Source organism: Nuphar pumila, chromosome 2 (assembly GCF_984573655.1).
Source record: "Nuphar pumila chromosome 2, dmNupPumi1.hap1.1, whole genome shotgun sequence".
Lineage (NCBI taxonomy): Eukaryota > Viridiplantae > Streptophyta > Magnoliopsida > Nymphaeales > Nymphaeaceae > Nuphar > Nuphar pumila.
In genome coordinates this window covers 7,719,987-7,792,075 of record NC_143250.1, presented here as the reverse complement: position 1 = coordinate 7,792,075, position 72,089 = coordinate 7,719,987, and the positions used below count along the sequence as shown (strand labels likewise).

Genomic DNA, 72,089 nt, shown 5'->3' with positions numbered 1-72,089 from the left:
AATGCATTTAAATAGAGGTTTCTAGTATAAGATTTTGCTCACTAGCTTGAGAATTCTTCCTCGTCACTAGTTTGACTTTCTTCTTCTTCTTCTTCTTCTTCTTCTGCGTGATCTTGTTTTCATCGTGTCGAACTTTATTTGCATGCCATCTCATGTGTTTAGCTGTCTTTGAAGACATATACAATCGCTGCAATCTAGGAGTGATAGGAAAGTAGCGGAGCGACTTGTATGAAACTTCCTTTGATCTCGTGCTACCATTGCCTCTTGTCTTTGGCTTGAACCGAGGATGCCCACATGACGGGCATGATATGTCGTTTTCCTGCTCCTTGAAATACAACATGCAGTGATTTGGACAAGCATCAATCTTTTTGTAACCCATACCTAGAGCGTTGACCATAACTTTCGCACGATAGAAATTTTGTGGCAATTTCTCATCTTTAGGCAACATACTCTTCACAATCATGCACAAATGGTCAAAACATGATTGACTCAAATTATACTCGGACTTCAAATTCATTAGTTGAAGAACTGCAGACAAGATAGTGTGACTCTCACAACCGTTCCAAAGTGGCTCATCAGCATCTTTAAGTAAATCATAAAATCTACTAGCTGCATCGTTTGGTGATTCTTCATCTACGACAGTTCTTACATCACTAGAACTCATAGAAGAACCCAGTTCTGTTCCTGCAGCATCAAATATCAAATTCGTATATGGATTATCGTGCACCACATTCACCCGTGCATCAAAATCGTTTCTAAATTCTTCTCCATGAAACGCCCAGTTCTGATAATCACTCACAAAACCCTTCCCGTATAGGTGATGTCTAACGCCATGAGGTTCTACAAATCGATTATTCTTACAAATCTTGCAGGGACACCTAATCCGACCTGTGGGATCTACCGTACTGACACTCGCCGTTGCAAATTCAATAAAACTATCGACACCATCCATATATTCATGCGATAACTCATTGTCCACTATCCTACGGTACATCCATTCACGGTTTGCAGTCATTCTGTCGTATGATGTTACGAATAGTATCCTAACGAATTAAGAAAAAAACAATCAGAATGCGACGATGAAGAAAATATCAAATTTATCATGCAATATACTATGTCAAACAATAACAAGAATTTTGATGCATGCATTGATAACTTAATATTTTCATGTGCAAACTATTAATGACATGATACAATCATTTGAAGCATGCTTTTATTATAAAATTTCACATGGAAGTCAAAATCAAATTGAAAGTAACTACATGCAAGCATGGATACAATTACATCAAACATTGCAATACATCATAATCATTCATATCAAATAAATGGCAAACATGTACCTGCAGCAAACACACTTCAATATCTCACTAACTACTACCATGCTTAGCATGGACTCCGTACTCCAAAAATAAGAACACTTCCATATTTCTACATTAAAATCATGCTCAGCATGATCTCCGAACTCCAACAAAGCAGTCCTAGATATCAACAACTAAGTGAGTGTGTGAACAATAAAGTGTTGCATTCAATAAATTAAATAACATGTGATACGTTTGCATCACTTACTCACCACGGGTATTTACCCGATTTGCATTGTTTTTGTCATTTACTTACCACAGGTGGCCGAGCACGAGTTGGTTCCGCTGAAAAATCTGCACAAAAACAAAACAAATTAAGTAACAAACTAACTAATCATGAAACAAGATGAAACACTAACTAAAAAAATTAAAACAAATTAAAACAACTCTAACTAATTGAAAGAAGAGAAAAGAAAAATAGTATATATGTTAAGCCAAATCTAACTAGAAGATGCTAATGTTTCAAATAGTCTATTATATTTTAGCAGTGTGGTTCTTCATAACTACAGTGTGGTTCTTCATGTAACATAATTTTGCAGGCAACAGGACTTAATGCAAATGAAGAGATCAATGGAATTAGTCATTTAAGCAGTTACATAACTTACATTCTTTTTTCCCATAAATAGAAGTTAAAAACCAACTGGGCCGTTGTAGCTGAACAGAAAGCACTTCTAAATATATGCCCAATCTGTGGAGTTGATTTTTTGGTAATAGAAGAAAAAAAAAGACTTCCTTACATCAAAAAAGAAGAACACCAATTAGCGAAAGAGAAAACCAATAGAGCTCGGTGAGCCCAGGTGAACCTTCATGTTCCTAAATGCAACTGCTTGTTTGTTACACATCGGTTTCTCCTCATCTGGACAATGTGCTGAAGTGTGATACAATTTACACTTCCAGCATAAACTAAAGAGCAGGCCTCTAAGAAACACAATGGATCATCAAGTTGCTTGGCATACTAGATACTCCATTTATTGAAGAAAGAGGCCAAATACAAGGTGAGAGAAGCTCAACAAACGCTAGGAGTTAGTCAAATTATATGTGCAAAATCTTGTCAACTTTTGTGACTCCGGATGAGTCAAGGAGTCTGATATGGGAAGTAACATAATTCAAGGACAAATTACTCTAAGAGCATTCTGCTAGATCAAGCGAAAAAACCTCACAATTTCAAAACCAAAGGGAAATTTGTGTCTATGTTCAATGGATCGCACCTGTCAAGACAAAATGTTTTGAACAACAAAGACGCAATTTAAAAGCTCACTGCAAATCTAATGTACAACTTTTCCAAGCTAACTAAGATTATCGATTGAAATTAAGTAAAGCATGAACTGTGTTAGAATTCAAAAACCCGCTGACTCTTTACAATGGCTACCATGGGATCAGATTAAGCAATTACTATGCCACAACGTCCTCATTAATAAATAATAAGAAGAAGATACAACCAAAAGATGTTAAATTTTAAGTATTGAAAAAAAAAACTTTTGAATAAAAAGACAATGGGCAACAGAAAAAAAAAACACATTTTCAACCATCTACGTGAATTTCAATACTAACGAATGACGCTTTTGATGTTAAATTTCAACAAAAAAATGAAGGAAAATAAAATGGGAAAACATTGATCCAGAGTATTCTATAGATGAATAAGATACAAAAGAGAACAAAATCCAAATTTGAAAATCAAATCAGTCCCGAAATCGTACACAAAAAACGATCATCGGTAAAGCGCTAACAAAAGAGCACCTAGAGCACGAATCGTAGAATTATACACAACAATGAGCGAGAAAAATCAAGAATCTGAGCTCGAAACACAAATCTCATGGACAAGTGAAAACGAAAACAGAGTCCTGAAAACGCATTGCCGAATTATACACGATAACGATCTACAACAAACATAAATCCGAGCACTAAACGCAGATTCCACCAAATCTTCCACAAAAAGCCTGAAATCTAAGCCGAAACAACGAGATCTGAGCAATCTAGATAAAAAAACATGGGAAAGCCCCGACAGCAGAGAGGGGGAGACCTGGAGCGAAGCTCGGGGGCCACTAGGTCGCCGGAACTCAGAGCGGAGGCGAAGAGGTGGCTGCAGGGAGGATCGACGGTCGTTGGCGGCTGAGGACGCCGATTGCGAGTCGCCGGCGAAGGGGAGACAACACCTCCCGGCAGCAGCCACAGGGAGGAACAGTAGGGAGGAGGAAGAGGTCGGCGGCGGGTCGCCGGTGCTCGAGGTCCCTGGCGCAGCCGCTAGCCAAGCAGGGAGGTCGGCAGCGAGGATCGTCGGCGAGGCGGCGGCGGCCGGACGGTGGCGAGAGCCGACGGGCGGCGGGAGGGAGAGGGCGGCGGGCGGGAGCAATACAGCGAAACAGGAAAAAGAGAAAGAGGGATGGGATTAGGGATTTACGCGACATTTAGCGACGGCTTAGCGACGGAAAAATTCCGTCGCTAAGCCGTCGCTAAATCAAAATACCAAAATACAAAAAACGCGACGGAATATATTCTGTCGCTACGCCGTCGCTAATTAGCGACGGATTAGCGACGACGGAGTTCCCTCTCTAAATCCATCGCTAAAATGGTGTTCTTGTAATAAAAAAGTAGCGACAAACAATTTCGTCGCTAATCCATCGCTAAGTAGCGACAGATTAGCGATAAAATTTGTTTCCTCGCTAATCCGTCGCAAATTAGCGACAGATTCTATCTCTAGCTAATCTGTCGCTAATTAGCGACGGATTTTTTCCATCGCTAATTTCCGTCGCTAATTAACAATTTTCTTGTAGTGATGAATTTTCTTTATTATCTTGTGCGCATATGGTGAGCTCTTATAGCCTCCCTTAGAGTAGCCATTATCTTTTCAGCATAATAAACACCGAGTCATAGGTCCTTTGTTCTGTAATTGACTAATGAATGTGAAGTTATAACTATCCATAACCCACTAATTAAGCCTACAAAAGTGGCCCACTTAATTCATGCGTGAGACCCTATGACCACTGGAGAACTTGATCCTACACTAGATCCAGTTATTATACTGGATCTGAAATCTCCCACTTGATCATCTGGGGCGAACACTCACATTGTATCATGACCGTTGCATTATTTATTGCACTCATAACTATATAACATCATGAGATTTTACAAAAGCTAGTTGGATTTTTCATTCATGATATATCCCAATTATGAAGCTATTAACAAACTGAGTTATTTTTTCATCATGTGTAATAATTTATTTCAAGTATTCATCATTTACTCATACTAAGTTATGCAGTCTATAGATCTAAAAAAGAAAAAAATGTGAATACACTATAATGTGGGTCTCACATAGTAATAGGGTTATTGTGGCACTTTCATGACCATACCATAATCATGCACGTAAGTGGAGTACTATGAAATTTATTAATTCATAAATCCATGAATTTTCAAAACATAGCAAATACTCATATTTTTCAAATCTTTCACCATAGTTTATATTCTCACCTTTTTAAGTGCATTATCACATGTTGATCACCACCTAATCATTTTAAATCAGTATATCCAGATCCAAATAGTCATAAATATGACTGACCAACACTATTTAGCATTTCATGCTTCATGCTACATCACCATCATGAGGATATTCACAGACTAAGTTTATTTTTCATTATAAAATAAAGCATAAATCCTCTTATCCAAATCTAATTTGAATAGACACCAGATCCATATCCAATGAAAATTATCCTATTACCATTTAGATATATCAAACATGATGAGCCAATTCCAAGGCATCAATCAAACTACAAGCTTGAACATTTAAGTTCAAATTCATTATCGAATCTACTATATATATATATCCAAATTCATTGGATTTATAGGAGTTTATATTCAAATCCGACTTGAGATGTTATCCATCAAGTCCAATACGATCTATTTGTACATTTCACCTTGTTCTATAGCAAAATCATGAAAACATCTTTTTTTTGTGTGTAAAAGCCTAACACCCCACCCAACCCAAACAACTAGATCCACGCCTCATTGCATCTTCTCCCACACGTGCTATCACATTGTATGGTTTTGGCATCATCACTTAGGGCTCGTAAATTAGCAGAAAGAACCAAACGTAAGCTAGTGTTGTGGCTACTCGAGCCAAGTTCGAGCTCATGATGCCAAGTTAGAGCTAGCACATTTACAAAATCCAGACGTAAGCTAGTTTTGGTGTTATATATAGTGAAAGGGGTCCATGCTAAACCTATTGGTGCTAAACCCGAGCTAAAGTGTGCTAACCATCCATCACGCGCGTTGATGGATGGTCAGCGCGCAACAAACAAAAATCAAGTTGAAAACCCTTTATTGGCGCACTAAAAGTGACAGTAAGAGTCCCGCTAAAGGCCCATGACTTTTATTGTAAGACGTGCAAATTTTTTGAATTTATAAAAAAATTATATTGTTGAATAAAAAGCCTTATTTCAGTAGAAATTGGCATGCATGTTAATTTTGGTTGTAATTATCAGTTTATGTTTGTTATGATATAGCTAACCTTAGAAATTATCTGGTAAGTGTTTTTGCATGATGATTAAATAGTCAGTAAATTTTTTAGTTTTAACTAGTTGATTAATTGATTAAAAACAATTAATCTTTGCATAAAATCTTAGATTTTTTACAAGATATGATTTGTTGTGTGAATTAAAGATTTTTATAAAATTTACTTGAAAGTAGAAATAAAATTTTTATTAAAAATAATTTAGCTAAGCTAAGTTACCAAATTGTAAGTTTGGAGTAGATCCTGTCAGTGCAATCCAAATAGGGATCCAATGAGGAACCTAATAAGAAATTGCTATTATTATTAAAGTACAAATATAACCAAGTTATGTTTATTAAAAAATAATAATAATTGAATATATTTGGGCACTTTTATTTTAGATTTTGGCGATGTTTTTTGACTTAGTGGCTTGGGACGACTCAACCATATATTCGGGCACCTTTATTTTAGATTTTGGCGATTCTTTCGTTCCAATGTATATTCAAGGCCTGGTCATTGTTTCCATTTTGTTTAAAAATAAATAAAAAGTTAACAGTGATTCAACGTTTGGTCATTGTTTCCTTTAGTTAAAAAATAATAATAATAACGTTGAGTCTAGTGATTCAACATGTATTAGAAGGGTTGGCTATTGTAGTTTCAAAAAAATAACGTCGAGTCTAGTGATTCAACGTGTGTTCAAGGGCTGGCTATTGTAGTTAAAAAAAAAACGTTGAGGTCTAGTGGTTAAAAAAATATACCCAAGGCCTGACCATGGTTTTCTTTCATTTCAAAGGAAAAAAAATGTTTAATCATGTTGAGACTCATGCTAAATATAGATATGTCAAAAAAAAAATTATTATTTTTTTATTTTCACTAGTGTCCTGTGATCAGACCATGGTCGGAACCCGCGTGAGTTCAGACCATGGCCTGGACAGTGTTTGGCATCTAGGCAACAATACCCTACGCAGATCGAAATATAGTGTGCTTTATAAAAAAAAAAGAGGCTTTAAAGTAGATTTATATACATAAATAAATTGCGTATCATATATTATAGCCAAGCATGCTGCGTTCATACACAGACTGCATAGGTGCAATTCTGCCCTGTTAAAAAAAAAGGGTTTTATACAGTGCAGCAACCTGTTTCAATTTCTTTTTTTGGTCTCAGACCAAGGTCTGGACCTGCGGCAGGTCAGACCTACGGTCTGATCTAGGCATTCAGAGCCTGGTCAATGGGGCGAGGACTGTGACCTGATTAAAAAAAAGGACTTTCTTTTTGTACCCCTGATCAATCTTGGTAAATCTGATCAAGGGCAGCTTCAAAAAAGTACGGACATACACTGACCATGTGATATATGGCAAAAAAAAAAATGGCCTTGTTTAAAATTATTTAAGACAAAAGGGTTTGGCCTTTAAAACCATGTTGAATATATATGTATATATTAAAAACCAAATCAGGTTTATGACCCTAGAAAAAAATAAAATGTATATATATATATATATATATATATATATATATATATATATATATATATATATTACAAATCGAGACACCGATCGGGTGAAGCATTGAAATCTGATCAAGTTCATGTTAAAAAAAAAAAATTGGTTGTTGAAACCAAACCAGATGACTATATCAGTCCAAGTATGGGGTTGAAAGGAAAAGGCTTTATACATTGAGAAAAAGACATTGCCTATGAATTTATAAACTCAGATTTACAAGTGTATATGAGCAAATATGCATATACGGTGCATACTTAAAGAAACTCCAAATATATATATATATATATATATATATATATATATATATATATATATATATATATATATATATATATATATATATATATCGAGAAGGTATACCTATGCAATTAATGTTTATGAATGTTTGAAATAGCATATGTGAGCATGTATTTAGTTTTTCTTATATTTTTGAGCTTGATAACGATGTTATGAATGAAAAGAGCATTCATTGAAAGTCATATGAATGATATGCATGTTTTCATTATCTTGCTTAAATTGCATGAATGGCGCATGAGACCTTCACTATGCAATAAGCACAATTGTGTGGACGTTCTTAATGTCGAACTTGATATATGTTTCATGTGAACATTGTTTTACATATCTTTAGCTTATAAGGGAGCTGGGGTCTATTAAGAACCCGTGAGACACGTGAGGAAGTGCCATGAGACATGACTAAATCCACACTACGAGATGAGTCGCCTATGTTGGCGAAGTGCTCTTATAAGCTAAAACAGCCTGAGCATCTGTGAGAATTGGTTGGGTGCACATGGTATTGTGACTCTACCCTAAGGGAGTTACCTTAGCTTATGAGTCCTGATTGGCCTTATGGAATGAGGTGCAGATTATAATAATTGTTAATTACACACCTAACTTTAAATGTGAATTTTTGGGTATTCTCAAAAAATGATCTATAGTACTGAATTCTAGGATTCTGGGTATTCCTTGAGAGGGGTCTATGTTACCAGTTTTTTCACAGATTTTACTTGGAGAGGTAAATTGTACAACCTCAAGTGACATTGAGCATGTGAGTTTACCTACGATGCCACTTTGTTTTGGAAGTGAGGTATTTCATTGGTCTCCAGTCACTCGGAGTTAGGGAGGCCGAGGTTTTCAAATGTGTCATAGGTGATTATCTCAATTACTGCAATAGTGTTAGATGCATTCACTTTTACATGATTGTCATTACGGGAATTCTCTCGGTCGTAGGCTGCCTGTTTGAAAGTCTTGGTCAGGTTGACTATTCGAAAAAATAATACACACCCGAAGTAGCATTGTTAATTCAATGAGGACTCGAGTACCACGAGTCAGGTAATCAAGATAAAATAAAGAATTATTTGTACAATATGAAAATTGTTATCATTTGTTTATATTAATCTTGTGTAATCTATCACAAATCCATGGTTGATGAATTATGAGATTCATGCAATTATGCATTATTAATATATAATGGATATATTGTTAAACTATGAATGTTTTTTGTTAAATTACAATATCATGAATGAGGTGATTGTTCTAGCTTGTGAATCTTTATGATTGTGTTATTTTAACTTACTTGCTCGAAAGAGTCTGGCCCTATTTTATGAGGATGCAGGTGATGATTAATGGTACGATGACGCGATGTGGTGGCGGAGTTGATGAATCGAGGCTCTACTTTTTTTTATCCTACAGATGACGAGATTTCAGTTAGAATAAAATATTTTGCTCTACATACTTTTTAAAACTTATTTAAATTTATACATTGATCATGTAATTGCTTTATTTTATCACCATTGTTAGATAGGTGTAAATTTTTAATCTTTGAATATATGAGCACCCTGTTTTCTCTATGAAAATCTCATGTGATATGGATCTTGATCCAAGTCCTAAAAAGAAAATGGATCCAGTCTTTCTTTATGTTTTCTTCTTGTAATTGGCCTAGAATTGTCAAACCTATTTGAAAACAACTTTTCACTATTTATTGATTCCCTCTTTTTAGGTGCATCATACTTCTTTAAAAACAAAAAGAGATCACAAATCTTTAGGTTATAAATTTTGGGTGTTACATTTACTAGTGCTTTTAGTGCGCCACTAAAGACCTTTTTAAAAATGTGCTCAGCTTTTTGTGGCGCATTAAAAGCTCCAATAAAGGTCTACTAAAGGTCTTTTTACTCAAACATTGTGTTTTTAACAAGGTTTTTACATTTTTTTGCTCATTGACCATCCATGACCATTGATGCATTTTAGCTTCAATTTAGCACCAATGTTGTTTAGCACAGATCCATTACTATATATATATATATATATATATATATATATATATATATATATTTATATAAAGAGAGAGAGAGGTGCAAAATTGATGTGCTAAATGGGATTTTTCTATTCTATTGGGCATGGTATTTGGAGCTTCAAAATTTTATAAAGATTTTGGACCGTTGTTTTTTTTTAACCTTATAAAAGCCCACCCATGTGTTAGAATCGAACACTTCAATAGTTGATCCCTATAAAATCAAGTACATAGATCACATAAGTACAATCACAATTTAAAAAAAAATAAAAACCCCTCAAAAACTCATTTAACATATATCATTTCGCACCTACTCATTACTCTCTCTCTCTCTCTCTCTCTCTCTCTCTCTCTATATATATATATATATATATATATATATATATATATATATATATATATATATATATATCTGCCCACTAAAAAATATGCGGAATCTACTCACTAAAACCCGAACTCACCTATGATCAAATACACAACTACACGTGGGTCTGCTAGAGGTTTTGGGCTCATAGTGTGGTAGGGATGCCAACGATAGTTGGCATGTCACGAGAGGTTGCCAAATGACACCGAAAAAGATGACAAAATCAGCTGAAAAACCAGATCTCTGTAACTAACTAGGGTACTCACTAAAACCTGTAATCAAATGCACCACTTCACGTGGGCATACCAGATAGTCTAGCAGTTTACTAGAACACTCAAAGGTTTTGGGCTCACGGTGCATTAAGGATACTAATAATAGTTGGCGCGTCATCATAGGTTGTCGCATGATGCTGAAAAATGATAACAAACTTGGCCAAAAACCCAGATCTTTGTAAATGTATGGCTCGAGCACGATAAAATAAGTCTCATCACAATGAAAAGATCTTCGCATGTCGTATGCCAAAAAGTACTTGACTTGACCAGATTCTTTTGAATTGGCTGAAGGTTGCAAAAACGTTGTGGTGGGTAGGTTTGACATGGTTTTTGTCAGGTAGGTTTTCATTCCTCATATATATATATATATATATATATATATATATATATATATATATATATATATATAGAGAGAGAGAGAGAGAGAGAGATTCAACATCACCACTCATGAAGATCAACAAAATGTTGAACCCATGAACTGAACAAGAGCAAAGTCAAAACAAATAAAAAAAGCAGAAGAGAAAAAGAACATCAGACAGATAAAATGAGCTTACGCTGGAGCCATTTGCCCAAATTGCAGCAAAAGAGAGGTAGCGTCCAGCAGGAGGGAGCGAAAGATCACTAAGATGCATACGCAAGATTGCATAAACATCTACCAAGATTTTATGCACCAGGTTTTGAATGTTAACCAGAATTTGACGAAAATGAGCATCGTTTCATGCCATCTAAACAAATCACCAAGAAGTAAGCAACCACGTTCGCCAGATGAACCTCCACCTCGTGCTGCGCTTAATACAAATCAGGCCCAAGATCAGATCTAGCGCAAAAGACTCCTTAACAAACACTTCCGGATGCCTCCAGGTCCTGCTAAAGAGTTCCACAAATATTGGGCAATACCAGAACAAGTTAAACATAGATTCTTCTGCAGCTTGACAAAGCATGCACCAACTTGAGAGCTGAATGCCTCACTTCTTTAAATTACTGTGGGTTTGGATCCTATCGTGCAAAATTAACCAAGCCAGGACTCGAGAACGGGGAGAAGGACCTTTCGCCCAAAGCAAATCCTCGGACAACCAATCAGCCCCCTAAGGGAGCAACGATCTATAGACTTTTTTGGTGAGGAACTCTCCGCTTGGCACCAACGTCCACTGCAATCACTGACCAAAATTTATGGAGTCGTCAAAATGGTCTCTAAAGCAGGCTAAAGCCCTCAACCACGATTTACGCAAATGCGAGAGCACCAAATCCCGGTTTTCCAGACGAATCGGGATAAGAGCAGGAGCCCCTTATTTAGCAAGAAGCAAACAAGCACAAGGGTTATCCGGTTGCTTGAGAGAGAGAGAGAGAGAGAGAGAGAGAGAGAGCTGCCAGCTGCTTGATCCATAGCAGGATAAAGTAAATGCATATGCGTTGACTATCCATCGCAGGTCAGTACACAAAAACGCTAAAAAAACATGTAAAACGCTAAAAACAGGGTTTTAGCGGAGACTTTGAACTTTCGCTAAAGGTCTCATTACCACTAGGACCTTTGGCGATGCTTTAAAGCATTGCTAATACATCGGTAGGGATGCACTAGATATTAACTAAAACTTTTTAACGGTACTTTGAAGCACTGCTAAAGGTCCCAGTTCGACTGGAACTTAGTGTCTTTTGGTGCTTTACAATTTTTGTCCATTTTTTTTTTGTGCACTGACCTCCCATCACACATGCGGTGGATGGTCAATGCACATGCGTTTTTGTTTATGCTCTACCAATTACTATATATATTAACCTGTATCTTCACTTTGGACGTAGTGTCGCCGTTGATCGTGCTCGATCAAACAATGACCCATTGATAAGTGTTGAACAAAAAGGTTGTTCCTGCATGTTTTTTTTATGTGCTATGGACTTCAGCGACGGTTTTGACCGCCGTTAAAAGTCTGAAAAACTGACATTTAGCGGCAGTTCAAAACCACAACTAAATATCTTAAAAAATAAACCGCACGGCGTTACACCGTGCTTTCGAACTGTTCGAAGGAAAACCCGTTCAAAGATATGGTTTTCCTGTATATATATATGTGTGTGTGTGTGGGCCCTGCCCCTTCTACATAAATTTTTTGGTTTCGCTCCTGTTAATCAGGTGTCCAACCCTTGTAAATCGACCATGCCCAATATAATAAAAGGGTTATAGAATTGTGAAAAAATGTAGGAAAAACCATTTCAACTCATTTTTGCATGTTCTCGTATCTCTCTTCTTCTTTCTCTTATATATATATATATATATAGTAGTGAGTAGGTGCTTGTGATACTTGCTTGATCGATTTTTCAGGTTTTTTCATTTTATTTTTAAATTCTGACCATACAAATGTGATCTATTGACTTGATTTTATGGGATCAGCTCTAGAAGTGTCCGACAAATGGGTGGGTTTTTATAAGGTTTAAAAAATCAATGGTCCAAAATCTTTGTAAAAATTTTTAGGCTCCACATATCATTTTTTCATCGAAAACACATGATCAAGGTATGGATTCCTCATAAATCGACCATGCCCAACACATTTATGGGGTTGGACCTGTAAAAAAAATACGGAAAGAGCGGGAAAACCCATGAAGCATGTATCGTAAGCACCTAATACATGATATATATATATATATATATATATATATATATATATATATATATATATATATATATATATATATATATATATATATGCATCCTTGTTCCTCCTACGATACAATAATTGCATTTAACGGACTATATAATCATTGTGCAGTTAGCAAACAACCAAATCCACAAACCCTATATATGAAGTGAGTCGATATGGATCGAAGTGCAATTTATGCTTAAATTTCAATCTTCTTTGGACTTTATACATTTGAAAACTACTTGACGAATTTTACACATTTTTACAATACTCTACCTCACTTGTAACCGTCTAAATGGCAGATAGAACATTTTAAAAGCTTGAATGGTGGCTGTGTATGAGCAGCCCAAGTTTGGTAACCCAAGATTGTCCAGCTGACACCTCTTGTCCAAGTTGTGCATTTTAAATTAAAATAGAAACCAACGATTTACTTAACAACATGTAAACTTCTAGCTCAGTCTTTATTTTATACATTTTTAAGTCTAAACTTTCATATTAAATATGATATCGAAAATATATTGTGATAGCGCTATCTAATTCCAAAAGTAAGTTTTCTTCACAGAGTTTCACAAGATCTTCATTGATCAATGTTTTATGGGTAATTTTCAAATAACCACCAAAGTTTTTCCTGATCTAATATAACCACCAAAAGTTTTTGGCTTTTCAAATCTCCACCAAAGTATTCTCACAGTTAAGCAGATACACCCAATTGTCAACCACAGTTTGCTTAACCATGAGTCTAACTTAACTCACGGGTTGAAATTCTCATTTTTACCATTCAAGCAACTCATTGTCCTTGTCTTCTCACTCCATTAAATTACATTTTTTTTCCGTATACCTAAATTTCTTTCTTGCTTTGATGCATCATGAATTCACAATTATACCATTGTTGCCCTATTTATTGTAGGGATGAAAACGGGTGAGAGTTTTAACCCAGGTTCAAACTGGGTTCAGGTCACATTATCTGATCCAGATAATTTGTTCGAATCTAGTTCAGACCTGGAATAGACAAAGTCAGGGTCTATTTAGATCTTGGTTAAAATCATATAAGCATACATAGACGGTTCTGGATTATAATGGGTTCAAACCCGAGTCGTTTATCTTTTCCCATAAAAATCGGTTTGATTATCCATTTCTTGGATCCAGTGATGTAAGTTTTCATTTTTTACTTGAATCCTGATCATTATTGTACAATCCAAGTTGAATTCAGATCTGAAACCCAATCCACCCTTCAAAAGTTGAAACCAGTATTGGATCATCTGACTCATATTCAGCCTATTTTCATCTCCATTATTAATAAAGGGTGTAACTAGATTGGGTCAGGCAAGTCTCATCGGACCCATCCCTAAATCAGGGCACAAAACTACAAAACCTACCTAATACAGGTTGTGTTTGGGCTTGTCTTTGGTATGATTTTGATATATTTAATGGATCGAGTTTTAATGAGATTCATTTTTCCACATCACATTTAAAATTAGACTCAAACAAACCCTAACTGATATTTAGCACGTTTTGGGGTTGAGTATTAGAAATGCTAAACGGCTTATATTCTCTATCAGTTTGAACCTAGTCTGATCCATATTGTCAGATCTAGATACCGTATATCAAAATCCACATCAGATTGGTGAAAAATATGTTTGGGCTTTGTTGAATTTGGGTCAAAATCTGGTAAAAATATGTGGCTGGATCTAAGTTGAACTTGGATCTAATCTAACCCATTTTACCTTTTCCACATAGAAATCGATAGATTTTAAATATTTACAATGGATCCAACACCAGATTGACTAATATGATGACCAGATCTTAATTGTTTGAATTTGAAAAACAGATTCGTGATCGGATCTATTTTTACAAAAATCAGGTCCGCTGCTCTATCAAGCTTGATCCAGCCTATGCCAAACATGTTTTCCTACTATATATATATATATATATATATATATATATATATATATATATATATATATATATATATATATATATATATATATATATAGGGAATGAAAAACCTCCCAAACCTTCCCAATGATTTTTTTTTTCAAAATTCTAACCATACTGCAGCATGATTGATTTACCATAAATGGACACTTGGATCATAAATTTTGGATACAAAATGGTATTTAAAGCCTAAACAATTTATAAAAATTTTACGCCGTTGATTTTGAAACTTATAAAAACCTATCCATACATCATAATCAAATGCTCCAAAAATTGACTCCTATAAAAAAAGCATATATATCACATCTGTACGGTCAGAATTTTGAAAAAATACAAAAAATTCAATAAAACCTTCATTGGAGAGGTTTGAGAGGGTTTTTCATTGTTGAGGTTTAATTTCATTCTCACACACACACACACACACACACACACACACACACACATATATATATATATATATATATATATATATATATATAGAGAGAGAGAGAGAGAGAGAGAGAAGTCTTTTTAACGAAGGCAGGGCAAGTTTTCTAATAACTAAGACTTAATTTGGGGAAAGGTGTATGGGTAAAATGGCCCTTGTAATAGATAATTAACGGAAGTTATGAAATTAACTAACTTGGTATCATTTGCTTAACACAGGCAAAAACTTTGGTGGTAAGTTAAAAACTTCCAAACTTTTGGTATGCACATAAATTAGATTAAAAAGTTTGGTGGTTATTTGTTCTTAAAAAATGAGAACACTAAGACCTCCCATGGCTTACACTTTATAACATTACCAGCTTGTTTTTTTTTTTTTTTTTTTTAAATTTATAAAAATTTGCCTAACATTTGCCACATTTGCAAAGACACACCTAACGTTCACAATATTACATTTAAATGCTTTTGTTTACCATCATCAGTCTAACCTTAGTTTAATGTGAGTTTGTGAGTAAGAAGTCAATTTTGCCCTATCTCTAACTCTATGGCTGGACATCGTCATCATAAGCATCATGATTTCACCTTCCTCGAATCAACCAGGACTCCACCTTTGTGATGAGTTGTGGAGCCTGATTCACTGTTTTTGCCCCTGCAGGAAGGGGGGTCCGGGGGCTCCCCCCGGCGTGGGTCCCGCTGCGCGGTCAGTGGGCGGGGGTCTAGGGGGGGCCGCCCCTGGCGGGGGGTTATAGGGAGGCAGCGCCCCCCCCCCCCCAGAAGAATTTTTTCTGGGGCTTATGTTTGGGACTCGGTTTACAGTGGATCCGACCAGATTTGGTTAGGGTTAGGGTTGTCGCCCTTGCCTTGTTTATATTCTCGCTTTTCTTTCCAGAGCTTGTAACTGTCTGATAAGAGTAATAAGATTTCTCTCTGGGCGGCTGTGGTTTTTTACTCTCTCTCGGATTTGAGGAGAGGTTTTTCCACGTAAATCTGCGTTCTTCTTGTGTTTCGTTAGATTGTTCTTGTTCTTTGTTTCCTTTTGGTTGTTTCTTGCTCGTGGTTTTCCTAACACTTTGGTGGCAACATCCCTCCTCTGAGCCCCAAAGGAGGAGGAGGAGGTGAAGGGGCCAAGGGTGAGAAAGTGGCGATGAGCCACAAGGCCAGCAAAACTTCAAGAGATTAATGATGGAAGGTGACGGCATTTGGACAATGATTTGAATGGTAGAATTTGACACTTTTTCTTTGAATAAACTCAAAGAACATGGAAGGAGAATAAAAGGAAAGATCAATCGATATAACATCCATCAATGCTATGGTGTTCATTTAGGCTCTGTTTGGTAGAAGAGTATCAGAGGGCATCAGTTATATGAGTCCAAATGGAGAGGGGAAGTGGAAGGGTGTGAATGTCGGATGAGAATCAGCCAACTCCAAATACTAGAAATTTCAAATTTAGATGAAATATTTACAAGTCCTTGAACCACAAGGATTCCTTTGAGTTCCTAAATTTTTTATGGTTTAAAATTTTTACCTTATTTGCTTTAGTAAATCACATATTCACCTATTTTACCTCATTATTGACTGCAATAATAGTGCAGTTAAGAAACTTACAACTACACTTACCTAAGACCATACATGGTGAGGAATTAAGAGTTTTTTTTTCCTCTTTGGATTTATAACCCAAAGGAAGCACACCGGATACAAAGACTTGGTCCCGTTGGCTCAGCCTGCCATACTTAGGGTCGTCATGCTGGCAGTGTAAAACTCCAAGGCTAGGATCCCAGCCCCAGGGCCTATGTTACAGGAATTAAGAGTTGAGAACATAAATCCTTGAAAGAGTTACTTATGCTTCCAAACAAAAGAGGAAATCCACAACTCCTTTGAATCGGCCTAAGGACTGATACTTTAATATGCATGTAAGGAACACATTCACAAGCACAAGCTTTTCTGACTTGGGTCTATGTCGCTTGAAGTCCAATTTTTGTATTTTCTCGAACTTCTTGCAAATCCCTCCAACACCGATTGCCAAACAGAGCCTTAAGGTTTGGGAAGGACCCGATTGGATGTGTATTCAAGTTCTGAAATCACGATGAATGGCTCTGTTTTACGAAAATTGTGCGTCAGTGGTGATGGGGAGATGAGAATCACAAAAATGTTATGGAGAGAGAAAGAGAGAGAGCTTGTTGGAAAACAACCAAGTCCAGTGGTTGTACAACATCATGGAGCAGATTTGATAAAAATAATAATTTATTGAAATGTTAATGGGTTCAGTCGGTGGAGCTGATAGATATTTTGTTAACCTAGGTAGTTAAATGTAATATTACAAACGCTAGGCCTGTCTTTGTAAATATGCCAATTTTTTGTGCTTTTTTGTAAATTATTCTTTTTTTTTCTTTTAAACCTCAAAGGCTACTTTAGAGGAGAATTCTCAAAATAACAAAATATCAAGAAAAACAAATTTGTTGCAAACCTTCCACGTACAACATTGTGGCGAAGGTGTTGGTTTGCTGGTGGATTTTGTTGAGAGAGGGACCTATAAATGAAAGTATTGAATGCCAAGGCAGAGAGATTCCCAATAGCAGATCAGGTCTTGTTGTATATAACCAATTTCTCGGTTACATTCAGTTCCCATCGCTCCCACTTGATGGAGTGCGTGGGCCTCACTCTCACGGTTCTCAAGTGCGATGTAATATGACCTGACCCACTGACAAGATTCCCACTCAAGGTAAACAAGGACAGAAGGTATGAACCAATCTTTTTCTTTTTTTGTCAATTTTAATAGTCAATGTGGGAGATAACCTCCCATGAGATTTGAACTTGAGACCACTCTGTTATAATAGTGCAACCTAACCATCTAAATGTCTCATATATAAACCATTGGTTTTCTCTTTTTAATAAGCCAGCTGAATAGATAACTCCATGGACTTCAAACGCGAGACCAGTTAGTGAAGATAGTGCAACCTAACCATCCAGCTATCTCGTTTAACCATAGTAGGCTACAATATATATATATATATATATATATATATATATATATATATATATATATATATATATATATATATATATATATATATATATATATATATATATATATATATATATATATTCAGGAAGCCAAATTTGAAAATTTTGACTGTCTTGGATCCAAACCGATCGGACTTTCCAATGTATTTTGAGATCCGAGATTTGATCCGTTTGCAACCCTAATATACTGCTTATGGTGGTACACACTTGATTTACATAGATCTAAAGCTCCAAAACCAAAATCTGACCATTGGATCATTTTAACATATTCTATTTAGTATTGTCAGGTATTAAATTTGACCTTAATGTGATGTTTTATATCATTTTTCAACCACTCTTATTTTCATAAATTGCGAGCAATTGATTTTCACAGTAAAAAAATAAAATTTTATGGTATATGAAACATGATAAAACCTTATAATATACTAAATAAACCACGCGAACACATGTGTACATTAGATTTACTACTTGATGGCTTGAACTATGCAAAGAAAAGTGTGTACCACCGCATGGTATCAAGTACAAAACCACTATATATTTATGTGTGTGACGATATTTTTCTGAAAAAACGAGAATTTTAAAATATCGCGAGATTTTGTCGAGAAGGAGATGCTTAAGGTTGGCACAAAGTGTGGGGCACAACGGTTTTTTTTGTTAAGCTTTGACTGTTTGACAAGACCTTACCATTGATATATTCGGGAATCATAGGGCACTTTCCCACAATTGCGCTCTCGTAGGGCGGTGGGAAGGGAGGGTTGCCCTTATAAAAACTTAACGACCACCATCCTGATCATCATTTCTTCCGGCTATAGGATCTCAGGTATGCTGAAACGGAGACTACCCACATCATTCTTTCTTTTCGTCGGAAAAGATGTTCTTTTAAAATGAGACTATTGAGTCTTCTTTTTGGGGATTCTGTTTTCACTTGCACGAATAATCGGTTTACTGTATATCCTTTCTTTACAAACAAGTTTGGATTAGGAATTGGATGATAACTTTTTTTGCTATCTGTTCGTTTATTTATTTGTATAGGACTGCAAAATATTTGTTTTTCTTGGTGATATGGAAATCTCTGTTATTTGTTGGTTGCGTGGTTTTCAAGCGTGATGATATTTGCTGGAGTTGTTGAAATGCATGCTATTTTTTTTTTTGAAATTTTCTGGACAAAACTTTTGGTGCAAAGGAAGTGGATGGCGTTTTAAAACTTTGGTGGTAAAACTCTCTCTCTCTCTCTCTCTCTCTGTTCTTAACTCTTCACTTTTTGAATGTTCTCTGATTTGTATGCATATCTTCTTAATTTCCTACTCCCCTGTTCATAAGGTTCCCACTTTTGTACTGGTATGTAATGGATAGGAAATGTTTACTCATGTAAAAAGATTTTGTATTTGATTTTATTGTGATATCGTCACCCAGTTTCAAGAATGTATTGTTGTTAGTTAATATAAGAACTTTGATGTTTGTTGAACTTTGTTATTTATATCAGGTACTACTGACCGGACACTTCGTATAAGTGATGAATTATGTTGTTTCAGAAACAGTTTTATTGCTTTGGTTGGCCTTGAGTTGCGTCGAACAAGTGATTCATGAATCGGCATTTGACTTGGGAGTAATTGCTTCTAATGTGTGCTTAATTATTTGTTTTAGGTCTAGTGAAGTTCCTGTCACTTGATCCTTGTTCTAAAATCCCATGAGTTCTCAATTGCTACTGAAGTTAGTTCAAGTGTATTGTATTATGCATAAAGGAAGCTTGAAAGCCGGGAAACAAATAAGGGTTTTGACTCTGCTGGCCACATTTAGTGGAAGATTTTTTGTCTTTTCAATTATTTCAGAATGATATTTGTTGTCTATCATGCTTTAAGTTCTTTTTCTTTGGGGAATTTCAAATTCCAGCTTAGACTCAGCCTTGGTCCTATGGCTGATTGGCCAAATAACTTTAACTTCTCTTGAGCATTTAGTTCTCGATGGAAGGATACAAAGAATTGCATCCAGATCCAGATTTAATCTGGATTAGGTGAATTGGTCTGAAATGATCTAGCTTTATGACACTGATTATATTCTACTTTCTGTCGACATGTCCTACATAATTGGTCATGAGTTGCAAAAGAGTTGGTTATGTATGATTGCTTTGAGTTACCTTGAACAAATGTTCAATTTCAAACTTATTTCCATATTTTCTGTGATATGAGGAATAATCTAGCTTTTTGGATTCTAAATCTAACTTCATCTTTATCAAAAGAAATTAGTTTTTTCTACTCTGTGTTGAGTGTTATCAGTCATATCTTCGATTTTTCTGAGTACATGCAAAAAAAAAGTCCATAACTTAGAGTCAGGGATATTGTTAATGACAGCTTAGATATTGCTGGAAACAATGGCCTCTGGAGCTGGAGCTGAAGCTGAAACTGTTGCTGCTCCTGATGACGTGTTGGAATGGGCCCAGAAAGACAAACGCCGCTTCTTGCATGCTGTTTATCGTGTTGGAGATTTGGACAGAACCATAAAGTATGTTCTCTTTTAAAAATGAACACTGTTTTGCACTCAACTTTTACAAAATAAGATATGGATCAGTGCTCTTATCTAACTTGAGCATCCTGACATTTGCTCAGATTCTATACTGAATGCTTTGGGATGAAGCTGTTAAGGAAAAGGGATATTCCAGAAGAAAAATACTCTAATGCTTTTCTCGGATTTGGGCCTGAGGAGTCTACTTTTGTCGTGGAGTTGACCTATAGTACGTACTCATGCTGCCCTGAAAGTCCAATCTTGTCTATATTCTTCATCTCTGTGTCCAACTTTATGGAGGCTCAGGTGGCTTGAACTGATCATTCAGCAGTCATTGTATACTACTACAAACTGGAAAATTTTTTGTTTGGTCTTTTGCTTTTCTTTTCTTTTTTTGTCGCAGAACCATTTCCTGGATATACTTACTGACTGAAAGATTCCTATATTTTTATGCTTATTCACAGATTATGGAGTTGATAAATATGATATTGGCACTGGCTTTGGGCATTTTGCAATTTCAAGCGAAGATGTATGTATCATGTTGAAAGTTGAACACTTTAATGTATTAATGATATGCTCTAGCTCCCTGTTTTTCATGATGGGGTCACATGGGTTTCCAGGTATACAAACTGGTTGAAGACATCCGGGCAAAGGGTGGCAAGATCAAACGTGAGCCAGGTCCTGTTAAAGGAGGGACTACGGTAATAGCATTTGTAGAGGATCCTGATGGTTATGTTTTTGAGCTCATTCAGAGAGGGCCCACACCTGAACCATTATGTCAAGTTATGCTTCGTGTAGGAGATCTGGAACGATCCATCAAGTTCTATGAAAAGGTAGAATAACCTCTTGTTCATCTTGAATCTAATGTTCAAATCTTTTGTTCTAAGTGAATGAGCAATGCAGTCGGCTTCTAGGAATCAAAACTTTTGTAAGAGTTGGATATGTAAACAGTATATGCATGTTTTTCAACTTTTTGTTTGTGGTGGGTGGTTTTATAGAATATTTTATGCAGGAGTGGTTCTAGAGGGAGATGGTCCTTCTCAAATTATAGATTATGGGCATAATGAAAACCAACATGCTTAGTTAGTCAACTTATAGATGGTCCTTTGGCCTCATAATTGGTTAATAGGTGAGATATCTGAATCATGTTATTCCTAGTGATACAGAATGGAAGCAGTTTATGTTCTCCACATCCTCCTCATGAGAGGGTTACTTGCAACCCCCTGCTGGAAGGAGATGGGATATTTTTCTAACATCATTTCCTCCATACATTATGGTCTTCTCATACTGCATAAAACACTGCCTTGTGTTGCAGTGAAGAGGAGCTAACTCATCAAATACAAGTAATTGTGATGGATGAATTGCAAGTGTAATATCTGTCCCAAAATTAGCATCTGCATCACATTCTCTTGATCATTATCACCAAGAAGAATGTACAAGTTTTGTCATTGTAATGGTCTTGATGGAAATAAAGATAATGCTTATTCTGTTTTTCGGTTTACTTAGGAGGGATATGTCTCTCAACAAAAAGTTTATAAGAAGAAATATAATAGAAAACTTGATCCAAAGAAGCCAAGGAGAAAAACAAAAAAACATGGGTTTAGGAGAATTTGATGATTATTTTCTCTTTTTTTTTGTTTTTATGTTCCTTTCCTTAAATGAGAATAGAAGCATATAATTTAGAGTGAAATAAGATTCTAAAATAGAGATTTAAAGTGCTGAAAGTTAAATCTGTCGCTATAATAAGATGGCAAGCAATGAGAGGGATTTTGCAATGTGAATAAAGATGAACGAATTAAAGAAATAACCACAAGATTGTTGAGTGTTATTGGGACATGACATAATTTGGGTTGGATCTGGGTCCATACTGACCCGGTTCTTTTTTGTAATTTTCTGTTTTCGTTATTTGCCCCTTTATGTTAAAGTTTCTCTTGTATATTAGTAGAGGGACATTCTTGTTGTTGTTTCTAATATATAAAGAAAAGTATAGGGCACGATCTCCCTCATTGGGAATCATGCAGCTTCACAGCCCCCAACATCTCTATTGTCTCTCTCTGTTTGCTGCAGAACTTTTCTGGTACGACGCAAAATCTCACTAGTGTAACATTAACAAATTTCATGCTTAAGATGTCATTTCCAATGGGCCTAATTGTTGTGATACCCAATGAAGTTCTGAGTATTGTGATGTGTCAGTGTGGAAATGGAAGTGTACTGGTGGCTTAGATTTTAATTTTGGCACATAGGTGTCATTATCTGATCCCTAAATTCCCCATCTTTTGCTACTCCAAAATCCAAATGCATGTTAATGATCTTGCTTTCATAAAATATGGTTTTGAATGACCTAATTGTTATATAATGTCAAATGAAAGCCTGAACATTGTGATGATAACGTAAGTGCAGAAGTGGTAATGGAGAACATTCGTCACATAGCTGATAGCTGTCAATTGTGGCATGTAATTTTGACCCTTTCTAGAATCATTTACCTGTATGTTAAGTATCTAGTTTTTCTGTTCAAATTTCAATCCTATGCTAATTGGTGCTATGTTCTGCAGGCATGTGGAATGAAGTTGGTGAAGAAAACTGACAGGCCTGAGTACAAGGTAAATTTGTTCATCTTATATTTGGCATTGACCTTAAATGGTTAACTGTTCGTATCGTATTCTGGTTGAGGTTCCTTGCCACCTGAATATGCAGATGCATGACTAACAGTTGTTTATTGAAATATCAGTATACTATAGCAATGCTTGGATATGATGAAGAAGAGAAGACGACGGTCTTGGAGCTGACATACAATTACGGGGTGACTGAGTACACCAAAGGCAATGCATACGCACAGGTCAGGAATGATCCAGTTAGCTACTTTCAATTTCACAATTGTTTATTCTGTCGATGCAGTGCAAATTTGTAAGCACTTGGTTTTTCATTTGATCTAGGTTGCACTCAGTACTGAAGATGTTTATAAAACTGCTGAGGTTGTTCGTCGGGTTACACAAGAGCTAGGTGGGAAAATAACTCGGGAGCCTGGTCCTATTCCAGGAATCAATACTAAAATCACCTCTTTCCTTGATCCTGATGGCTGGAAAGTGGTAAGTTTGTACTCTTCAACTATCATGATGTTGCTTTATAAATCATCAGGCACTTTGCGTTAGTGTGCATAAATCCAGTCTGCTAGTTTGTTATTTACTTTGAGTCATGACTTGACAGCATCTGATTTATCAAGAATACACAAGCCTGGTTTATTACATCGCTTTGATCTGGTTTTCTGGCCACAGTTGCTTTGATTAGACATAAAAAAAACAATTGGAAGCAAAACTGGTCACAAACTAATTGTGAATTGAGGGACAAATAAGTGCATGCAATATTTCAGAATATTATTTATGTATTGAAAAGTGCAGGGGATAGCACCTCAGTAGGCTGGGGCCTTTAGGCTAAGGTTTGATCATTAATATTATTCATTTAATAAAAGGGCAGGGGATAAGCACCTCAGCATCTATCTGCATTTTGTCATGAATGCAAGGTAAGATTTTAAATCCACGTGAATCTCTATTTTCTGTCATTAATAAAAGGTGAGAAAAACCATAGTTCAATTTGCCTACCTTGTGAGGTTGCATTGCATCACGAAGAGTTTATTCAAAGTTTGTCCAAACGTCAATTAGTGGCCGCTCAAAAGTTCTGAGCAAAAGCCAGCAGAATGACATGTACAACAACCTATAGTGCCTTTGATGTATTCTCTGATCTAGTTCAACATATTTTTTTATAACTTTTAGATGTATCTGTTAATAAATGCTAATGAATTTTATATGAGCAATATCATGAGCAAATGTTTCATTGAAAGCATCACCCTATGTAAGTAGTACAGGTATATCCATTTTAAACTTTTCTATTTCCCATACCTATTCAGCTAATCTCCCTGAAGTTGATTCATGCATTTGAAGTGGGCTGTATATTGTATTGACCATTAGGAGGTTCTCTCTTTTAGACAGATAGTTCTGTCTTTTCTATCAGCCTCAATGGAAGGATAGCTGAGATGTACTTTTTTTTGTCAAATAGGCATCAGTTATCACTAACCAAATGCATAAAATTTCATCCATATGTTAAATATTGAGGATGCTGATAATGTAATTAAACCTGCACATCAGATTGGAATTTGAGCATTGGAGTTCTCTAGTTGCACAAGATTTTCCACATTGGAATTGGTTTCCATGGGTAAGGATGGAGTTGAATGCAATTCGAGTTTGGTTAATCAAAGACTTCCCTAGCTGCATCAATCAATTAAATAGATGGAAAGAAATAAATGTAGTTTTTTTGTTTAAAAATATATTTGAACCTAGTAGCCCAACATTATCTTGCCAGAGCATGAGACTTGCAATTCTGAGAGATTACCTGAATTCAAATATTAAATATGTGAGAGTTAATGAAACGCCTATTGTCTTGTCAGACTTAGGGGTTGACTGTCTTCATTGGAGATTGGATGACTCCTGTAAGATTGACTAATATGTTAGCCATGTCCCCTGGCTGCCTGACTGGCTGGCTGTTTTTCAAATTTAGATGATCTTTGAGTTTCCCATTCAAAGCTGCAGGGAGTGTGGCTACGCTGTTTGACATGTTTACAAGAATACTCTCAGTTGCCTAGGCTTATCAATTCATTTAGTGACTGTGAGTTTCTCTCTTATCCTATAACAGACCTTGAGGATCAGGCTTGCCTTTGTGTGTAGTTCTTCATATGACTATAGTATTAATACAAGGGAGAGCACTTGGTAAGTGTTTTTTTTTGTGGTAGAGAGAGACACAGAAAACTGTGTAAATGTATCAGCCTTATGTCTGTTTTTTGCTTTCTTGGGCCACTTAAAGTGGTGATTATGGCTTCGGGTTCAGGATACCTAAATTTGGACATATCGGATCTTCTGCACTGTAAGCAGTGCCATCAGATGTGAGATTAATGGCCAAGTCCTAGCTTGATGGAGAACTTAGAAGAGATTAATAGGTTTAGCTTAGGTCTTTGTTTGAGAATCTAGCCTTTCATTTTGAGGAGGATCAGAAGCTTTTCCTTCTGAGTCAATTCGTGATCTACGGATGATCTTTGTCTTATCAAGGTGAAGGAGGTGACTTTATTTAGTATTGGTGCATGCATGCTTCTACACACACGAGCAGGCCTATACAGATCCTGTGTTATAATGTCATTTTTTCCTGGGTTATTTGAAACTTATTATTGGATTTAGTGTCAATATTGTTAAATTTTCTTGCTTATGTTCCAATACCACTGTGAGACACTTGTATGATCAATTGTTATATCAGATAACGGTGATCTAGTGTGATGAATTATTATACCAATTTGTAGTCTGTAAATTATGCTATGGACCTGTTATTCTTGGTATATATATTAAAGCAAAACCATATGCTTATTCTGGGGTGTTTTATATGTTTACTGCCTTCTGTAGTTTATCAACACCACAAAGTTTCACCTGTGATTGTCCTGTAATTATTTGTTTCAGGTTTTCGTGGACCATTCTGATTTCCTAAAGGAGCTTCCCAAAGAAGAGTGATTACACGAAGGATATCTGTTTCTCGCTCTGCCTATTTCTGGTTGTTGGCCTAGTTAAGGCTGTCTAGAATAAATGGCTACTAGCTTTGTGTAGAAGTATGCTTTCCTCCTACTTGGGTGTCATTATGTGCAAGTAATATGTCAGTAGTATTGGAGTTCACATTGGGTTCTCTAGCTTTGTTTGGTGTCTTCAATACCTTATGTACTTGCGTATGAACCTAAGCATCTTATGATCCTGAGGCAAACTTTGACTTCTATTGTGGCTGCTATTGTTAGTGTGTGTCAGCGGGAGCGATGCATGTGCACATGGTTTTGTGTGGCTAAGATTATTAACGTACAATATGAACATTCAACAAATACTCTGGTAACGTCAATTGGATCTAAATCTAAAAAGATTTGAGCCCAAGGGAAAGTTGGCAGCCCAGCAACAGGTCAGGCAGATTAATGTTGCCAGGTATTGGGTTAGAGAGAGAGAGAGAGAGAGAGAGAGAGAGAGAGAGAGAGAGAGAGAGAGGTTTTTAATCTTAGATTCAATTTGGGGCAGAGTTGAAAAAAGATGCAACAATGTTTAGATGCTATATGGACTTGGTAGGTTCAGGCATATGGTGCCAAAAAGCACTAAACAAATAGATTCTTTTCGTGGATGGCAAATAAACATTAAACACAATGAACATCTCAACAACATGAAAGAATTTAGTTATGTAAATAAGACTCTTGGAGAGAATGGTGGCCTCAGAGCAATTCACAAAACGAGTATTAACTACCATAACATTATTATGTTCACCACGGTTTTCTCTGCATGGCCCCGAAAAAATAAATCCACCCGCTTAACAACTTGAGAGAGAGAGAGAGAGAGAGTTGATGAACTTCATTGACTTTTTCAAACTTCTCATCCTGCACCCTCCGAGCACCAAGAACCAAAATGTAACATCAAATGGAGATGGTCTGCCTGATGGAAATCACGTCTATGTATGCACATCCATGGGATAGGACCCAAGAACTCTAAGAAATGTAGCAACTTCCTGTACAAAATGGTCTCCAGTAAGTGCTAAAGGAGCTTTCTAATAAAAACAAGTAAACAAGAACTTGGAGCAAAAAACACCTACAAAATATGCTAACAGACATCACAGAGACCAAACAAGTGAAGAAAAAATTTCACCGAATGGATGAAACAAGTGAACATAGAATAACGAGAGACAGACGCTTGTCAAAAAACAATAGGCTTAAGAGAATGTTTCTAGATATTCTCGTTCACCAATTAATTCAGATGCTCTTTCAATTGGTTATCGATTACAATTATGAAAACATAAAAACAATCAGTAATGCTTGGCAGCATTGTTAACTCAGATGCTCTTTCAAGTGTTTATTATGAAGACATAATAAAAATAATGGCCAAAAAGTGCTGGTTAGCATTGTTTCTTAGAAACCTACAACACATTTTAATCTTTGGCATGTTCAAACCTTTTATCAACTTTCTCACTAAAGTTTGATAGTTTGGAAGGTCACTGAATAAATACTTGCTAGTCATTAGTTGTATTACTTTGTCATACGAATCTGAAACTAATACACAATTCCTGATATCAAGAACAAATTACTGTGGAGTGTTAGGCAATCGATAAACAACTCTGTACAAGCTTTATGAGAAGGGAAAGTAGGTTGGACATGATGGCCAGATGGTTGTATCACAGATATATTTGTTAAGGGTTGTTAAGTTCAAATTGCATGCATAGCACAAGAAAAGATGTGAAAGGAAGTCCAAGAAGGAACATAAAAGATGTCTTTGGCTACTTTCCAAAACTAAACCAGGTTCCTTAATGACATGGTTGGCAGGTATGAACAACAATTCTTACAATATCCTCACAAGATCCTAGAAATTGATGCATGCATGAAGTTTAAATGCATACGACTGTTGTCCATCACACTTCTGTTAATTCCATATCAACCCAAAAGTAGAATTTTGAATATCATTAAGAACACTAAATCCAGAAATGGGATAGGTTGGAGTCAATGGAAGGCTGCAACTGGATTCAAGCTCTAGGACAGGCTTTTATTGTCTATTTAAAAGTATTCTCACATAGGTACAACATTGATTAGAAAGCTCAATTTGAGATAAAGTGACTGGGCTACATCTTAGTAGTGAAGGGTACCCTATAAAGGACCTTATCATTTTGAAATGCAAGTGCATGGGGCCTAAATATCAATTGGAATATGCAGACATAATAACTTTGGGAAATTCACGGTCACATGAAGGTGTTTAAGGGACTGTTTACATAGAATACAACGCAACTCTGCACCGTTACTGCAACGTGTTATTATTCTTATTTATTGAAACTTCAATACAGAAATGAATGTATGTACAAATATGCAGACAAGCCTTTGTATTTTTAGGTTGCAGTTTTATAATAGCTCTTGGATTGTGGCTCAAGTGCCACATATGGAACATGGGAATAATAGGCTGATGCACTGCATGCAGCTGCTCATAATAGCACTAAATATGTTCTGGATATTGGAGATGAAGGCTGTGATGTGGACCTCAAATGCCTGATTCTAGTGGTTGATCATTGCATGTTGTATAATCTTATAAGATTCAAGTAGGATGCTGTATCTTAGCTGACAAAGGTGAAGTGCACTCATTGTCATTCTTTAGGATGTATCTTTCTGGAAAGATTTTAGCTAACAAACATGTGGTTCATAGTTCCAATTATTTATGACCAGTATCTGATAGTTAAATATAGCATGTTTGTGAGACTAATTGGATGGTCACACTAGGGTTCACAAAGTTAAGCTAACTCAGTTGCAAAGTCAACCACCATGTAGGACATAACTAAAAATTTATGCTTTGGTGGTTGGATAGCTAAATTCTAGCCAACAAAGCCCCAATCTAGTCGTTTAGATTCTTTCATGACAGATCTGCATTTCAAGACCAATAAATGTGGTATTTTCCTGTTAGCGTGTCCTAGTAAGATTCCTTTATTTGATTACATTTAGGCATTGGATTTTTCTGACTGAAAACCATTAACCGCTATTTCTAATCATTTGATAGTTACTCATACTAAACAGTCACTGAAACAAGATAGTGTATTCCACATGCAATCAATAGTACAAGAAGCCAAATGTTCAATGAGTATTAGATTACTTGAGCAACCACAACTTAGAACTGAATATACTTGTTGAGAATTGCAGTTTACATAACATATCAAATTACCTGCAGATGTCCTAAAGCATTTTGAGCACGTTGCTCAGCCATAGATGCTTCAAAATCAATGTAGAAAAGATAGTCAAAATACCTGCAACCAAAAGGAATATATTCTGATTAACTTGTATAGATTTTATCCTATATGAAGTCACACAGAATATTCAGACTTCAAGAAAATTGAATGTAATGGGGTCGAATGAGATAGCTGGATGGACAGGTTGCACCATCATAACCTAATGGTCTCAGATTCAAACCCCACAGGGTTATGCCCCAGCTTGCCAAACCACCAAGAAAAAAAAAACTTCAATATGAAAAAAAAGATGGCACCCTCACTTGGCACTTCCATTGTTGGAGTCATCGACAACCCTTAAGGGCTGTTTTCTTTGAGGCCTGCTCTCTATCTATGTAAGAAAAACATTAAATTAATCAAGCTAAGTTCACAGTTTAACATAAAATATTCTACAACACTTCTGAACATTGTTATCAGTGATACCTTTGTCAAATTAATGTCCCTTAAAGCAAACACAGCCAATGCTTTGAAAATAACTCCTGGACCTTCTTCTAAAGTAAAGACAATACTTGTCTACTACGGAAAAGGAAAAAAAAATCAGGAACTAGAAAAATCATGACAAAAGGATGATTGGTAGATAACAAAACAGTGCATATTTACCTTAAAAGGTCTGTCCGTTCTAGGAATTATGGGCTCGCGAGCAAGTATTAAAAATCGGGTGATGTTATCCAAATCATCCTGCACAAAATTTTGATAATACATTTAAGATTTAAACTCTTATACTAACTTTGCAGGTATTAATAACATATAAATGCATGACTTCATCATGGGAAAAAAAATCAAAATATTGTACATTAATTGGCAGAAGCGAGAAGAAATAAAGGTAAAACAGTAAGAATCTTGCCTGTATTCTTTCTGCGAGAACATCAAGTCCATATATTTCTGCAGCTCGTGCGCTTGCAACTGCTCCTGTATCTCTGAGCCCCTTAGCAGCTACAATCTGACCCATAAAAACTTTGAATTTATAATAAAATAAATTATAAGCATCAAGACATAACAAGTGGAACTAGGTCTTTACAAATTTCAAGAGAACTATTAAAGATACCAACCTGAGCAGCACCAGCAGTATCATCAACACTCTCACGAATAACTCCCAGTTTACTTAGTGCGAGCTCACACTGAGCAAGGGCCTGAAATGAAGAAACTTTCATCACATAAATCTACATGAAATACATTAAAAGTAGCTGTCAAGCATTGTAAGAACAAAAAGAAAACAAACAGCAGAGAAAACCAGAACCTGAGGATGACTCACGACACGTTTTAACTCATCCTTTGCAACACCTGGAAGCCCTAGAAGACAGTGGTTGACAGCCATCTGCACCTCGCCAACAATATGCAACCTATGACGAAGCAACAAGTCATAGTTGCGGTGAATGCTTCCCCCAACGGAATTTTCAATGGGGAGAACAGCTTTATCCACAAGCCACAGTTCAACTGCCTGCAGGAAGTCACAAGTTAACACCATCAAGGAGGTAATTAATTTCAAGGCAATAATCTAGTGAAACCTTAAAGGCAGCTTCAAATTCTTCACAAGGAACTGCTTCGCATTGAGGGTATGCTTTAAGGGCAGCTGCCTCACTGTATGCACCAGGTACTCCCTGTAAAAAATACTTCATGAAACCAAAGTAAGAATGTAAACTAACTGGAAGTAGTCAAAAACCCCTAGAAATGGAGCTAAAACCAAAATAATCTCATATAAGAAGTGAGAATCACAGTGGAAGTTTCTTACATTAATCTGTAAACAAGCCAACTAACCTGATAAGCCACGCGGACTTGAGAACCATGGCTAGGAAAAGCAGCAAGATCCGTAACAGATAACGGTTCTACAATAAGAATAAAGTTCATCGATCATTGGCAAGAGACAAGATTCAGTTGCAACATTAAACTCTAGTTCCATCTGTATTCTTAAACAGAACAATGGAATTTAAATAGCAAAGTCCATCAATGGGTTCTGAATATTTCCAGTCATAACTTACACTCGAATGACCAGAACCAAGCAACAATGGGTGCAATGAAAGTAAACAAATAACCCCAACATGGAACAGAGCAAACTGCTTTCACATAATGAAAGGTACACGTTAAGAACTGAATTAAGATTTTCTTTTTTTATCTTAGCCAAGCTGTGAGATAGCCCCGGTATTATTCAAGCCCAAGATGGTTCTGTTAATCTGACTGCCCATGATGTAGGAGAACGCACAAAAGCACACAGTCCACAATCTTTTAATTTCAAAGAAAATTTATAAACATACCAACCTCATAACTTTGCAATGGTCATCAGAAACAAACATCTTAAAAATATTATAAACTCAAAAGTTACTAAAAATTATTAGCCGATTATCCAATAAAATGTAAACGCATAGACATCCAAAGGTGTAAATTACAGTGTGACACCATTGATCTGCAAAAGCCATACTTCAGTAGAATACCCACAATCTAACAACCCATAACACCTGTCCCTACAAGTTGCTCAATGCCACAAAATAGATCTAAATTTTACTTTCCTATGGCTAATATAAGTCATTTACACACGTATTGTACCATACAAGATGAGAGGTAACAATCAAGAGAGAGAGAGAAAGACTCATGAAACCAAACTTAAGAAAACCAACATGAGAAGGAAACAAGAAACATTCTTGGCACCCGCAAATTCATGAAAACCAAACTCAAACAAGGAACATGCCCGGCACCAGAGAATTCACAAAAAAACAAACCAAAAACGAATGAAAAGGAAGCAAGCAAGCAAACCATACTTGGCAAAGGGATCATCTCCTTCCTCGGTTCACCATCCACCCGACGCAGTTCCACCGACGACGGCGCTTCATCATCGTTCACCAGAGCCGCCCGGCGAGCACAGACGCACCACCCACAGAATGCAGGGCCCTGTCCTTCCGCCCTCTTGTTGTGCTTCAGGCCATACCCAGAACGCCTATGCTCCAAATCCCGCTTTTCCAACCGGCCGCAATGCTGAAACCCAAGCGTGTTGAGTGCTTTCAGAGCCATTTCTCAGGTACCCACCTCAGATTTCTCATTATAGAGTCTGTCTGAGAAGCAAAGACACGCATCTGCACACAATTTCTAGTGGGGACTGGAGAGTTAGGTTTTACTTTTTTGCCTTTCTGAGTAAATTTGTACAAACAGTTGGTGGGCGCAGAGGGGATGGGGGTTGGGTGGTGGGTCGAGCAGTGGAAGTAGGTGAGACTGAGAGGGAGCCTGGCCCGGTCACGTTCTTCATCTCACCATCTGAGAAAAAGATTACATTTTTTCCACTGTTGCAATGACAACTGGCGGAACTAATGATGGCCCTTTGGTACTGAGCTTTGCTGTGAAGAAAAAACCTTGGGAACTAAAAATACAAAAAGTAGAGGAAAAGATAAACTATCACTAATATAATATAATAAATAATTTTTTTTTACAGAGAAAGTTGGGGTTAGGCAGACTCGTACCATTGGGATCCAAAAGTCCAACGTCCCCACACAAGGTGACTTGTACTGACTGCTCCTGCCAGACAAACGGATCCCCTGTTGATAGTGTAGTAAATTATTAGATAAGACAATATAGTACCATAAAAATAGCTTTTAATCGTTACAAAACAAGTTATGTAAAAAAGAAAAGAAAAAGGTAAAAGAACAAAGAAATATTTATAAAATTGAGAATATAATTATGCTTGACGTTGAAAGTACCTTAATCAAAGGTCTATATAACATCATACAAATATCTAAATGTTTAAAGATATGCCCACAAGCTTCCTACTTATTTGGTGTCACCAACAAGTTTGAAACGTACAGGTGCAAGGCTGAAGCTAAGGTGTACCAGGTGATAGGCAAGGGTGACCCGTGGTTTTACACCAATGAAGTTGATGAGTAAGCAGTTTTTACTTCATTATTCAAGAAAAAGAAAAAAAAACTGTGACTTGTTTACATAAAAAAATAAATAAATTATGGTGTTATCCTATCTTAAATATTATAAAAATAGAAGCAAGGATAATGTCATGAGAGTTGGAAGATAATTAAAATTTTGTGTGGGCATTTGCTTAGAGTTTTCTTAAAAAAGCAAATGGCACATTGTAATTTTTTCAAAAATTAATGAGTTTTCATTTATTAACTCTTCTCTTTCTCTCCACGTTTCCCTTTAACGACCATAAAATGAAAAAACTCTCTCTCTCTTTCTCTCTCTCAAACTTCTTTTGTCCACCAACCGGGACTTCACTTGTCTGGTAGGAACAGTGAGGACACGTCACCTTGTGTTGGGACGTTGCAACTTGCAAGTGGTATAACTGGTAGGGATCTGCCCTGCTAGGGATCTGCCTAACCCCAGCTTGCCTATAAAAAAAATTTGTCTTTTATCTATTTTAAATAGACATAAAATGAGGAAACAATCTCTCTTTCTCTCTCTCTCTCTCTCACTAAACGTCATTCTTCCCCTCATTAAATAGCAATAAAATGAAAATTAAAATTATCAACATGTTTATGATTCTCATAAATTATAAAAAAATGTAAGGGATTGGGTTGAATGACAGGATCTGGTGATCCTGGTGATCACCCATATAGATGCACTTTACAAGGTTCACTTAGTAGGAAAATACTTTTTTGATAATCTGATTATGATGTATAAGCTTGTTTTCCAGCGGTTTAAAGAATCAATCGCCAACAATAATTTATGTTTTTATGTCAAAAAAAGATCCAATAATTTATTTTTTATGACAAAAAATGATCCAAGGAAGGTACAATGCACCTAACAAACAGACTATTCTGAATATGAGGTTGGATTGTGTTGGCTTACACGGTTTTCCATCATGTGCAATGTGATTGAACACTTTTAGTGTGCTATGATCACCCAACATGTGAGGATCTTGTGCAATCCGATTGTAACCTGTTATCAGGTGCAGAACACATGCATTAAAAGTGTGCAATCACATTGAGCCTGATCCTCCCAAAAGAAATTGTGCAGAGGGCCTTCCGTCTATATATGAGATGCTTTGGTGTTATCATCTAGCCATGAGATCACCTAATATGTCCAAGACAGTGCCTAAAATGTCCCAAACAGTATCTAAAGTGCGATTGGCATGACTAAACTTTTAAGAGCATCACATAGATTTTATTGCTCCTTCAAACCACCAAAGCCTTTGGCACATAGATTTCAGTGCCTCCTCAAACCACCAAAGACTTTGCTAGTCAGTCTTATCATCTAGTACCCGATTTTCGGTTATGATATCAGGATCAGGGTTTAATAGGATCCACCATAAGAAAAACCATACTCGGACCCGATAAGAACTACATCAACCATACTTGAGCTATACCCGGTAAAATAATATTTTTATCATTTTTTATATTGAAAAATTGTGGGTCTTAATCGGAACTTAGGTCAGGCTCGGGTTTGATATAAAATTTCACAAACTATACTCGGCTCCATGTATTAATCGCACCTTCAGGTCCAGACCCAGGTCTTCTTATTTATCACCATACCCGGATTCTATAGGGTTTGGTATGGGTTGGGTGACGCCCCTAATCTAGTCTAAGACTGTAATGAATGTCTAAAGCTATCTAAAAACAGATATTTCAAAAACTATGTAAAGTTCCATGGTTGAACAAAAAAAAAAGGATCCTATCCTTTTACACATGATACAGAGAACCCTATGTCAACCTAGCCGTCCAACTGATGCATTTGGATGGCTAAAACAATCCACATCCATGTGAGAAATTAGAGAAATCTTTAACAGTTAGTTGGATGGCCAGGATTAAATGCCAATCATATGTCATATGATGGAATTGCCATCCGATGAGCAGCCGGGCCTCAAGGGTTTTGCCAGCCACAGGCCTACTGCCCGTATTTCCTTTCAATAAATGCAAAGACTACTTTTTTTGCATGTGGACCCATTACTGTATCATTTAATGTTAAAATGAAAGCACCTTCCTTTGGTAGGTCATAGTAAATGCAACCAACGGCTGCTCCGCGTGGTTGGTAGGAGTAGGGATGGGTCTCCACCCTCGCCCCGCCTCAAGATTTTACCCTCCACCCCCGCCTCCATCCCCGGCGGGGATGAATTTTATCCTCCACCCTCGCCTTCATCCCCGTTTCATGTCCTCCATCCCCGGTTCAAACGAGGATGAGGCGGGGCGGGGCAGGGATATTGCGGGGAAAAGTGGTCGGGGGCGGGGATGAGGCAGGGATCGTGGCGGGGAAAAGTGCACGTCCATCCCCGCCTGCATCCCCGAACGGGGATGGATTTTAACCTTCGTCCCCGCCTCCATCCCCGTTTCATACCCTTCATCCCCGATCCAAACGGGGCGAGGCGAGGTGGGGCCCCGCTTTCCCCCGGTCTACTGCCATCCCTAGGTAGGAGTAAGGATGGCAATGGACCGGGCCAGGGGTGGAGGTTCGAGGATGGATTTTAACCTCTACCCCCGCCTCTATCCGCATTTCATGTCCTCCATCCCCGGCCCAAACAGGGGCGAGGCAGGGCAGGACTTCATTTCCCCTCGGTCTAGTGTCATCCCTTAGAAGGATTGGGGGCAGGGCGGGGCAAGGCGGGGATCGAGACGGGGATGAGGCGGGATGGGGGAAAGCATAAGTTCATCCTTGCCTCCATCCCCGCACGGGGATGGATATTCATCCCCACCTCCATCCCCATTTCTCATCCCCAGTCCAAATGGGGTGAGGCAGGGCGGGGCTCCACTTTTCCCCGGTCCCCTGCCATCTCTAGCTGTCAGTGCACGTCTTCTTGTAGTGAGACGTTGCAGGTTCAAAATTCAGTGGTACAGTGAATAACTATGAGCTCACCTTATGTTGCAGAGCATCTAGAGATTCAGAATTCAGAAGCAGAGTTAGAATCTAAATCCAACTCTCCAGACTCGATCTTGGCATCGCTACCCAAGGCGAATAACGCGCTTGCAGGACGTTCCTTGTCCTATTGGATCTACCATTTAGCTGATGATCATGCTCCTTTTTTAGATGTTTCAATTCCACTGCGTTTTTATAGAATCATATTTTGGACATTTTATTGGCAATATTTATTTCATATAATTTTTTTATTTTTTATTTTTTTAGGAGCCGGATTCTACGAATACGGATAGTTTTGGTGCCCTGTAGGATTCTTTTGTGGTATTAGAGGGTGTATAGGGAACGCAAATCGTTTTTTTTTTTTTTTGTATTTGCATTTTTCTAATGCGTTTTATGCAGGATCCAGTTCACTGCATGTTTTTGGATCTGAATCAAGATCCGTTTCCAAAGGGGGTCCTAATTGGTGCCATTTTGGAGTGGACCATCTTGCACCTCATTCAAAATCCACCATTGACTATTCCAAGTCAATATGGTTGTTGGTCCATTTAATAACCATTGGCTAAATATAGCTTAGTCAAACTCATTTTTTGGAGTAAGGTTTGGGAAGGCCATTTTGCTCTTTAATGTGGCTCTTTCCTAAGCCCCAAATCTATTAATGAGGGGAGGTCGACCAAGGGGGGAGGTTGCTTCCTCATTTTCAAAAATTTGGCTGTGTGGCTGGTGAGAGAGAACTCGTGAGGTGGAAGAAGAATCAAATTTCATTTTTGGTGTGGAAGGTGCTTTTGAGAAGATCACTTTTGGCGTGTGGCTGAGTAAGCACCTTGTTCGTGAGGGTTGATTTTCAAAGAAGGTGTTCACCCCACTGTTCGTGGGTTTTTTTCCAAGTGACGTTGCTGCCTCCCAACAACTCTCCGTTATTGCCATATTCCACATACATAGCCGGTTCCATTTTCTTATTCTATATTGATACTTCCTGTGTTTTTCTTTTTCTCTTGAATATTACTGTTTGAAAGTTGCAAGTAAACCATTTGATGTTTGAGTGGAATGGTTGTTTGAAGTATTTTCATTAAGAAGTGATTCTATTGTTCACAAAATACCCAGTTTTATTTGGTTATTATATAACTCGGATTTTCTGTCAAAACCCGGATTCCTGAATCCAGAGTTGTCAAAAATGACTCTAAAGAAATGATTGTATCGACCTCAATACGGGTCAATTTTCGACATTCTTTAACTTCTTGAAAAGTTAAGACATTTATCTACAACTTTATAGTTGGGGTTATTTCATGAATCAGTCGTTTAAGTCCCTGAAAAGTGCTGTCTATGTTTCAGACTGATAAGAATCCACTGTTACCAGTTTGGTTCAAAACACTTCTAATGGTGTTCGATATTTTTCAATTATCTGGAGATTCTCTGTATAAAAATTTGTTTTGTTTGATTATGTGGAAAGATAGAACCTAGATCTAAATTTTTTATGTTTTAAGTTTTAATTGAATCTTTGTTTAAGTACCTAAAAAATATTAATCTCTCTGTTGCTATCGAATATTTGAAGTTTTAATTCCTTTGATAATATCTCATACCAATTCCAGAATTCAAAAATTTGTAGAGCCTTGTAGAAAACTCAAAAAATTCTGAATCTTAGTTCGTTGGAAAGGTCTAGATCTGACCTTTAATTTTTCAGTTAAAAGTTTTCACAAACTTCACTGTTTGCAGGGTTAAAAACTCCTTTGAACAGACTGTCCACAGAATCTAGAAGTTTGTCATAGCCTTGTTCATCCATCTTAGTTCCAAGTTTGTGGAATGGACACCGCTGATCCGAATCCAGTGATTTTAGATTTGTTAGAAAGGAGCGTGAATCATGCACAACTTTTCTTTAGACTACCTCTATCAAAACAGAGCACATGGGTCCCAAAAAATCCTTTTTCCTTGAGTTCTGTTCAAACTCATCTTCATAAAAGCTATTGTGCGTGACAAGATCCATTTGGATCTTAGATCATGGATCGATGTTCACCGATTCTACATCATTTTGGTATCAGAGCGAGGGTTGCTGGATTTTTCAATCCGATATGATTCTCAGTGTTGTGGGAAGTCAAATTTTTTTTAGGAACCATTCACCATGGTGGGTCGAATGGGCGGTCGAGGTCAAAATAGCTTTAATAGAAGAAACGATGAATGCGATCATCGTTATGAGATACGAGATTTGCAAAGACAACTCACCACGGCTAATCATCGAGTTGAATATTTAACTCATTAAATGGCCAAGAATGTTAGAGTTCATGATCGTCGAGCTGAGCGGAGTCCACACAGTTCTCGAGGAACTCGTGAGACTCATTCATATGATTCTGATGAAGACTTCAAGTCATATTGACGAAGTCTAGAGAGAAGAGATAACCTACAACCTAAGAGATCTCATTGGGATTCGAGCTTGCGTTTTGATATCCCAGAATTCAAGAAAACTGGAACTTCTGAAGAATTTTTAGATTGGATTAGCGAAGTCTGCGAAATCCTCGAATTTAAGAAAGTCCCTGAGGATCGACGTGTGGAATTAATCTCCCTCAAATTAAAGAGTCAAGCTGCAACATGGTGGCGACAACTCAAGCAAACACGCAAACATCAGGGTTGTGCCCCAATTAAGCATTGGGAGCACATGGAGCAGAAACTCCGTGCTCAATTCCTTTCATTAAACTATCACCGAGAACTTTATCAGAAATACCAAAGCCTTAAGCAAGAGACTCGTTCGATGGACCAATACATCGAAGAATTTCATGATCTCGTTGTACAAAATGACATTCATGAAAGTGAAGAACAACTTATATCAAAGTACATTGGAAGACTGAACTTTCAATTACATGATATGCTCAACTTTGTAGAGTGCTGGATTGTGTCTAAAGCACATCAAAAAGCATGCCAATGGAAAAGGTCTACCCAGAGGAAGACCTTAACTAGGCCTGGTCCTGTGACTAGACCAACAACGTGGCTCCCAGCGGTCCACACTGCGAAAGTCATCCCAGCCTATCGTCACCTTAATGCGTCAAACACACATAAGGTTACGAGCCAAAATGGTCTGATAGTAAATCAAGCTAGGACGTCTAGTTCAAGTACCCTCATCAAGTGCTATACTTGTGGAAAACTCGGTCACAAGTCCACTGAATGTTGTGGCAAAGCCTTATTCATTGAAGGAATTCATGAAGAAGAGGATGTTCCATTCAATCTCGAGTTTGATGATCCCATTTATGATCCTAAGATTGATTCTTTTAAAGAAGAACCAAAAGAGAAATTTGTAGATAAGGAAGTGTTGTTGCCTGATAGAGGTGAGGCGCTCATCACTAGGTGGATTTGTTTAGCCCCGCAACAAGAAACGAATGATTGGTGGCAAAGAACCCACATCTTCGAGTCTGCGTGTACCATCAATGGAAAAGTATGCAGATTCATCATAGACTCCAGTTGTTGTAAGAATGTAATTTCGGTCGAAGCCATGACCAAGTTACGTTTGACTTGTAAGACTCATCCCCGTCCTTATCAGATGTCATGCCTCCAAAAGAGCATTGATGTCTGTGTCGATCGGCAATACTTGGTCAAATTCTCCATTGGAAATATTTATTTTGATCAAGTCTGGTGTGATGTGCTTCCCATGGATGCGAGTCATATCATTCTCGAAAGACCATGGCAGTATGACAATTCTGTTATCCATAATGGTCGATCTAACTCATATTCATTCACATTCAAAGGGTGGAAGATTCATTTGAAGCCGTCCAAGGATTTACCACCTTTGTCTTCATCATCTTTATCTGCTTCATCATCTCATACTCCTTCTACCACCCAAATTTCCCACCCCACTTCATCCAAATTTGCTCCTTCGAAAGTCAAGCTTTTGAGTGCTTTTATTGCCAAACATGTGCTCCAAGAGGCTCTAAGTCAATCTAATATGTGTTATTTTCTGTTCTCAGTTGTTTCTGATTCATCGCATGGTGAGTCAAAGTCTGACACCATAGATTCTAGAGTCACGCCCCTATTAGAGGAGTTTTGTGAAGTCCTTCTCAATAAATTACTCGATGGACTACCCCCTCTGCGAGAAGTCCAACATCATATCGATTTACAACCTGGCGCGGTATTGCCATATGCCCCGTATTATCCCATGAGTCCTACAGAGTATGAAGAACTTCGTAGATAGGTTGAAGAATTATTGACTAAGGGTCACATTCGTGAAAGTCTTAGTCCATGTGCGGTTCCTGCCCTTCTTATGCCCAAGAAGAATGAAACATGGCGGATGTGCATTGATAGCTGAGCTATCAATAAAATAACCATCAAGTATAGGCTTTCCATTCCAAGATTGGACGATCTGTTGGACCAACTGACTGGTTTAAAAATATTTTCCAAGTTAGATATGCGTAGCGGATATCATCAGATACGAGTTAGGCCTGACGATGAATGAAAAACCACATTCAAAACTCGTGATGGTCTTTATGAATGGCTCGTAATGCCATTTGGTCTATCCAATGCTTCATCTACCTTCATGAGAATCATGAATCAATTTTTTTGACCTTACATCGGCAAATTCCTGGTCATTTATTTTGATGAAATTTTCATAGTTGAATCAAGCCTGAGCATCTTGAATACTTACGTTTAGTGTTTGATATCCTAAAAAAGAAACAATTTTATGCCTCTATAGATAAGTGTGTCTTCTGGGCCACTGAAGTTTTGTTCCTCGGTTTTATGGTCTCGACGACGGGTATATCTGTTGATCCTTCTAAGGTCGAGTCAATTCGAGATTGGCCTGTGCCAAACTCTATTACCGTTGTTCGTAGTTTTCATGGATTAGCTTTCTTCTATAGAAGATTCATTCCGCATTTTAGCAGTATCACTACTCTATTGACTGATTGTATCAAAGGAAAGACTTTTCAATGGAATTCCAAAACTCAACAATCATTTGAGTGTTTGAAGTCCTATCTCTGTTCAACATCTGTGTTAGTTTTACCCAATTTTGAACTTGCCTTTGAATTGTCATGTGACGCATCTGGGGTTGGAATCAGTGCTGTGTTGAGTCAGGAAGGTAAGTCTGTTGCATACTTTAGTGAGAAGTTAAATGAAGTCATGTTGAAATATAGCACCTACGATAAGGAATTTTATACTATCGTAAGAGCGCTAATGCACTGGAGGCATTATTTGGTGCATCAAGAATTTATCCTCCATACTGACCACGAGGCTCTCAAATACATCAACAGTCAGCATAAGTTAAATTCTCGTAAAGCCAAATGGGTAGAGTACCTACAAGAATTCACATTTGTTCTGAAACATAAGGCAGAAAAGGATAATGTTGTTGTTGATGCTTTAAGCAGAAAAACCATTCTTATCTTCTATGAAGTTATCCGTTTGGGGTTTTAAAGAATTCACATCATTATATGAGTCAGATAATTATTTCTTGAAAGTTATTAATGAAGTGAATAGCCAACCTCATGATAATTTCTCCCTGGTTGATGAATTTTTATTTAAGGGCAATTTGCTTTGTATCCTAGACTGTTCCCTGAGACAACATTTGATTTATGAGATACATAATTAAGGACACTTTGGTCAAGACAAAACTGCATTTGGTGTCTTCAACATATTTCTGGTCTCACATGCAAAAGGATGTGAATAGATTTGTGAAAAAATGTCATGTGTCATATAGCAAAAGGAAATGTCACAAATGCTGGGTTATATTTGCCTTTGCCTGTTCCTGAGAAACCGTGACAAGATATAACTATGAATTTCATTTTAGGGTTACCTAAGACCTCTCATGATCTTGATTCTATCTTTGTGGTCATCGATCGATACACAAAAATGGCTTGATTTATTCTGTGTAGAAAAACCATGGATGCATCTTATATTGCGGGTTTGTTTTTCAAGGAAATTTATAAATTGCATAGCATTCCAAAAACTATCACTTCGGATAGAGACGTTAAATTTATAGGTCATTTTTGGCAACAATTATGGAAGAAGTTAGAAACCAATCTACAATTTAGCACTGTGCATCATCCTCAGACCGACGGTCAAACTGAAGTTGTTAATCGGTATTTAGGAAACTTGTTGAGAGCTTTAATTAATGATAAACCAATGTCATGGTCTCAAATAATTGCACAAGCTAAATTTGCTTTTAATAAATCTGTGAATCATTCTACTGGATTTAGCCCTTTTACTGTTTTGTATGGACTTAATCATTGTTCTTCTGTTGATTTAGCTCATATTTCTGTTATTGGTCCTGTTTTAAATTCTGTTCAAGATCGTGTTTCTTTGTTGCAAGATATTCATGAACAGGTACAACTGAATCTTCAAGACAACATCAGTAAGTATAAAGCAAGCTATGATAAGAAGCATTGACAAGTATTGTTTGAAATTGGAGATCTGGTATGGGTTACTCTTACTAAAGAACATTTACCTCCTGAATTACATGGTAAGTTGGGGCCTAAGCGCATTGGTCCTTGTGCAGTTACTGACATCATTAATTCTAATGCTTACAGGGTTCAGCTGCCGTCTCAATTCAACACTTCGAACGTGTTCAACGTCAAACACTTGGAGCAATACCAAGGTGATGCTGAGGGAGAGGAGTCAACTTTGAGAATGAAACCTTTTCAACCAGGGGGGATGATGCAGAGCATTCAGAGATTCAGAATTCAGAAGCAGAGTTGGATCCCAATCCAACTCTCCAGACTCGATCCAAGCATTGCTAACCAATACGATCTACACACTTGCAGGACATTCCTTTTTCTTAGTGGATCTACCATTTAGTTGATGCTTACTGTGCTCCTTCTTTAGATGTTTCGATTCCATTGTGTTTTTATGAAATCGTATTTTGGACATTTTATCAGTAATATTTATTTTATGTAATTTATTTATTTATTGTTTTTTTAGGAGCCGGATTCTATGAATTCGGATAGTTCTGATGCCTTGCAGATTTTTTTTGTGGTACTAGAGGGTGTATGGGGAACACATATAGTTTTTATTTTTTTGCATTTATATTTTTCTAATGCGTTTTGTGTAGGATCCAGTTCACTGCATGTTTTTGGATCTGAATCAAGATCTGTTTCCAAAGGGGGTCCTAGTTAGCGTCATTTTGGAGTGGACCATCTTGGACCTCATTCAAAATCCAGCCTTGACTATTCCAAGTCAATATGATTGTTGGTTTATTTAATAACCATTGTCTAAATATAGCTTAGTCAAACTCGTTTTTTGGAGCAAGGCTTGGGAAGACCATGTTGCTCTTTCCCAAGACCCAAACCTATTAATGAGGAGAGGTCGACCAAGGGGGGAGGTTGCTTCTTCATTTTCAAAAATTTGGCTGTGTGGCTGGTAAGAGAGAACTCGTGAGGTGGAAGAAGAATCGAATTTCATTTTTGGTGTGGAAGGTGCTTTTGAGAAGATCACTTTTGGCGTGTAGCTGAGTAAGCACGTTGTTCATGAGGGTTGATCTTCAAAGAAGGTGTTCACCCCACTGTTCGTGGTTTTTTTCCAAGCGACGTTGCTGCTTCCCAAAAACTCTCCATTATTGCCATATTTTGAATACATAGCCGGTTCCATTTTCTTATTCTATATTGATACTTCCTGTGTTTTTCTTTTTCTCTTGAATATTACTGTTTGAAAGTTGCAAGTAAACCATTTGCTGTTTGAGTGAAATGAATGTTTGAAGTATTTTCATTAAAAAGTGATTCTATTGTTCACAGAATATCCAGTTTTATTGGTTATTATATAACTTATTTTTTTTGTCAAAATTCGGATTCCTGAATCCTAAATTATCATAAATGACTCCAAAAAAATGATCGTATCAGCCTTGATACTGATCGGTTTCCAGCGTTCTTTAACTTTCTGGAAAGCTAAGACATTTATCTACAACTTTGTAGTTAGGGCCATTTCGTGAATCAGTCGTTTGAGTCCCTAAAAAGCACTATCAAAGTCTCAGACATACAAGAATTCACTGTCACCAGTTTGGTTTAGAACACTCCTAGTGGTGTTCGGTATTTTTCAATTATTTGGAGATTCCTTGCATGAAAATTTATTTTGTTAGATTCTGTGGAAAGCTAGAACCTAGATCTAAAATTTTCATGTTTTGAGTTTTAATTGAATCTTTGTTTAAGTACCTCAAAAATATTAATCTCTCTGCTGTTGTCGAATATTTAAAGTTTTAATTCCTTTGATAATATCTCATACCAATTCTAGAATTCAAAAATTTCTAGAGCCTTGTAGAAAACTCAAAAAAATCCAAATTTTAGTTTGTTGAAAAGGTCTGGATCTGACCTTCGATTTTTCAGTTAAAAGTTTTCACAAACTTTACTGTTTACAGGGTTGAAAACCTCTTTGAACAGACTATCCACAGAATCTAGAAGTCTGTCATAGCCTTGTTCATCCATCCCAGTCCCGAATCCGTGGAACAGACACCGCTGATCCGAATCCAGTGATTTTAGATTTGTTGTAAAGGCGCGTGAATCACGCACAACTTTTATTTAGACCACCTCTATCAAAACAGAGCGCACGGGTCCTAAAAAATTCTTTTTCCTTAAGTTCTATTCAGACTCATCTTCGTAAAAGCTTCCGCGCGTGACGAGATCCATTTGGATCTTGGATCGGTGTTCACCGATTCCACATCACCTTACCTTGTGAGTTTCCCATTTTTTTTTACTCGAAGACATGGTCATGCTGGCTTAGCCAGTCATACTTATGATCATTGTTTTGTCAACCTAAAACTCTGAAGGCTTACTCCTCGACCCCAAGGAGTCACCAAGCTTCAACTTACGTAGAAGTGACACCCATAGGATTTGAACCTAGACAGCCTGTCAAACAGCCCAGGCCCCATCCCACTATGCCAAACCCTTGTGGTCTTGTGAGTTTCACACTTAACGTGAAACCAAACACAAAACAAAATTGTTTCTTATGAAAATTATTTGACAGGATTCCACCATCACGTGAAATAGAAATTTCATGTGATTCGTGTTCTCCTTTCCCATGCATGAAACAAACACCCCCTTAGTGTCACCACTACCACATTAGAGGCGATTTTTGCTTAATGCATACGTTAGAAAAAAAGAAGAAGGATGAGACACATTTGCAAATAGTTTCTTCCTAAATTCTCCATAAAACAGATTAGAGTGTGACAAAACTCAAGTCTCCATCATGTCATGCCATCAACTACAAGAAATGATGTTTGGTTATCAAGAAAAAGGTGGGCGGTGAGTGAGATTTTTCATAAATTTAGTTGTGGGCAGACTTCTTTTCTATGTCATATTAAATCAGCTAAAGTTTCAACTACATTATATAATCTTTTTAGTCATCATCAGTTAAATCAACTACAACTATCTGAAAAAGGGATCCAGATCAAGTCATTCATCGAATGAGTTTGAAACTCGTTAACTCATTCAACGATATTGACCATTGAGCGTGGCCACCGATACATGCCACGTGTGCTTGGCATTCCTGCCCAACCAGTCGTTAACGGTGTAACGCCGTTAATGGCATAACATCATTAGCGGCATTTCAAAAAACTTAAAAAAATCATATTACCCAAAAACATGAACTCCTCTCTATCTCTCTCTCTCCATTAGGGTTATGTTGTGCCTCGTCCCTGCACCGCGACAATTGTCTCGCCACCACCAGGTGATTACCATTTGATGCATTATTTTTCTTCCTGGTGATGTTTGGGGATCCTGATTTTTTCTTTTTCTTTTCATGGTAGTGTATTTTAGTTTGTTTGTTTCTCCTTTTGTGGATGAATGGTGTTGTTCTTTTATATATGGAAAGAAGATCACAAAAAGTTAGTGTGTACATAAGGATAACGTGACAAAAAAATGAAAAGTGTTTTCACCAAAATTGTTGCATTCAATCTATATGGCCCAATAATATGGTGTAAACATGATCTACAACAACCAATCTTCAGGATGCAATAAGCATGAGTGTGAATCTCATGCAAAAAATACAATATTTAAAACATACACACACAATTATATATATATATTTCTTCAACTATCTATAATTTCAACATGCATATTTAAACAAAAAAAACTTAAAATATTAAAGAAAATTCATGAATTAACATGTTAGATAACACCAACTAACAAAAAAGAAAGAAACAAGTTTTGTTTCAAATATGTACAAACAATTTTATAATTCATGAAAAAAGAAAATGATGACATCTCATAACTTAAAGTTTTATAGTTCAAAATAGTGGATCAATTGCAACCATTGATGAGAATGGATGCAAGGTAGACGTGCTTCCAAATGCTATTGACGGTACTATGTTGTTTGAAGATCTTTCTAAGCTCGCACCTAAAGTTTTTTCAGGCTTTGGCATATTTCTTCAACACTCATGCTTTTATTATCTCAGAAATATCAAATTTTTTATGCAATACCAATATATGTATCTTACTTGTAGTTGAATAAATAAATATTCAAATTTAAAAAAAATACACTATGTATACATATCAATACTAAAGTCCAAGCATCATCCTTGTAAGTCTCTAGTAATGCATGTTAGAAAAAAATGCAAAAGTGTGTGGTCATGATCTCGTGTGATTGTTCCTATGAAGCAACTAAGGTATTGGCCCTCTTGTCCTAGGAGTTGGCCATACATATTAATGACAACATTATGCTTTTGTCCCTACATCAATGTTTCTGATGTACACTTCTAGAAAGCATATGTTAAAAATTTAATAATAAGTTAATAATATTTAAGATAAAATAAGCATGCATTCAATAATCTATTATAAAAATACAGATTATAATACAAAATCTCTAAAATCTAAATCATATATGAGAAAAGAAATAAGATTTATCATGCATTTACTAAAAAAATTACAAAAATATAGATTAATATACAAAGTCCAAAACTTTAAATCATACTTAAAAAAATCTGATTTAGGATGAATTGAATCAATATTTGCAAAATATGAATATCATAAGAAAGCACAAACATATCAATGTATTTTTTGAGAGATTGTGATAAATAAATAAGCATTGACATCATCGTGTAAGATTACTTCATAGACATCCATAGAGACAAGTATTTAATAACAAGGACAAACCATATGTTGTAAGTGATACTCAAAGTTCAGTAACATCACCTGCCAATCCCAATCTAACATTATAACTGTCAGTTGCAAACGATGGATGCAAAAAATCAAAAGATTTATATATATATATGAGTCTATAGGATGCTCCTTTATCATGCCATCTCATTTTTTAAACAATCTTTATTGACATAAATAACATCTGCAACATTAGAATCAAAGGAAAATACTGCAAAGTCTTTCTAGGAACATTGGTAACTTTCTTGTGATATGTTGCATCACCTTCACTCTCTCTCCATCTTGAAATTTCACAATGCACACATTTGTTATTTTCTTTGTCTTCTTTCTAATATAGTATGCAATTTCTAGGACATGCATCTATTTTTTTGTAACTCAATCCTAGTTTTCAATGATTTTCTTTGTCTCGTAATAATCCTTATGTAATTGTACACCGATAGAAAAAACTTCATGCAATAGATCTAGCAACACATCAAAGGATTTAATACTGCACCTGTTAATGCATTTTAGATGAAACAAGCACATGAGAAAAGATAGTTTAGTAATCTTTGAGCATCCAGGATATAATTTTTGCGTGTTATCATTTAGCAACCTGAAATACACATCACCCTCTATACTTTCACCAGCAAATACCTCATCTACATGATCACCAGCTGTCAGATTTGGATGTACTTCAAATCTATCTGCTATCAACTCGTCCATATCATTTGGCATTTCAACTGGTAGATTTGGATCTACTTCAAACGTTTCAGCTAGTGGATGCATGTGGTCTCATAGGTTCACCATGAAAATGACAAATGACATAGCTTTCTAGAAATCCATTGCATATTATAAGATCAAACACATCCTACATTGACTACCACAAGAGGTTGGCACATTTTCGATATGGCTTCCACAAGAGAGCTAGGGCTTGAATGGGTAGGCTTAAGTGGGTCTTTTGAAGTGATAATGGGTTGGCCTTGGTAATAGTAAGGTTGAATTTGGATATGACATAAGTATGGATTAGTATTTGGGTTAGGGTATGGATGGTTTGGATAATGTGCTCAGATAAGATAAGGTGATGGCATGGATCTCCCGAATTGGGTCCTTCATGTAATGATACACTAATCTTCATCTGTTTATGAAGTATTAAGCATCAACATCCTTCTTCTTTCTAAGAACATAGAGTTGGTTGATCATTGACAGAACATCTATTTTGAATCAAAATCGCTCAATGAACAAGTTTATGAGGGTTTGAAACTATTTTATTTGATGAACATTCAGGGTAGAAAACCAAGACAAAGCATCTCCCTCAAGACTTCTTGAGAACCACTGAATCATGGTACAATCATTTTTCAAGCAATTTAAATAGGTATCCAGGAACAGAGTCACGTAAGTCTTGAGATTCCATGTCTCATTGAACTTGATGAACTTTCAAGAGGTGAGACCCAATGATTCATTGTCTTGACTCAAGACAAAATCCTAAATCTCATATGGTCTTCTTTTACCTTTTATTCTCCTTATCTGGCAACTCATGTTTCTTAGTTTCCTTTTCAAATTTCGAACCCACACCTCATATTCATTGAACTGAGAGGATGGGGCCCAGACTGCTGGGACTACCATCCCTACCAAACTGTTCGTTTGAACTCTTCTAATGAGGACATTCTGGCCTTTTTGTTTATGCACTTGCTTGTAGTTCTATAAATTTCTGCTAAATTTCTTGTATAATTAATTTTAGGATGACGTTGGAGTTTTCCAATTTCTCCAAGTTAAAAACTTCTAAGAAATCTTGAACTATTCATTTTCCCTTGTCTAACATCTCATGACTGTATTGAACCTCTTTTTCTTCATTTTTTGATTTTGTTTGATCCCCATTGTGTTGACCGAAAGAATCCCCTTGAGACAGGAAAGTCACCACTATTGTTGGGTGCACACAATCCCCCAGCAGGTTTTACAACTCCCTGGTGCCTTTAGATTTCTTCCCCGGGTTTCTAGGTGGGTCTTGGGCTATAGACTCTGGTTATATACTTGGGTCGGGTTTTAAATAACCTTGTCCCTGATTAGATAAATTTGGGTTCTTAAGAGGATCCATGTGAAAATCCTTCTTCTAAACCATTGTCCTTGGATCTATTTCCAAACAAAATTCCACCTAATTCACACAACCAGAAATCAAATTTTCGAAAACAAAGTTTCTTAGGTTTCCTTGAATGCTCTACGAATCTGTGAGGTCACTTCAATTTTTTCAAATGGTTAGAGGTTCCTTCTTATCGAACCTTTCGCTATATACTTGAGTTATGGCTTTTATTACGTGCGAGCGAGTTCTCAGCCTTTCTTGGTCCACCACTGACACACCTAAGCCGATGGCTTCTAGTATTGGTAGGAGGATGGGGAGATCCAAAAATATAGGATAAGTTAGGGGTTTTAAAAATTCAAGCAAGAAGATAGTGGCATTACAATTAAAGTCCTAAGAAACGAGGACAAATCAAAGAGAAGAGCAAAGGCAATGTAAACAATGTCCCACACAAAAAGTAAAGCTAAGTTATTGGAGGTTAATTATGGATCTGGGTGCATGAGGAAACTGTGTATGAGAAGGTCCAACAGGAGGGCTAGGGCTTGACTGGGTAGACTTAGGTGGGTCTTTTAAAGTGGGAATGGGCCGAACTTGGTAAGAGTAAGGTTGAATTTGGGTATGACATAAGTATGGATCAATGTTTGGGTTAGGGTGTGGGTGGTTTGGATAATGGGTCTTGGCATATTATATTATTGTTCTAGGCAACTTCTAAAAAATTCTTAACTCCTTTTAAATAGCGATCAAGATCTCTTCTATGAAATGATGGTTATCGAGAAAATGTCATCATCAACTATTGCATTCAAATTCAATATTAACTTGCCGCTAAGACAACTAGAAAAACACTTAAAATTACCTTCTAATTTGAATTCAACTTTTGTCATCTATAATGTCTACACACTTATTTAGATATTCACAATTTCTACGTAAAAAATATTAAAGTACTATATACATATATATAGTTATATATATATATTGAATTAATTATAAAATCTTGACAATATATATATATTATATTAATTAAAAAATATGCATTAAAATGAAAGACCTTAAATTCTAAGTCATATATGAAATGCAAAACACTTAAAATATAAATTGCATTAAGAAAAAAAAATTGAATTAAGCATACATTTACTAAATAAATTACAAAATCAATAATTAAAATTTAAAACCCCTAAAATCTAAATCATATTTATTAAATAAATTTCTAAATTAGTAATTAAAATACAAAACCCCTAAAATCTAAATCATACTTGAAAATAAAATTTTATTAAACATGCATTCACTAAATAAATTTTAAAATTAGCAATTAAAATACCAAATCCCTAAAATTTAAATCTTACTTGAAAATAAAATTGGATTAAGCATGCATTTAGCAAATAAAATTTTAAATTAGTAATTAAAATACAAAACCTTTACAATCTAAATCATACTTGAAAATAAAATCGGGTTAAGCATGCATTCACTAAATACATTCCAAATTTAGCAATTAAAATATAAAATTTTAAAATCTAAAGTATACATCAGAACAAAAATTGAATTTAGCATGCATTCACTCAATAAATTATAAAATTAATAATTAAAATATAAAATCCTTAAAATCTAAATCATATTTGAAAAAAATTAGATTTAACATGCAATCAATAAATAAAATTTTAAATTAACAATAAAATATAAAACCTCTAAAATCTAAATCATACTTAAAAATAAAATTGAATTAAGCATGCATTCACTAAATAAATTTATAAATTAGTAATTAAAATACAAAACCCCTAAAATATAAATCATACTTGAAAATTAAATCAGATTAAGCATGTATTGACTAAATAAAATTTTAAATTAGCAATTAAAATATAAAACTCTTAAAATCTAAATCATACTTAAAAATAAAATTTGATTAAGTATGCATTCACTAAATAAATTTCTAAATTGACAATTAAGATATAAAATCCCCTAACATCTAGATCATACTTGAAAAAATTGGATTTAGCATGCATTCACTCAATAAATTATAAAATTTTGGATTATAATCCATATCCCCTAAAATCTAAAGCTCCATATGAAAAATTCACATTTAGCATGCATTCACTCAATAAATTACAAAAAATGAATTATAATCTAAAACCCTAAAATATAAAGCATACATAAAAAATAATCAAATTTTGCATATCTTTGGTGAGGACGCTCCCAAGAGCGAAGGATGCCACCTATGGTGTCAGACAATTGGACGCAGTGGTGACTAACTATGGTGGCAGACAATCGAACATGGTGGTAGTAGCGAGAGGAAGAGATAGAGAGAGAGGGAACACAAATTGACAAAAAGAGAGAGGGGACACCGACGATGGTGGTGGTAGGTAGTGGTGGCAGAGAGAGTGAGTGAGAGAGAACACAAACATATAGGAGAGAGAGAGAGAGAGAGAGAGAGAGAGAGAGAGAGAGAGAGAGAGTAAAAAGGGCCATTTTTTTTAAATGCATTTTTTACTAGTGTACTTGATGTGTGAGTAAAAAAAACTTTTTCTGGCACAATTATTTTTTGCACAAAAAAATTATTTTTATTGGAGCACATTTTGTGTGAAAAAGTTTTTATATTGACAGAATACATCTAGCGCTAGTATAACCCACATTTTCACTGGCACTACATAAAATAGTGCTAGTGAAAATGCTCTTTTACTGACGCATATGGGGGACACGCCAGTAAAAGTGCTTTTTCTTGTAGTGGCAGGTCGGGGTTGAAGGATCCAAGACACTTTGGATGTCATTCATTGTGAAGATGGAAAGCTTCATTTTGTGAAGGAATCTTATATATCCGTCCATTTTTTTCATCCCTTTATGCAATTTCATATTAAATTCAACCAACAACCCAAATTCTTGTTGAACCCATCAAGATGTAAATCAATCTTTTTGATAGGCTTTTGTGTGTCATCCATCTTGATGATGGTGCCATCAGAGGTGTCTTAGAGAGTATCCTTAGATCCGGTCCATGCTCCATCACAATTGAGGGTAGGGCTGGAAAAACAAGCCAAGCAACTCTTGGCTCAGCTCATGTTTGGCTCGTAAAGAGCTCGTTTGAACTCATAAAATAGGCTCGACTAGCTGAATATGAACAATAGGTACTTGGCTCAGCTTGACTATATAAGCTCGTTAGGTATTAAAAAATATATTTTAGATATACTTTACACATTTTATATGTATGGTTCCTAACAAGAAGTACAAGTAATCCTGTTTCTTTCAGCTCTAAACCAATGTATTTTTTCTATAAACAAGCCAGCTCAAACTCAGTCAGTTTAACTTGAGCTCATTATGCATATTGAGCTTGAACTCGGCTTGGCTCGCCACAAGAATTCATCAAGATTGAACACTTCAAGCTCATCTCGTTCAGCTTGCTTACCAGCCCTAACTGAAAGCATAGCACTGGTTTGGAAGACTAGTGCAGAACCTGCTTGCAACATCCTTTTCAAGGCTGTCAAGATTTTGGGTATTTGACTCAATGCGCTGGTCCATTTGACACATTAGTAAGTCTAGCATCCATCCATTATATGTTATGTCTGGAACCACCACTCTTGTTAATTTGGAAAAGGCATAGTTTCCCTTAGGGGGAGTTTGAGAGCCTCAGATATGAAGCAGTGTGAATCACACTGATGTGGCATGGGCCTACACCAAGATCCAAGGTTTCTCAAATATGGGATCTTAAGTCGATCACTCATATAAAGGGGATTGAGAGAAAATTCTTGAATTTGAGAAAAGATGGCACTATAAGAAATAACATCTTTACTGCCCCCTTGGCACGCAAGGATCATTTTCACTGGCGTTAATATACTTATCGCCAGTGAAAAGGTAAGTTATACAAATTTTTGTCCGGTTTGTTTTACTGGCGTATTTTTTTGCGCCAGTAAAGATTAATTTTTTCTACCGCACAGTAAAAATTTGAGGATTTATAAAAAAATACCACTTCTGGAACCCCCGCTCTCTATCCGTCGCTCTCTGTGTTTACTGACACCGTCTGCGACCATGGGTTCCGTGCTCTCTCTTCCTCCCTCTCTCTGTGTTCATAGTGACCATTGCCGCCAGCATCTCCCTCTCTGTCACTTTCTATTTCCCTCTCTTCATTTTTCAGATTCTCATATCTCAAATTCTAGAATCTCCTTATCAAACATAGTAAAAGATAAATCTTGAATTTGAGAAATGGGGGAAGATCCGTTTTCAAATCCTCGAATCTCAATCACGAGGATATATATCCCTTGCATCTGAGAACCAAGGGACTCAAATGCACCCTTGAAAATACCTGCAGGTGATTTCTAGAGACGTAGTTGTGTGATGTGTGTGTGTGTGTGTGTGTGTGGGTGGGTGGGTGGTGGGGGGGGGGGGGGGGGGCACTCTTCATGGAGGGGGGCAGCCACTATGTGGCGCAACGTGGTTGGGGGGTGTTTAAGGTGTTCGGCCCCGATCATTGAATCTGCTCTCTGATTTCTAAGGGCTGTTTGGTTGCACATTTTTGGCGAAATGTGGTTTGGGCAGAATGCATTTTGCATAGAATTAGATATATTCCAACAGCCATGTTTTAACCTCAAAACTTGGCAAACTCATGAATATATGATCTAGAGGGAACCCATCCAAACAATTGCGTATAAGGCAAGGTCTTCAACCGTTTGACACACAACGTCCCCACATATCAGGTGATTTGACAAAACACAATTTTTTTGTTTTGAAATCACCACCGTCCACTTCAATCATCACCATCAAACACAAAAACTTTGTATTTTAACAAATCACCTGATCTATCCTCACAATGCAGCAGCACATGTGAAATGTGCAATGTGATCAATGCAGACAGCCTGTCATCTGTGGGGCCAACAGCAGGTGGTGGGTGTTCAGCCGCACATTTAAAATATACAATGTGATTGCACTGGCTACAAACATGGGAATAAAAAGTTAAAACCGTCCTTCTAGCGGCTATGAAGTGAGAAAAGATAACTTTCCGCTCATGCCAAGTGTTAATGTGCCTTGATTTGGACCCATCACAGGAACGCTTACTAGCAATCCTGACAGTGAGACCCCACTCTCAGTATAGCGACAATGCACACAAGAATCATTCAGTCCATTATGACAGGCTCGTTCAGTGTGTGAGCTAATTTCTCATGTAACCATAGTTCTTGAAATAGGAAGTATGTAAAGCGTTTTTGTTTGTAATGGGAGTCATTGATAACATGACATGCATGACACAGACCACACACATATGAGAAAGAGAGAAAGAGAGCGTCATTATTAGCAGAGCAGGAAAAAGTATTGTGATTAGCAATGAAAGGGATTTGAATCTATCCTTACCAAAGAAACTCCATAAGACTCAATTGTGCAGGCAGAGTGAAAAAATGCATAAAAATGCATGAGTGTAGAAATGCGCAGCATGTGTTTGCTTGATCGGTGATAGCACGGCATGCGATAGGCATCAATATCGTTGTTAGTGCATCACTGTGTGATGGCAAAGACATGAAGCGTTGTTCGATTAATTAGCAATGCCAGCGGATCAGAGGATGTTGCCTTTGGAGATTTGATTAAAGACTTCTTAGCTTGTAAGATTGGTCCTACGCATAGCGGTTAGATGCATGAAGGTACATGTGGGTTAGGGTTAATTCTCTCAAAAACCACCTTAGGTGGTTCCAACTGAGTATGATGACTCGGGGCTAGGCGAGTGAATGCCTAAACACTAACAAATGAGTTTGGGTGATGCTCTTTGCTATGATGTTCAATCATCAACTGGTTTTCAGACCGGGAGCCACAAGGTCTTGTTCCTTCAATGACGATGTTTTGCTATGTCGTGCACATGGAGCTGCAATACGCTTCATGGCACGCAAGGCTAAGGCAAAGTTTGTACTTCTTTTGAAAGTGATAACTGGTATAAGATAGCTATACACTAAGCGACATGTACTACATAGAATGCGTATTTAAAAATACGCTTGATTAACTTCCGCTAGACAGCTATGCATGGAGTGGTGAACAAGGCCAATGAAAATGATTCATCATATGAAAACATGTTGGTACACGACCTTTGACCGTTAGGTTGGGCAGCTTGGCACATCGCGGGTTTGCAAATCATTCTATGCCTGTGACAGAGCGATAGAAAGGCTTGTGGCGGTAAGAAAAGATCGTCGCACCACACTGGCTTATTGAAAAAAGTAAGCCCATGACAAATTGACATTAGAGTAGAAAGATTCATGAAAACCTTGTTCTTCATTGTGTGCGATACTGAAGAGGACAACAATGATTTATCCTGGTTACGTAATTTTGCGCAGCTAAAGTGTGGTTGGCCGAACACAAAAGCAAGATGTTGGCAGGATGGTATGGGACATCTTGTCAATGACAAGCAAAAGTGTAAGGTTGTTGTTCAGTTGGCTAAGGGAACGTAGACACGCCAAACATTCTTACCAGTTGTGCGTTAGGCTCACAGGTGGAGCGTTGCGTTTGCCTTCACGTTAGATTCGACTGGATGGATTTTCACATTTGGGTATGTGAGACTCAATTAAACTTCTAGATTCTCTCCCAACATTGTAGGTTAGCGTAGTGCCCACGTTGAGCAGAAGGCTCATTATTTTGGTTTATTGAGTTGACAGATCTTCAATGAAGTGTGCGTGTAAAAAAAGTTATTGTTCGTCGCTCGTTGGTTCCTGCAGGAACGTTTTGTTGACTCTGAGAGAGTACAACTACTACAAGAATTCTGCGGATTAGCGACAGATGCTAATCCATCGCAAATCCGTTGTTGAACTGTTTAGCAACGGATCGATGACGGCTTAGTGATGGATAGCGTCCGTCGTAATTTTCTGGTCGCTAATTAGCGACAGAACTGATCTATCGCTACTTCTATTGCAAATTTGCGATGAATTAGCGAATGTCATGATTCATCACTAATCCATCGCTAAATAAGCACTGATTTGGTTTTGTGACAGATACATATCCGTCAATAATCCATCGCTAAAATTTAACGATGAATATGTATCCATCTCTAATATCCATCACTAATTTAGCGATGAATTATATTTTATTGCAAAACATCGACTGATTCAGTTTTTGAGACAGATAAATATCTATCGCTAAATTAGTAATAGATATTAGCGACAAATATTATCTGTCACTAATCCATCACAAAATTTTAAAAATAAAATAAAATAATTTTGTTTGAAATATAAATATCAATTTTTTTTCTTGTTATACAATTTATATAACTTGTGTATAAAAAATAAAGTACACAAAAAATACATACACAAAGCAGGTGATACAAATTTAATACAAGTTATAAGTGAAACAAATTTAACAACCCAGTATAACCCTTGTCAAGTTCTAATTAGTTATAAGTAAACATATACAAAGAGTTTCATTTGAAACAACAAGTACGTAAAACAAATTCAACACTTGAAGCTAATCCTCGCCAAGATTCGGAGCATCATCATCTTCATTGTCTCGATCTGCCCCTCCATTCATGCCTCCATCAACTCCTCTACGCTAATCATCTCCAATATCCTACAAGAGAACCAAAATGTTAGTATTGATAAACAAAATATAATGAAATAAATTATATGCAATGCACCTAATCTAAGACAATCAAAGTAACATGGTTGAATGACACATAGACTAGCAATAAAGTTGTGTTCAATCATGCATATATGTGTTCAAAAGGTGTCAAAAAAATTTATAGTGATTCAATCATGCATATATGTGTTCTAAGGTTGTCAAAAAAAAATTATAGTGATTCAATCATGCATATATGTGTTCTAAGGTTGTAAAAAAAATCACAGTGTTTCAGTCATGCATATATGTGTTCTAAGGGTGTCATAAAAATTTTATAGTGATTCAATCATGCATATATGTGTTTAGAAAGTGTCAACAAAAATTATAGTGATTCAATTATGCATATATGTGTTCTAAGGTTGTCAAATTTTTTTTATAGTGATTCAATTATGCATATATGTGTTCTAAGGTTGTCAAATAAAATCTATAGTGATTCAATCATGCATATATGTGTTCAAAGGTGTCAAAATTTTTTATAGTAATTCAATCATGCATATATGTGTTCTAAGGCTGTCAATTTTTTTTATAGTGATTCAATCATGCATATATGTGTTCTAAGGTTGTCAAATAAAATCCATAATGATTCAATCATTCATATATGTGTTCTAAGGCTGTCATAAACATTGTATAGTGATTCAATCATTCATATATGTGTTATAAAGGTGTCAAAAAATTTATAGTGATTCAATAATGCATATATGTGTTCTAAGGTTGTCAAATAAAATTTATAGTGATTCAATCATAATATATGTGTTCTAAGGTTGTCAAATAAAATTTATAGTGATTCAATCATAAATATATGTGGTCTAAGGCTGTCATAAAAATTGCATAGCGATTCAATCATGCATATATGTGTTCTAAGGTTGTCAAAAAAAAAATCACAGTGATTCAATCATGCATATATGTGTTCTAAGGCTATCATAAAAATTGTATAGTAATTTATTCATGCATATATGTGTTCTAAAGGTGCCAAAAAAAAATTATAGTGATTCAATCATGCATATATGTGTTCTAAGGTTATCATAAAATTTTTATAGTGATTCAATCATGCATATAGTGTTGACCATAACCTTCGCACAGTAGAAATTTTGTGAGATTTTCTCATCTTTGGGCAATATACTCTTCACAATAGAGCACATATGGTCAAAACATGATTGACTTAGATTATACTCTGATTTCAAATTCAATAGTTGAAAAACTGCAGATAAGATAGTGTGACTCTCGCAACCATTCCACTGTGGTTCATCAGCATCTCTAAGTAAGTCATAAAATCTACTAACTGCATTGTTTGTTGCTTCTTCCGCTACCTCAGTTAGTACATCACTATGACCAATAGCAGAATCCAGTTCTGGTCCTACGACATCAAATATCAAATCCACGAACATAAAATGCTCGATGTTGATAAAGCAAATGAACACTGTTTAAGTGATCGGAGATTCGTTAAAGGAATGAGACTTGGCATGTTAAAGGTTGCAGTGATGGTGGATGTAAAGCAGAACAAGTTAAGTAGGCTGAAGAAAAAGAGTAAACCAATGATAAGTACAAAGAAGAACTGATATATCAGTGAAGACTGTGTTCTTACCTACACCAGCATTGTCGAGGACGACAATGGTTTTGGGTGGAGAAGAATGTCCCAGGCCGGTCTTTTGGAATGAAGCATATATAGTGCGGAACTCTACTGAGTGAAGAAAGCATCGAGTGTAGAAATGCACAATATGTGTTTGCTTGATCGGTGATGTGCAATGATAGCATGGCATGTAATAGGCATCAATATCCTCGTTAGTGCATCGATGTGTGACGGCACAGACGTGGAGCGTTGTTCAGTTAAGCAGTGCCAGCGGATCAGAGGATGTTGCCTTTAGATATTTGGTTAAGGACTTCTCGGTTTGTAAGATTGGTTCCACGAGTAACGGTTGGACGCACGGGGGTGCATGTGGGTTAGTGTTAATTCTCCCAGGAATCACTTTAAGTAGTTTCAGCCGAGTATGGTGACTCGGGCCTAGGCGAGTGAATGCCTAGACACTGACAAATGAGTTTGGGTGGTGCTCTTCGCTATGATGTTCAATCATCAACTGGTCTTCGGACTGGAGGCTGCAAGGTCTTGTTCTTTCAGTGATGAGGTTTTGCTATGTTGTGCACATAGAGTTGTAATATGCTTTATGGCACGCAAGGCTAAAGCAAAGTTTGTGTCTCCTTCGAAAGTGATAGCTGGTATGGGACGGCTATGCACTAAGCAACATGGACTGCATGAAATGCGCATTTAAAAATGCGCTTAATCAGCTTCTGCTAGGCAGTTACGCACGAGGTAATGCGCAAGGCCAATGAAAATGATTCAGCACATGGAAACATGTTGGTACACGGCCGTTGGCCATTAGGCTGGCCAATTTGGCGTGTCGCGAGTTTGCAAAGCATTCTATGCTCGTGACAGAGCGATAGAAAGGCTTGTGGCGGTAAGGAAGGACTGTCGCACCACACGGGCTTATTGGAAAAAGTAAGCCCATGACATAAGTGAGGACCATTGTTTCTTCTCCGTTTACATTTTACTGCATGATACCAATATATATTTTTTTCGTTTAAAAAAAAAGTACCAATATTTGGTGCAATTGAAGGCATGGAGTGATTGAGCTGAAAATCATTGGTTCAATTATTGACTCAATCTGGCCACACAGATGTGTTCAATATGGTTTGTTTGCTAAGAATGGATCATGTTATTTTGATTTAAAAGCATAATTTTTTGAGTTGTGATTTTTTTTGCATTGTAGCTTATTGATTTTTAAATCCCTTAAAAATCTACTTATATGTCACAATCACATGATTCAAAACTTATTTTCTGCTAAACAAGCTTGGTAGAAGATCCGATTTATAAAAAAAAAATCTAAAAAATATGAAAAGTAGGTAATATATATACAGGAAAATCCACATTGTCGATGCAGAATCAAAATGATGTACTAGTTTTACTGGCTGTGTCGGCTAAACTTGTAAGTGCCTTTAATTTTGCATTGAAATGTGAAGATTGAAAAAAAAAAAACTTCTCCCTCCCTCGCCCCCCCGCCACCTAAAGAAAACATAAGAAATACTTCAAGGGCATAAATTACATAAAATTTCAAGAGAATCTTAAGTTATATGGAAACAAGTTTCACCAGTTGAGACAAGCTAGAAAGCTAAATGTTTATTTTGTGGTTAATGAGCATCATGAACTCTACTCTTTATATGGAACCCATGGAGTACATTAACTAATGTTAGCATACCTGTCTACAAAAAGTTCTTTTTTTTATAGTCACACAAAGAGGAGCTCTTCTTATTGGACAACTGCACACTATTTGATATACTATAGTAAAATACTTGCTAGCAGTCGAGGCAGTAACGCGGAAGAATGCCATATGGAACAGTCTGTCATATTGTACATGACCATCACTACCGCATGTCTCAGTTGATGAAGATGTGTGTGGGCCTCACTCTTACATATCCCAAGTGAAATTTAAAGTGGTGATGAATAAACCGACAATTGCTCTTGGTAAACAATGGTGAGATAAGCCAATGACGAAGATACTGTATATATGTGTAAAACAATGTGGTTAATAGGTGCTTAATAAGTAAATTGGTTTTAATTAAAAAACGCAAGGGATAAAATCGGGTCTGGATCGGACTGAATCTGATCCAATGGGGTTGTTTTGATTTGGTAATAGGACCTTTAGTGTGGTAATGATACTTGGTAACCTCCCATGTGATTTGTGTGGGAAGGCTTGCAATTCTACAGTACCTTCATGATTGTCATAAATGCCTCGTTCCTTTTCACCTCATGCAAGACAGCCTAGCAATGCCTTTAGGTTGAGGGAAAGCTCACTGCTTCAGATTAACCAAGAAGGTTAAAAATATGAGAATAAATTGGAGAAAGAGTCTTTAAAGTCATCCGTATGTGGTGTTCAAAACGTACAATCGGTCTTCTTCTTAGAAGGTACCTTTTGTTCTTCTTCAATTTAATGCGTGCACCCAAAAAACGTGCATCGGTTATATATATATATATAACCATAGAGTGTTTTGAGTGCATTTACACCCACCTAATAAATTTTCATAATCTTTGAGCTTTTTTATTTATTTTTTCTATCAAACCCTGCATATATATATAAAATTACAAAACTAGTTTGGATCATGTTATTGTGATGTGCAATTAATCTACAAAGATGAATGATCCATAATGTACCAAAGCTTCATGACTTGAAAAACTGTATTCTTTAGGTCTAGAAAACATAATCCAAAATGTGTTGCTTATCAAACAAACAATGAGAATACACAATATATACAGTTTCCACTAGGTGGGTATGGCTCTCACAGAGCACCCTATATATATATATATATATATATATATATATATATATATATATATATATATATATATATATATATATATATATATATATATATATATATATATATATATATATATATATATATATATATATGTGAAACATCCTAATAGGTGTATTGGCATGCTTGATTTACTAAGAATTGACACCCGGATATATAATGTGCTTTTTATGAAAAAAATGTTGTGTTCCTGGTGCGAATGTACGTTATGGTAGTACACACCAGATTTATAGACCTATTCTCTGAAATGTAAAAGCATGTTCTGATAACTATTTTCATGATAAAGTTGATCCTGGCGTGATGTTTTGGACTATTTTTGCTCAATCTTATCTTCATGAAGTTTAAGTGGATGATTTTTATTGCCTTGAAAAGTGAATCATATGGAGTATTGGAGATGATTAAACCTACTAACATACCAAACAGACCATGAATAACATATATAAGTGTATTGTTAGAACCAATATTTTGTTGCTAAATCCATGAAAACCACAGTATGCCACCTCATCATGGTTTTAAAGGGGATCCACTGATCTCTTATCTCTGTGTGCATTCAGCATTTTGAGTGAGGCCTGCATTCTGTTGCTGTGGGGCTTATGGAATGCCGCCATGTAATTGGCGAAGCATTCATAGGACGAGTTAAAAGATTGCTTATTTGGGTTATCTATCAAACCCTACAGAGAGAGAGAGAGAGAGAGAGAGTATTTATGTAAAAGATTTTGCAGGAAATTCAAAGGTAAAGTGCCAACATCGCCTTTGAGGCAATGGATAATAGAATGCCTTGCATTAATTTTGACGGACATGTTTGCATTGACGAATTCGTATTTTGTGAAATACGAAAAGAGAGGTACCGAAAAAACATTATGAAGAGGTTGATTGGAGAAATAAACGAATAATTAAACTTTCTTCACCTGCAGTTGTTGCTTCCATAAATTTATACCGACATGAGAAATAGTACTTAAGTCATAAATGCAAACGCGGAAGCGATTAAAAACTGTGTACCACCATTTTCAAATTATTCCTACCCCACATCTTAAATATCAATTCCGAAGAGAATAAATTCTAACATAAATTTCACATGACCAGATCAGATACGTTTTACCCACAATCGCCAATCTCGTTCTCAGGGAATTGTCGGCGAGGGAAAATCTCGTGATATATTTTCAAAAAGTGAGTTTTTTTAAGGGGAATCTCGGGAAAATATTGGTTTATAGAGATATATCGAATATATAAAAATCAAATTAAAAATAATAAATAATATAAAAATTAAGCCAAATGCCTTTTTATCATGTTAGTATCGGGTCAAAAAGCCTTATAATCACCCCTTGAAAATATCACAATATTTAAAAAAAAAATTGGCAACATTTATGACTATCGTTTTACCTACCGATGTTCGTAATTTAGCTCATTTTTTTTATAAATTTATTCAACCAAACCAAGCATATCGCTAGTAGGAGGATTGAAAAGGGATAATCATCATAATGAATAGAACAAAAGAAACGGAATAATTGGTATCTTATAACTTTCAATTAAAAACAGAGAGCAAGCATTAAACAATCACCAGGAGAGGAAATGAAAAGAAAGAAAAAGAGAATCGCAATTGTTTGTACATAGAAGATCTGAAACAATATTCTTGACTTTATAAAAATCAACCGACAGAACAGAGATAAAAGAAGAGAAGAGAAGAGATAACATGAGGGGCAGGCCACCCGGTTCTCGGCGAGGGTTCCTTATAAAAAATAAAATAAAAGAGGGAATAAAGAGCAATACCTGAGCCAAGCGTGAGGTGTAGCAGGAGATATTGACGCGGCTCAATCCGATCACAGAGCTATGAACCTGATAGCCATGTCATCAGATTGAGGCACGTCACTACCTCCTCCTAAAGCAAATTATGCAACCAAACCAAGTTCCTCACCAGATTCCAGCAGCTTCTCTAGACCAATATTGAGTCTTCCAAGATGGAATGAGCCAGGTCTTCGATCCTGGGGTTGGTTTCTCCGTGTAATAATTAGAGAGAAAAAGAACGGATAATCCGCGGCAGCATTGATGAAGAACACTGTCACTCGTCCGTTTTCTTTGACCACTCACCGCCTCAAAAGGATTCTCTTGGAGAGAGAGAGAGAGAGAGAGAGAGGCGCTATCAATTTTTGGTGGGGGAGGGGGTTGATCTTTCATCACCACTTACATATGCAAAGAAGGATATATAGACACGCATAGGTCAGAGAGTGGTTTCAATTGGCAATTATAATTGCACCACCAAAAAGGGTTTGAATAGTTTCGACTCTTGTGAGTGCCTTTTGGGTGAAGGGTCTTCTAAAACCTTAAGCTTGGCTCATCTGTTTCTGCTTCGGTTCTCAAGCAACACCAGACCTTGACATTCGAAGGGTTTATATAGCAACTATGGGCAGGACAAAATCATGCAAATAACCTGTAAAAGTAAATTATCGTAGGGCGCCTCATGCCTTTTCACTTGCTGCAGTAAAATCGAATTAATGCTTGTGGGAGCTCGTTGCCAAGCAACCGGGAATATATGGCACTGACACGGCTTGATATATGTCTTAGTTACTATCAAACAAAAATGATGAAGGAAAGGACATACAAAGCCTAAAAAATGCAGATGGAAGTTATTTAATCGGAATTTTGATTGGTAATCACAAAAAGTGATTATGATTGTATGATAGTGAACTTCTATTGCATTGTAAATCATAAATAGTGTAGCCGTATAGCAACAGAGATAATGAGTTTTCATCTCTTCGTTGACAAAGTGACTGCGCCGGGCGGCCTAAGGTGTTCAATCTGAAAGACGTCAAGAGTTTGATACCCGAACATCTATCCCATCATTTGGGTTCCATCATAGATTCAATCCTAACCATTCAGCAGAATCATCTAAGATGACTAGGATTGAATACATGATGGGATCCGTGTTCTCGATACCCAAAGCCTATAGCTCTTGCCAGGAGGACGAAGCAGCAGAGGCTTTCTGGTGGTCAAGGGAGGAGGCGCCATCGCGGTTTTATAACATTTAGCTGTGGTGACCATAAACTTGGCAGATCCCCTTTCTTGGCATCGGTCTCATGAAATTAAGTTTGATTTTTTATTTTAAATAAAAACCCATTAGCAATCATGGGGTGTTGACATCATGTGGTTGTGGTTGATTTGGGGGTGGTGGGTGGTTGTTAGGTGTAAATAAATAAGTATATATATACAAAAAAATTGGTTTTTCTATGTTTCTGGTGTACTTTATAGATAAAGAACCGCCAGCTCATGTTACACTAGAACTTGATGATAAAACAATCAAGTTTATCTTTTTTTTAAAGAAAAAAGATTTAAGTTTGTCATTAAATCAATTTGATTGGAAGCATACATTTTTAGCAAGTAATAAACAATGATGAACACTATCCATAGGCTCTGATTAAGCGAAAGACTTTTGAAATGCATGAGCCTAATGAAAATAAAGCCCCAAAGAATTTCTCTCTGTCTCTCTCCATATATATATATATATATATATATATATATATATATATATATATATATATATATATATATATATATATATATATAGAGAGAGAGAGAGAGAGAGAGAGAGAGAGAGAGAGAGAGAGGTGTTGAATGTCAATCAAGAGAAGAATATTGTCCATTCAGAACAAAAACGGGAAACAAACTCGTGCATCACAAAAGAAACACCTTCTAGCTGGTTTTTTACAATGATAAGACTACAAACTAACTGAAGTTGAGTTGGTCCTCACCAGACGATAGAAAAACTAAAAGCCTCTTCTAAAATAATGCATGTTATAGTGTTAGGCGTACAAACATAGAGCATAAGTGTACAACCCAATAAACCCCAAAGATACATAACCAAACATACAATTCTTGCTTTGTCCAAAGAACAACACCTACTGCTACTTTTAATTTGAGGGTCAGTAAGGTGGTCGTTGGTAGCAGCAGGTCCACGTTATATGTTTTCCCCTGCATCTTTGGGGGTTCCAATGAGCACCACATATATATAAGCTCGTGGGGCTCGTATCCTCGTGTGTGTCGGCACCATCACTTAGCATCGAAGTCCGGTGCAGTTGCAAAGACTTAAGAACCCTTTCTTGCCATTCCCGCCAAGAAACAACGGTTCAAGAAAAAAATAAAAATGTCTTTCATCTATTAAAGTGAAAGATGGTTCGAGATCCTCCATGTAGAAAAGTGAAACGTTGGTTCGAGAATGATGTTAACTCTTCAAAGTCTAAACGTTCCATTTTTGCCCTAAGCAGTAAACTTTTGCATCATTTGCTGTAACAGGAGCTCCTTTTGACGGCACACCCTTTGTCGTCATCTGCTTCCATCGAAGCACCCTTTGTCGTCATCTGCTGTCGCTGAAGCACTCTTTGCTGTCGTCTGCTGTCACTAGAGCAACATTTGCATTCGTCTGCTACCGTCGGAGCACCCTTTGCCATCATCTGTTGCCGCTGGAACATCCTTTGCCATCGTCTACGTAGTGGCAACATCGTTGCCACCATCGACTGTGTCTATTTTTTGGGTGTTTCTTCTCCACTGTCGAATTACAAAAACTCGTATCATTTCAGCGAGTTTCGTGTAAGGATTCATTATGCAAACAAATCGATTTGTAAATCTAAATACTAATTAAATCTTACAACTGGTTTTACTATTCATGCTAAATAACACCTATTTTCATACTAAAACAAATCAATTTGTACCTATCCACCTTCTGGGCGTTGAAAAACAGTTAGCATAATTTGTTCTTATGAAGCAACAATAGTTTATACGTTTGAAGCAGTAACGATTTAATGAAATTACCATGATTTATACTTAAATTTGATAAATCGTACAATAATATTTACGTATGAAGCTCAAACACTACAAAGATATGTACTTATGAAGGTTGTAATTTCTACAACGATTTATAAGTTTGAAGCATCAACGATTTATACATTTAAAGTAGTTGCGATGTGTATTTATGAAGTTACATCGATTTGTACTTAAGTTTGCTAAATCTTACAACGATGTTTACTTATGAAGCCAAATATTAGGATGATTTGTAATGTTGGTGATTGTTTAACGAATAGGATAATTTGTAATATTATATACTTAGGGAGGCAATTATAACATATAATGATGCAGTTAAATTTATGTGTTGTGCAGGTTAACAATGTCTAAAGCTCGTCAGACAAGAAATCCTCTGTCGTTCGATTTCATGAGACTTACTGAAATGATCTGTCACTCCCATCTATATGAGCGTTATGAAAGGTACCAAAGTATAATGAAGATTGAGAATGATAAAGAAAGAGGAAAAGCGTTGGAATTGTATCATGCAGAACAATATCCATTAGATATTAAGGCTAAAGATCAAAGGAAGCATGAGGAAGAACTAAAGATAAAGAAGAAGGATGACGAAGAGAAGGAAAAACAAAGAAAGAAAGATGAAGAAAATGAAAAGCAAAGGCAAATGAAGAAGGAGGAGGAAGAGATGGAAATGCAAAGAAAGAATAAGGAAGATGAAGAGAAGAAGAAGAAAGAAAGGCAAATGACGAAGATGGAAGATGAAAGGCAAATGAAGAAGCATCAGGATGAGAAAGAGAAGCAAAAGTGAATGAAGGAAAAGGAGGACAAGAAAGAAAAAGAAAGACAAAGGAATGAGAAGAAGAAAGAAGAAGAGAAGGAAAGGTAAAGGAAGGAGGAGGACGAGAAAGATAAGGAAAAAGAAAGGAAGAAGCAGAAGGAGAAAAAGAAAGAAAAGAAAAGGAAAAAACAGGAGGAGGAAGATAATGAAAGGGAAAGAAAGAAGCAGAAGAAAGATAAGAAAAAAGAAAAGAAAAAGCAGGAGGAGAAAGAGAAGAAAATGGAAAGGAAGAAAGAAATTGAAAACAGAGTAGGGAGCCGAAGGAGCGAATGAAGGAAGAAGAAAGACAGAGGATGGAGAGGGGATGAAGAGAAGAAAAGTGTAACCAAGGTACGTAAATCGATCATGTCTGTCATGATTTACTGTGATAGTTATTATTATGTATAGCAATTAATGTGATAGTGATTACTGTGTATATCGATTACTGTGATAATGATTATTGTGAACGATTTACTGTGATAGTGATTACTATGTATAACGATTACTATGACAATGATTTACTGTTATAAGTATGATTATATATAACGATTATTGTGATATCGATTACTATGTATAGCAAGTGTGCAACAATTATTATTTATGGTGATTACTGTGTACAACGACATGTAGAAGTACAAATGAGACTAATTTTGATTTGATATGAATAATATGATATTTTGTGTTATAGGGAGGTCACAAGAGAAGTAGAAAATCAGGTGAAAAGCTCAGAGGGCGGTGTCAGTGGCCTATAGTTCTGTCGTGGTATAAACAACTGAGTGAATATCAAAAGGATCGATTGCGAAATATGCATTTCGGTGGCCTTCTGAATCAACATTCTTTTGAAACGTGCTGAAACACTATGACCCACCTGGTAAATAAGTAGAATAATAATATGAACACATTCCAGTTTGATTCTTTTGAGATCACCATGACCCTAAAAGATGTAGCACAGATTATGAGCTTTAAGTGTCATAGAAGTGCTATCCTATTATGGGATTCAAACTATACTGCAAGGAACAAATGAATGACCCTTCTAAGAATGTTGATGGAGGAATGAAGGCAATGCATTTCTGATGGAAGCAATTTCACATCGATGAAAGTTTATTCTTTCCGTAATAAATGAGAAGGTTGATCTGTTACATGTGCGTCTGAAAGAGCTTCTGTTACAACAGATGGTGCAAAAGTTTACTACTTAGGGCGAAAATAGAATGTTTAGACTTTGAAGAGTTAACATCATCATCGACTTTCTAAATGAAAAATATTTTTATCCTTTTCTTGAATCATCGTTTCCCTTTTTTGGATAGAGGGCATTTTGTCCTTTTTTCAAGCCATCGTTTCATGAAAAGAATAGCAGAAAAGGATACTTAAGTCTTTGCAACCGCACCAGACTCTGATGCTAAGTGATGTTGACACACACGGGGATACGAGCCTCCACGTGTACTTATATACACTACAAGAAAAATGTTAATTAGCGACGAAAATTTGCGACGGATTTTTTTTATCGCAAATTTGCGACAGATTAGCTAGAGAAACTTTCTTCATGAATCCATCACTAAGTAGCGACAAATTATCGATGAAAAACTTTCATCGCTAAACAGTCGCTACTTAGCGATGGATTAGCGACTCCAAATTTTTTGTCGCTAATTCTCAATACAAGAAAAACATTTTAGCAACGAATTTAGTGAGGGAATTTTTCCGTCACTAATCCGTCGCTAATTAGCGACAGAAAAATTCTCTTGCTAAATTCATCGCTAATTTTCAATTTAAATCAAGTGCAAAATTTTCCCTCTCCCCGTTCGAAATTTAAACCGACCTCACTCGATTTAAACCGACGCCGCATGCGGGTTCACGGAGGACGACGACGCCAGAGAGCATGTCGGTTCATGGAGGATGACGACGCCAGAGAGCATGCATGCCGGTTCACATAGGACGACGATGCTAGAGAGCATGCATGCCAGTTCATGGAGGACGGCGACGCTGAAGAGCATGCCGGTTCACAGAGGATGGTGACGTCGGAGAGCATGCATGCCGGTTCACGGAGGACACCGACGCCGGAGAGTATGCCGGTTTACGGAGGACGATGACGCCGGTTCACGAAGGACGACGATGAGGCATAGCGATCGTTGGAGGACGGCGACGCTGGAGAGCACGCCGGTTCACGGAGGACGGCGACGCCAGAGAGCACCGGTTCACGGAGGATGGTAGAAGTCTGGCGACGAGGCAGAGTTGCCGTTCTGTGCAATGCCTGTCGGGTGCGGTACAAGTCCGACTTATTGCTGCCGAAATACCGCCCGACAGGGATCACTTTTTTTTTATTTTGTTTTTAAAATTTAACGATGGATTACCGACGGATAATATACATTGCTAATTTGTGATAGATTAGCGACGAACATTATCCATTGCTAAATTAGCGACGAAATTAACAACAGATAAGTTTTTTCGCTAATTAGCGAGCAAAAATTCGTGATGGACTATATCCATCGCTAATCCGTCACTAAGCCATCGCTAAACTATTTAGCGACGACTTAGCGAAGGATGAGCGATGGATATAGTTCATCGCTAATTCATGATTTTCTTATAGTGATATGTGACGCTCATTCGGACCCCACGCACTGTAGTGCATTTTCGGGGGAGAACATGCACTGTAGTACATCTTCAGGGGAGAACACGCAACACCCTCTCGTAGCAGCAGTTGGTTTGTTATGGCGACATTTAAGACCATAGATGCAGGGCTTTTAATTTGAAGTTCAAATTGTACCATCCCCGTATTGGCATAGATTCAAAGGAACAATGGGGATTGTAGAACAAGTCAGATCTTGGTGTGTAGGTGAAATGTAAAAGTGGTAAAATTTGAGGGGCTTTTGTTGTGGTGGTCACTTTAATTTGTCACTAAATGGTATTGAGTACTAGCATGCAACTATGTCAGGGAGGGGAATCAGACAGATGAGGAATAAATGGAAAAATTAATTTGGTGTATGTAAGGATAACGAGCAGAAACAATTGATACGATGGCAGTAATGGCGAGGGCCCAATGCAAATGCAAGGAATGGGCCATTAATTAATGGTATCTGGCATGGCACGAGGTCCCCTTTGAGTTAATTGTTGGGGATGAGTCAGTGAGATTGGTTGGCTTGGGACAACCCAACCCCCCTCTCTCCATGAAAAGATCAGGTGCAATATGATTGCACAAACTCCTTCCATCTTGGGAACAGGGTCTGTCAGTTGTGGGGCGCAAAGCTTGGTGGAAGGCAATCAGGTGTTTAATGCATAAATTTGTGGCATTTGATTGCATTATATATGTATATACAAGTAATGATACAACCTTTTGAGTGTCAAGATTTTCTTTTTTTTAAAGGCAAGCTAAGGTTAGGCAGAAAATATCTTTTGAGCCCAATGTGACAGACTTCAGCTTGGTATAGGACCCCACATAACACATGGGATACCACTTTGGTGGTTTTGTGCAAGATTTTTTTATAATACAAAACACAAAATTTTGTGATTTTAAAAATCAAATCTTTTCTATGGAAAAATAAGATCCAATTAATGGTTTCAACTAGATGGACCATGCTGAATCCATCTGTAGGGTCAGATTTTATCAAAACAACTTGCATAAAAAGAATTAAGAGGGGTATGAAGATGGGAGGGGATGAGCCAATCCAAACTACGATGGAGATGATCGTGAACTCAATGGGCGATAATGTAGGACAAAATCCCTGAGGCTCACCATGCTCTCAGGTAGTACTCTCATCTTGGCCTCACATTAAAGGACACACTCCTAGTATGAAATAGGAGGCATCCTTCAACTTGGATGTTAACCTAATTAACCAGATGTATAGATCCCTTGGGGCGACCATTCATAATATTTGATATTAAGGAGAAGAAAACCAGAAAAAATGGCAAATTGAGTACAGATTCAAGAGTTGGTGTGGTTGTGTCAGCAGTGAGTAGTAGGTGAAACACATATTCTGAACACTGTGCAAGGAGGTACAATAGAATAACATAAAGCCTGATAAAGATGCTTACCAATATCAACAAACGCAAGATAAACGTTAATTTCACTAAAAAAATATCGCTAAAAAAAAAGAAAGCAGCCATCCCGGTCGTGCTAAAATAAACATTTTGAAATTTATAAAATCTTCTATCTCATAAAAATCCAATTTATGCATGAAAAAAGTTTGCAATTAGGGAGATCACATCTACCTGGTTGGATTTCCCCAAAAATGTCTGAAAATCGGATTTTTAAAAGTGGTTTGTACTTTTTTTATTGGACAGTCTCTTTTGCATATATACATATATATATATATATATATATATATATATATATATATATATATATATATATATATATATAATGGAGAGAGAGAGAGGTAGGTAGTTGTTAACCACTTTTAGTAAACCACCATTAATGGGGGCTTTAAATAGACTTTTTTTATGTTTTTCTTAAATCTGACCACACAAATATGTTCTACATAATCAATTTACTTGGAAAAATACTTGAATCATATCAGAATCACATGATCAAGAGTCGATTCCTATAAAATCAAAGCATGTAGAATCCATCCCTGTGGTCAGATTTAATCCCTCAAAAGCCCTGTTGGCTGGTGGTTAGCAGCTGCCATCTCTCTCTCTCTCTCTCTCTCTCTCTCTCTATATATATATATATATATATATATATATATATATATATATATATATATATATATATATATATATATATACAAACTGGATCATGCACTTGCTTTAGATCTGGTTCATTGCAATCACTATAAGCAGATATATGTCATTTTAACGATACCCTCAACTAAAGTTTCTTAAATAAGTTGATGAATTTTTCAAGAAAAAAGTAGCGTCTGCACAAGAATGACACACTTGCGAGAACTAGAGTTAACAACTCGTTTCCATGTGCAAAATGTTGGTCATATAGAGGATGTACAAATAAAAAAAGAAAGGCTAAATACGCATTTGGCAATACCAAATTATGATTTCTTTTATGTTTTCCACCTAGGGAGGGAAGTGGACCAGGCCGGGGGCTGGAGACAAGGTCTCCAACCCTTGCCCCTACATCCCCCACTTTCATCCTGGCATGGGTTTTGATTTTCACCTCCATCCCCGTTTCATATCTTCC

The 72,089-nt window shown here is 36.7% G+C and overlaps 2 protein-coding genes across 4 annotated transcripts; one reads left to right on the top strand and one right to left on the bottom strand.

Moving 5' to 3' along the window:
• Positions 1-18,970: 18,970 nt before the first annotated feature.
• LOC149844630 (lactoylglutathione lyase GLX1-like) lies at positions 18,971-26,563 on the top strand. The gene is made up of 9 exons (XM_089997276.1): positions 18,971-19,087; positions 20,616-20,766; positions 20,871-20,995; positions 21,231-21,295; positions 21,387-21,599; positions 23,319-23,366; positions 23,495-23,602; positions 23,700-23,852; positions 26,259-26,563. Exons 2-9 carry the CDS (start codon positions 20,636-20,638, stop codon positions 26,307-26,309), a joined length of 894 nt encoding a protein of 297 aa, XP_089853402.1. The 5' UTR covers positions 18,971-19,087; positions 20,616-20,635; the 3' UTR covers positions 26,310-26,563.
• A 291-nt stretch (positions 26,564-26,854) lies between these two features.
• On the bottom strand, positions 26,855-32,816 carry LOC149844629 (arogenate dehydratase/prephenate dehydratase 1, chloroplastic-like). 3 transcript variants are annotated; one of them, XM_089994979.1, is made up of 11 exons: positions 32,325-32,816; positions 31,330-31,397; positions 31,080-31,172; positions 30,812-31,012; positions 30,624-30,704; positions 30,419-30,514; positions 30,175-30,252; positions 29,998-30,087; positions 29,838-29,905; positions 29,514-29,595; positions 26,855-27,330 (listed from the first exon to the last, which is right to left on the bottom strand). In XM_089994979.1, exons 1-11 carry the CDS (start codon positions 32,572-32,574, stop codon positions 27,274-27,276), a joined length of 1,164 nt encoding a protein of 387 aa, XP_089851105.1. In that variant the 5' UTR covers positions 32,575-32,816; the 3' UTR covers positions 26,855-27,273. The 3 variants fall into 3 exon arrangements, with proteins under 3 accessions (XP_089851105.1, XP_089851101.1, XP_089851104.1); XM_089994975.1 differs by having other exon boundaries at positions 30,624-30,734; positions 32,325-32,809; XM_089994978.1 differs by having other exon boundaries at positions 31,080-31,184; positions 32,325-32,704.
• Positions 32,817-72,089: the final 39,273 nt, after the last annotated feature.

Bases quoted from the DNA above. Each gene is read 5' to 3' on its own strand.
- LOC149844630 (XM_089997276.1), top strand. From the start codon at position 20,636: ATGGCCTCTGGAGCTGGAGCTGAAGCTGAAACTGTTGCTGCTCCTGAT. The intron at 21,600-23,318 runs GTAGAATAACCT...TATGTTCTGCAG, and splicing joins CCATCAAGTTCTATGAAAAG to GCATGTGGAATGAAGTTGGT. The intron at 23,603-23,699 runs GTCAGGAATGAT...CATTTGATCTAG, and splicing joins AAGGCAATGCATACGCACAG to GTTGCACTCAGTACTGAAGA.
- LOC149844629 (XM_089994975.1), bottom strand. From the start codon at position 32,574: ATGGCTCTGAAAGCACTCAACACGCTTGGGTTTCAGCATTGCGGCCGG. The intron at 30,735-30,811 runs GTTCTGGTTTTC...TATTTCATGTAG, and splicing joins GTGTCGTGAGTCATCCTCAG to ATTTATGTGATGAAAGTTTC. The intron at 29,596-29,837 runs GTGAGGGTGCCA...TTTTGGTTGCAG, and splicing joins TCCAACAATGGAAGTGCCAA to GTATTTTGACTATCTTTTCT.